This window comes from Vigna angularis, chromosome 10 (assembly GCF_016808095.1).
Source record: "Vigna angularis cultivar LongXiaoDou No.4 chromosome 10, ASM1680809v1, whole genome shotgun sequence".
Lineage (NCBI taxonomy): Eukaryota > Viridiplantae > Streptophyta > Magnoliopsida > Fabales > Fabaceae > Vigna > Vigna angularis.
The window spans coordinates 29,389,036-29,442,425 of record NC_068979.1 but is presented as its reverse complement, the minus strand read 5'-3'; the positions used below and the strand labels follow the sequence as shown (position 1 = coordinate 29,442,425).

The 53,390-nt window shown below is 32.3% G+C and overlaps 6 protein-coding genes across 7 annotated transcripts; 2 read left to right on the top strand and 4 right to left on the bottom strand.

Moving 5' to 3' along the window:
- Nucleotides 1-98: 98 nt before the first annotated feature.
- Nucleotides 99-4,477, top strand: LOC108335753 (alpha,alpha-trehalose-phosphate synthase [UDP-forming] 6). The gene is made up of 3 exons (XM_017571887.2): nt 99-3,044; nt 3,141-3,414; nt 3,877-4,477. Exons 1-3 carry the CDS (start codon nt 1,039-1,041, stop codon nt 4,180-4,182), a joined length of 2,586 nt encoding a protein of 861 aa, XP_017427376.1. The 5' UTR covers nt 99-1,038; the 3' UTR covers nt 4,183-4,477.
- Nucleotides 4,478-10,696: 6,219 nt separating this feature from the next.
- Nucleotides 10,697-12,835, top strand: LOC108335493 (loganic acid O-methyltransferase). Its single transcript, XM_017571516.2, has 3 exons — nt 10,697-10,812; nt 11,320-11,985; nt 12,062-12,835. The coding sequence occupies exons 1-3, from the start codon at nt 10,705-10,707 to the stop codon at nt 12,404-12,406; spliced, it is 1,119 nt and encodes a 372-aa protein (XP_017427005.2). The 5' UTR covers nt 10,697-10,704; the 3' UTR covers nt 12,407-12,835.
- A 5,314-nt stretch (nt 12,836-18,149) lies between these two features.
- On the bottom strand, nt 18,150-20,950 carry LOC108335011 (loganic acid O-methyltransferase-like). Its single transcript, XM_017570928.1, has 3 exons — nt 20,816-20,950; nt 18,626-19,282; nt 18,150-18,494 (listed from the first exon to the last, which is right to left on the bottom strand). Exons 1-3 carry the CDS (start codon nt 20,948-20,950, stop codon nt 18,150-18,152), a joined length of 1,137 nt encoding a protein of 378 aa, XP_017426417.1.
- A 2,452-nt stretch (nt 20,951-23,402) lies between these two features.
- On the bottom strand, nt 23,403-30,610 carry LOC108335810 (probable RNA-dependent RNA polymerase 1). The gene is made up of 5 exons (XM_017571981.2): nt 30,526-30,610; nt 28,647-29,194; nt 26,308-28,196; nt 25,027-25,177; nt 23,403-24,494 (listed from the first exon to the last, which is right to left on the bottom strand). Exons 2-5 carry the CDS (start codon nt 29,166-29,168, stop codon nt 23,661-23,663), a joined length of 3,396 nt encoding a protein of 1,131 aa, XP_017427470.1. The 5' UTR covers nt 29,169-29,194; nt 30,526-30,610; the 3' UTR covers nt 23,403-23,660.
- Nucleotides 30,611-35,521: 4,911 nt separating this feature from the next.
- Nucleotides 35,522-43,658, bottom strand: LOC108335849 (probable RNA-dependent RNA polymerase 1). 2 transcript variants are annotated; one of them, XM_017572026.2, is made up of 5 exons: nt 43,491-43,658; nt 41,977-42,521; nt 38,044-39,929; nt 36,629-36,779; nt 35,522-36,480 (listed from the first exon to the last, which is right to left on the bottom strand). In XM_017572026.2, the coding sequence occupies exons 2-5, from the start codon at nt 42,493-42,495 to the stop codon at nt 35,686-35,688; spliced, it is 3,351 nt and encodes a 1,116-aa protein (XP_017427515.1). In that variant the 5' UTR covers nt 42,496-42,521; nt 43,491-43,658; the 3' UTR covers nt 35,522-35,685. The 2 variants fall into 2 exon arrangements, with proteins under 2 accessions (XP_017427515.1, XP_017427516.1); XM_017572027.2 differs by lacking the exon at nt 43,491-43,658 and adding an exon at nt 43,116-43,437.
- Nucleotides 43,659-46,471: 2,813 nt separating this feature from the next.
- On the bottom strand, nt 46,472-50,965 carry LOC108335195 (transcription factor bHLH121). Its single transcript, XM_017571153.2, has 5 exons — nt 50,740-50,965; nt 50,440-50,570; nt 48,391-48,518; nt 47,834-48,307; nt 46,472-46,998 (listed from the first exon to the last, which is right to left on the bottom strand). Exons 1-5 carry the CDS (start codon nt 50,847-50,849, stop codon nt 46,843-46,845), a joined length of 999 nt encoding a protein of 332 aa, XP_017426642.1. The 5' UTR covers nt 50,850-50,965; the 3' UTR covers nt 46,472-46,842.
- Between the last annotated feature and the right edge of the window lie 2,425 nt (nt 50,966-53,390).

Here is a 53,390-nt window from a genome sequence, read left to right as displayed (position 1 = left end):
TTGATTAATGCAGTTTTAAGAGAAAAAGAAGTTGTTTTTAGTGGTTGACCCACGAAAACAAGTGAGCTTCCAAAAGTATCACACTGTTGCATGCTGTCTAGGCTCAGTGGAAAGAGATATCATGGGGTTGGGTGGCCATTGTGGATCAGTGAGAAAGCTCTTCCAAAAGATAATTCAAGATTTTTTCTCTTTATTTTCTTAGTAATTTATATTATTATTTCTACTACTATCATTTTTTATTTTCATTTTCCTTTATTCTATAAGGAGAAGGTTTTTTTCTTGAATGGAATGGATTATGGATGTGGATTCAAATTTTTTTTACATTCACTGAATGAAAGTGAAATTGGAATTCAGTACTCAGCCAAACTGGTAATTTTCTTGAACTGTTAGTTAATTCCATTTGGGTTCCTTGTTTTTATCTTTCCTTTGCTCCTTTGGTCCTTTAGGCCATCTGGTTCTGACTTCCAAGTTCAGTCCATTTATGACATCAATCTCTGGGGGGTTGTTTGGTTGCTGTTTCTTGTTGTAGCTGTTTATGTGATCTGAATCTATTCCATTCCTTTTGTTCTCTCTCTTTCTCTTTCTCTCTCTCTCACACACAGACACACTTGGATTGCTAGTTAACTACATGTTTCATCTGCCCCTTGTTTTGATCCCTTTCTCCAAGCTCGTCTTCAAACAAGTTCTGCACTCTCCTTTGATGCCCTTCATTGTTACTCATCACAGATTCACCACCTCTTGCCATTTCATGCTTTGCAATTTCTCTTTCACCCAATTCAGGACCAGTATTAGTTGACCCAGAGCTCAAAACGTAATCTTTTTGGGTTCGGTGGCTCACCCCCGCACTCTTTTGTTCTTCATCCATTTGGTTTATCTGGGTTTGCAAACCCTTTTCGGTTAAAGGTAATTTGGGCCTTGTTTGTGGCATAAATATTGGTGGTTATTGAGGATTTACCTTGGATGGAACTTGTTGATTATGTGGGTATAGAGACCCTGTGAGTTAGCTTGTGAACGATTACAAGGCTATACAATACAAGGATGGTGTCAAAATCCTATTCAAACCTATTGGAGTTGGCCTCGGGAGAGGCTCCTTCATTTGGGTACATGAACAGGAGAATTCCAAGAATTATGACCGTGGCTGGGTTGATATCAGATGTTGATGACGACCCAGTGGATAGTGTGTGCTCTGATCCGTCGTCGTCGACGGCGCACCGTGACCGGATAATCATGGTGGCTAATCAGCTTCCCATAAGGGCTCAGAGGAGGCCAGATGGGAATAGGAGTTGTTGGTGTTTTGAGTGGGATGAGAATGCCCTTCTTCAGCTGAAAGATGGCTTAGGGGATGATGATATAGAGGTTATTTACGTTGGATGTCTTAAGGAGGAGGTGCATCCAAGTGAACAAGATGAGGTTTCACAGACACTTCTTGAGACCTTCAAGTGTGTCCCAACTTTTCTTCCGGCTGACCAGTTCACCAAGTTCTATCATGGTTTCTGCAAGCAGCAGCTGTGGCCACTGTTCCATTACATGTTGCCCTTGTCACCAGAACTTGGTGGGAGGTTTAACAGGTCACTGTGGCAGGCTTATGTGTCAGTCAATAAAATTTTTGCAGATAGGATCATGGAAGTTATCAACCCTGAAGATGACTATGTGTGGATACATGATTATCATCTGATGGTGTTGCCAACTTTCTTGAGGAAGAGGTTCAACAGGGTGAAATTGGGGTTCTTCCTTCACAGCCCTTTCCCTTCATCAGAGATATATAAGACATTGCCTGTTAGGGAGGAGATCTTGAGAGCCCTCCTTAATTCGGATTTGATAGGCTTCCACACTTTTGATTATGCTCGCCATTTCCTCTCCTGTTGCAGCCGGATGCTAGGCCTTAGCTACGAATCAGAGAGAGGCTATATTGGGATTGAATACTATGGTAGGACTGTTAGTATCAAAATTCTTCCTGTTGGCATTCACATGGGTCAGCTTCAATCTGTTTTGAAGATGCCTCAGACTGAGGACAAAGTTTGTGAGCTCATCAAACAGTTTTCTGATCAAGGAAGGACATTGTTGCTTGGGGTGGATGACATGGATATTTTCAAGGGAATAAGTTTGAAGCTATTGGCCATGGAGCAGCTTCTCATTCAGCACCCTGAGTATCAGGGAAAGGTAGTGCTAGTGCAGATAGCCAATCCTGCTAGGGGACGGGGCAAGGATGTGAAAGAAGTGCAGGCAGAGACAAAGGCCACAGTGAAACGGATTAATGAAACATTTGGGAAACCAGGGTATGATCCTGTGATTCTGATAGAGGAGCCTCTCAAGTTTTATGAGAGAGTGGCTTACTATGTTGTTGCAGAGTGTTGTTTAGTAACTGCAGTAAGGGATGGAATGAATCTCATACCGTATGAATATATTATCAGTCGTCAGGGAAATGAAATGTTGGATAAAGTTTTGGGTCTAGCTTCCTCTCCTAAGAAGAAAAGCATGCTGGTTGTGTCTGAATTCATTGGCTGTTCCCCATCCTTGAGTGGAGCAATCAGAGTGAATCCGTGGAACATTGATGCAGTAGCCGATGCAATGGACTCTGCTCTGGAAATGGCTGATTCAGAGAAGGAGCTTAGGCATGAGAAGCATTATAGATATGTTAGTACTCATGATGTTGGGTACTGGGCTAGAAGCTTCTTGCAAGATTTGGAAAGGACTTGTCGTGATCATGTGAGACGAAGGTGGTGGGGGATTGGGTTTGGATTAAGCTTTAGAGTTGTTGCACTTGATCCAAACTTCAAGAAGCTCTCAATGGAGCACATAGTTTCAGCATACAAGAGGACAACAACTAGAGCAATCCTTCTTGACTATGATGGTACACTGATGCCTCAATCATCAACAATTGATAAGAGTCCAAGCAGTAAATCCATTGAAATCCTTAGTAGTTTGTGTAGAGATAAGAACAACATGGTTTTCCTTGTTAGTGCTAGAAGCCGAAAGATGCTTTCAGAATGGTTTTCTTCTTGTGAGAATCTGGGAGTTGCAGCTGAGCACGGTTACTTTCTTAGGTAACTCAATTATTCTTGTTGCCTCTCTTGAACATTGGTGCTTTCTTTAGGTATAGTTAATAGTAACATCGCTTTCTATATCATGTATGGTTTCAGAATGAGGCGAGATGAAGAGTGGGAAACACATGTTGCGGCAACAGATTGTAGTTGGAAACAGATTGCAGAACCTGTTATGAAACTTTATACTGAAACAACTGATGGATCCACCATTGAAGACAAGGAGACTGCACTTGTATGGTGCTATGAGGATGCAGATCCAGACTTTGGATCATGCCAAGCTAAGGAACTTCTTGATCACCTTGAGAGTGTGCTTGCAAATGAACCTGTAACAGTCAAGAGTGGCCAGAATAATGTAGAGGTTAAACCACAGGTGTGTACACCAATATTCTCTAGGAATGATATTGATATCAATGGCAGCTTCATCACTTGTATTTTTGCATCAATTAATTCCATATGAAAACCTGTTCTGCAAGTTAGCTAACTTATCTTTCATCAAGGCATTTGAAAAACCATTATGGTAGTTGAAGTGATCGTAAAGGTACAGTAGGATTGATGAACAAAAATCAAGTTTGGTTTAATTAATACTCTCTTCTGTCCTTAATTATTTATTAGGTACATTTTAGAAGACATTGTTGGTCTCTTTTAAATTGCATTTTATTTTTTCCATACAACATCAGATACTAGTTAGTGTACTAAATTTCTTTGACCTGTTTTTGTTAAGTAACATAAAAGGAAACATAGTGGTTCTGTTTTAGTGGAATTCCAAGTGTATTGTATGGTATTCATTTTATTGTTTTACTTGTAGCCATAATAAGTACATGTGGTGATGCAGGGTGTGAGCAAGGGACTAGTGGCCAAACGCCTACTTTCTGCCATGCAAGAAAAGGGAATGTACCCTGATTTTGTTCTGTGCATAGGAGATGACAGGTCTGATGAAGACATGTTTGAGGTGATCACCAGCTCGATGGGCGGGCCGATCGCCCCACGGGCTGAAGTTTTCGCCTGCACCGTATGCCGAAAACCGAGTAAGGCTAAGTACTATCTGGATGACACAACTGAAATAGTGAGATTGCTCCAAGGCTTAGCCTGTGTTTCAGAGCAAGTAGTTTCATTTTCTTCAGAGCAAATAGTTTGTTAAGGTTAAGGTGGTGATATGGTGATGGTGAGAGGTATTATTATTACTGTTATTGTGCTTGCTTTACTTTGTCAATGAGAATGTAGGCTCAGTTGTGCTGCTCTTAAATCTTAATATATATATATATATATATATATATATATATATATACACACACACAACTAATGTTCTTGGTTTCTTTGATATTTCCATGTAAATTATCCTAGTTTTTACCAAGAGAAGTTCTGTATCGGATTCTGCTCCTTAAAATGCTTGATTTCTATCAGGAAAACTTGTACATATAGTTGGTTTTTTTCAAGCCATGAACCCTTTGTTGTGCATTCCTTTCAACCTTTGATGCTAGTATGTGAACACTTTGACGTGCCTAATTTTGGCCAAATTTTCTGGAAGTATTCATAGTGATTGAATCTAGAGGAGTTGCTTGAAGTTTTAGAACATTGTTTGTCTCATTTTTCTGGTGCAAGTGTTTGTCTCATTTGTATGTTGGACCACCTAATAAACAACCTAAGATATTATTGATTCATGAACTTAAGGGACAAGGATTTTATTATTATTTTTAAAGGTATTAGGTATAAATTTGTGAACAGAAAAATTATACGTGGATAATTTCTTAAATATATATATTTTTTACGAAGGCTAACTAGTCTACTTAGAACATTAGTTAAAGAATTTAAAATAGATTTTAAAAAATGTTATTAATACTCATCCACAGATTTGTTTTTCAATGCATTTTTAAAGTAAATCTTAATATAAACACTTTTTGTGTTGGATTAAAAGTGATTAGTGTGGGTGAGAACAAATAAAAATTCGAATTCATAACTCGTCACTGATTAAGATATTTTGTATAATTTTTTTACAATTCAAATAAGTTTAGCTCCATGAATATATATATATATATATATATATATATATATATATATATATATATATATATACATATATATATATATATGTATATACAATATATTTAGTTATATTTCACATATACAAAGTAAATAATAATGAAATTGACAAAAAATAAATAAATAATACGAACTTGTAAAATCTGTACATAATAATTAATAATAGAAAAACTTAGACCATTAATTTGATCTGAAATAATTAAATTTTTAAATTATAAATTCAACGGTAAAGTTAATTATTCTCAAGTTTAATTAGTTGGACTGGAATAATTGAATTAAAAATTTTAAATATATGAAGTTAATCCAAATATATAAACAATTAGTATTCTAAGTATAATGGTTAGAAGTATAATTATACCTAATTTAACTTCTATTAGTTAATGGAAGTTAATGCGACCTTGCTATTATTAACTAAAGTTAGGATACTGTTGTTGGCAAAGCTCAAAAGTCTTGAGCATCAATCTAACCCAACATTTATTTAGTTGGTCCCCTAAAGATATAATTAATATAATTTTTTATTAGGAGTTGAATAATTTTATTATTAAAACAGAAAGACTTGTGATTTTTAAAATTTAAGGTAAATTTTTTTAGTTTTCTATCGCTTCATATTTTTTACAAAATTTAATATAATTATATATCTGTTTCCTAGAAAGAATTTGATCGTTATAAATAATAATTTTAATTGTTAAAAAAAATTAAGAAAAATTCAATAAAAAATGTTACACACTTTAAACTCGACCAAATCCTTTTTATTTTTGTTATACAAATTAGAAGTGGTGTTCTTTTTAAAAGATCCATAATATTCTTCTTCATAATTATTTTTATGATAACATATTCAAAGAGGAAAGTTATATATGCCAAACCATTAGAAAAAAAGAGGAGAAGAATACTTGATATTAATCCGAGATAAAGTTGATTTACGAAAAAAGAGAGAGTAGGAGATAAAGTTGATTCATGGAAGAAATGGATGAAATAGAATATTTATCTTGCATTTGACCTTTTTCTAACAAAAAATTAATACATTAAGTGCTGATATTTATTAATAAAAAAGAAAATAATTAATTTAACATGATTTTATTATCATCAACTAATTTAATATTTTTAAAATATGGACGACTTAAGTTATTATAAATAAAATAAAAATTTATTATTATATTCAAGACTTGAAACCCATTTTGATAAAAATAGCTTTTCAAACTCGCATAACATGAGGAATTACTAAATATTGGATTTAATTTGTTTTGTAGACCAATTTTATTGTTTGGAATGTATGATAAAAATTAAAAGGAATAAAAAAAATTGTTTATTTGAAAAGCCTTAAATATGAAATATTTCATTATTGATTGTAAACGCGAAATAATTTGAATGAACCTTTTATTCACCTGTCTTGTTAAAAATTAAATCAAGCTTACACACATTAATTAATGATAATGTGTATTAAAATCTTTCTTGAAATACACTTTTATTTTTTATATCCATGCTAAATTTTACTAAACAGTTTGACATTTCACCGAAATTGATATATCAAAACATATCCTGCCTTCACATGCTAAAATTTATTAATAATGAAAAGAGAAATATACAAAAAAACATAAGAGGCAAACCAAACCTATGTAATAAAAAATTAAACAATTCTAAGCAAAGGTAGTCGAAACCTATGATAAAAAAAATAAAGTTGTAACGTAGATGACATCCAATTATACCATTATACAAAATTTGATTTTCTAACCTTAGTTGCCAGTTTGTCCGCATAAAAACATTCGTAGTGAACGTGTAGAGATTAATATGTGATATCATAAAGATGCATCTAGGATATGGTACTTAACTTTATATCTATTCTTGACTAATGAAGAATCATTTAACTTTGAACTTTATCTAACTTGTTTATTTTTTTAATGTCGTATAATTCTAGGTTTAAATATTATTTTAGTCCTTATTTTTATTAAGTTTGTTTAATGTGGTCTTTTTATTTGTGTTTTTAATTAAGTTTCTATTTTGGTAAATTTTGTTTAATTTAATTCTTTTATATGACATTTAAATTGTTAACAAAAAAAGTATATAGGATGACACTGTTTGCATGACATATGTGTTGTGTTTGTTTACATGGTCTGTCAATAGAGGAGAAGCTCGGCTAAGAAGATCGACCAACAGAGGAGAAGCTCGATTGAGAAGCTTCAACCTTGTGCATCCTCCCTCTACTTCTATACTCAACTTCTTTTCCATTCACCATGCCATTGCTAAAGGCTGCATCTCCAGCACTACTCGCAACGTCGACCACCGCTGAGGCTTCGCAGTGTCGCCTATCAATGTCTGCCCCAAACTTCTTCAACTTTTGTTTTCTCCAAAACTCACAAGATCACTCCATTAATACAACAATGATTCATCTTTTTATCTTCTCCTCTTTACTCGTTACAATCACACTTAATCACGAATAATAACAAAAATTAAAATTGAATACGGAAGGAGGAATGGGTTAAATGAGATAAAAAAGGTGAAACACGGTGGCAATATCAAAGGCTATGGATTTCGCTATTGCAACCATGGATTCAGAAGATTGAAACCCTCGTGAAGGAGAAGGAAGAAAGAGAAAGCATTAGACAACGTTGGCGATGACTGCATATGCGTAAAAAAAGAAGACTACATTGAAAAAATTACATGAAAATATAGACTAAAATAGTATTTAAGCCCTATTTGTATTAACACTTTTATTATAATAAAAATTCTTTTATAAACTTTTGCTTCAACTAAGACATTTAATGTCTTTTGTACTCTTATATTGTAATATCATTGTCATTTGATAATTTTTTTTTTCTTAACACAAGAAATTCATCAAAGCATCCTTAATAACTAATATTTCCCCACCAGGGGGTTTAAATCTTTTTAATTAATTGTTGAGATGATGATTCTTTGGATCTTTTCAAAACATTAAAGAAACATAAGATTGATGAAAGAAAAAGAAAAGAACACACCAATTTTATACTAGTTCAATTCAACTTAAATCTACGTCTACTTTTCTTCCAAACAACCCGAGCTTGGAAGATTTCCACTATAATCAAAGAGTTTACAAAATTACAAATACACCTTAATAATTCTAGATCCTAAGATATTAAGAACTTGATACACTTATCAAGAACCAAAATCTAGATGAAATGTTTCACACAATTACATCAAGATTATCACTTACACAGTGAATACAATTTAAAGAATGAAAATATTTGGAAAATAAATGAAATGAGTACACTTAGAGTGTAGATGTTACATATTAGTCCTATATCCAAGCAATAATATCTAGAATTAAATTCATCTTGATAGCTTCTTGACTAACTTCAGAAAACAAGTAGTTTCTCTCTTCAATAACTCAAAAAATGCCTCTTTATCATAGTATCAACTCTTAGGTTTGAAAAATTCGTGTATTGGAACGAGAAGAAAGCTTGTTTTTAAAGGGAAACAACTTTTTGTTGTTATTAATTGATTATGAAAATAACTTAATCGATTAATATCATTCAGGTTTGGATTCTATGATTTGATTTTGTTTTGATCGATTATATAAGTATGTTAATCAATTAATGAGAGTTATGTATTTCAAAATAGATTCTTTTCGTGCCAAAGTTTTCTTAATTGATTATAGTGTGATTAATTCGATTCTAAGAGAATTCAAGCTTGACTTAACCTATTATAGGCTCAACTTACTAATCTAGATTTTGTCAAACATTTGGACATCATAAAAAACTTAGAGTGCCACTTGACCAACAATTTCTCCCTCTCAACAATCTTCCCCTTTTTTATGATGACCAACCTGCATTTAAGATTAAATACCTTTCTTCCCCTTTTGGACATTAGCAAAAATATGGAGTTAGACAAATATCATGAAACATAAAAAGACAAATGCATTTCTATTTATATCAATTAATGGTAGAAATGGATGTTCACACAACAGAATATACCATAACATCAACATAAATTGTTCAGCAAAGCATAACAAATAGTAGTTTTTATAGTGGTGTCACTTACAACCTCAGCCTAGTTAGTTTGAATGCGTCCCTTGAATGCGTGAACTGAGGTAAATGTCTTTTGTAATTAGTTGAGCATGGTTACTCTCCCTAGAATTGAAAACCCATGTGAAAACAAATGCTACCAGTCTGTCATCCATTTTCAATGAACAAAACGTGAATTATATTTATTGAGTTTGGAAAATACATGAGATTGTTCCCAACATCCAAAATGTGTGAGAAAATTCCGAGTCTTGCGATGGGTGAGAAAGATACATATAAGTTAGAAAGTCACTTATAATTTTATCTTACAGTCCAAGTAAGAAAGTAAAAAATCTATCAAAATCATCTAACACATAAGATAAGAGTTATGTATAAAAAGTTATGTGTAGTTTATGAATAATTAAACAAGATATAATTGAATCAATCTTCACATAAACTTTTAAATAAATTATGGAGTGAAATTTCTAGAAACGAATTGTGAAAAATGATAGAACAAAATTCATATGAAAATTTCTCATAACCGATAATAAATACTCTATAGATAAAATCATGCAAACAAATTTCATAGATAAAATCATGAAAAATTTCTCACATGAAAAATATTTAAGTAGAACTTTTTAATACAAAAATATCAAGATTAAAGTTTTGAGAAGAAAAAATCCATAAAAAAATAATAATCAAATTTTTCATAGTTTTAGTTTGTTCTCTCATAATTATATTTTATGTTTTTTTAAGACAAATTTAAATATGGATCGAAATATATTGAATGCAAACCTAGTTGAGATCCATAGTTGCATAATAATACCCCGTAGGTTAGACTTTTTGATTTAAAGAAAAAAAACGTCAATGTTCCAACAAATTATAGAAGATGACATATTAACTTTTGTATGGTAAAATGCATAAAGATTTCATAATATAATGACAAAAGGATATTTTAAAAAATGTTTTTATTTTGTTTTATCTTGCCTTCTAAGGTCTAAAACCACGTCCTAACCTTGACAAGGTCAACTAATACAATTTGAAAAAACTACTTTTTTTATTTTTATTTTCTATGATAAAATGCATAGAAACTTTGTATAAAGTGACAAAAGTAATTGATTTTTTTTCACACAAATATAAAAATTTAAAATCTAAATTACTTAATCTGGTATTTCTCCAAATAACAAAATGTCATGTTGGGCCCAAGGTTGTAGGTAAACCAACCCAAATGGCATATTTTTTTTTTAAGTTCGATCAAATGTCATTTTTTTAGCCTTTAATTTAAATTATATTTAACATCCGATTCTGATAACCAACACTTTTGTTTATGTGAAAAAGATAAAGAAGAAAATAGTCAACATAACATTAATAAAAAAACTATGACACATATAATATTTTTTTATCTATGTTTTTCAATTATAAATATTAATGTATTATTTTTCTTTTTTTTATTCGTACTATATAACCGTTTATCAATAAATAATTTGTATTAAGAGCTTTTTTCATAACCAAGTTTTTCATTGACGTTAAATATATTGTTAATTGCTGTATAATTTATTGTACAAGTAACAATTTTCTAAATAAACATCCGAACATGTTTTTGTGTTGACTTACATTACACTCTTCCATATATGAAAGAAAAGGCAGAGTGAATGAAATCAAATTTGCAGAGAGAAGATAAAGTGAAAATGGTGATCAGTGCATTGGCACCGAACGGCGGCACCGGCGAATTCAGCTACTCCAAAAATTCTCACTTTCAGGTACATAAACCAACCTTTTCATCTACAAAAATAAGAAAAAATAAAATAAATTACAAGTTTTACCTCGAGTTTGATGAATGGATTTTAACAATTCCAAAAAAATTCAAATATATAATATTTGATTTATTTCAGATTAAATTATCTTTATTTTTTTAAATATTTTAATTACTATTTTTAAATAAAAATATATTTCAATATGTGCTAAATTTAAATATTAAATTAATGTTTAATAATTTAATTTTTTTGAATACGTATGTACAAAGAAAAAGTTAAAATAATGATACCATTACATACTTTTTTACGTTTGTTTAACAGATATAAGATAAAATGATGATAAAAAATGTAAAGTTTTATATTTTTTGAAAAAAATAAAATAAAAGGTAGAAAAAGTAATGTCAAAATGAGCGAAAAATATTTAGGCGTGCGAAAAAAATCCTTTTTAAAAAATTATTAGTTTTATAGAATTTCTAAAATTCAAAACATGTCTTTTTTTTTTTTTTTTTGCAGAGACAAAGCTTAGGAGTTGAAGACAGTAAGATCGAAGAAGAAATTGAGAAGAAGCTGGATGTGAAAGCACTAGCTTCAGCTTCGAACATGATTATTCGCATAGCGGATTTTGGGTGTGCGACTGGTCCAAACACCTTCGTGAATGCACACAAGGTGCTTGAAGCAATGAGAGAAAAGTACAAAAGGCAATGTCCAAACACGGAAGCAAAACCAGAATTTCATGTCTTCTTCAATGATCTACCATCGAACGATTTCAACACCCTTTTCACCTCTTTGCCTGAAGATAGAAGCTACTTTGCATGTGGGGTTCCTGGTTCTTTCTACAATCGTTTGTTTCCCCATTCGTGTATTCATTTTGCATGCAGCAGTTTGGCCCTCCATTTTCTTTCAAAGTCACCAGAAGTGTTGCAGGAAAAGAAGAGTCCCGCATGGAACAAAGGTAGAATTCACTACACAGGTGCTTCCAAGGAAGTGGTTGATGCATATGCAAATCAATTTGCTGAGGATGTTGGAAAGTTCTTGGATGCTAGGGCTATGGAGTTGGTCCCTGGTGGCATGTTGGTCATAGTCATGCCTGGTGTTCCCCATGGCATGCCTTATTCTGAGGTCATAATTGGCATGATGTTTGATTGCATGGGATCTATCCTCATCGACCTTTCAAAGGAGGTAATTATAATGTTTTTTTTATGGTGGTTAATTATTAATTAACACTAATTAATATGCTTTTTCTTCTTTTTCACAGGGGTTGTTTGATGAATCTAAAATTGATTCCTTCAATTTTCCTTTCTATGCCTCAAGTCCAGAGGAGATGAGAAAGGCGGTAGAGAGAAATGGAAGATTCAACATTGAAAGAATGGAGTTAACAAATCCAGTACCATGGTTAAAGAACATAGAAAAAGTAATACCTGATTGGATAATTCATGTGAGGGTTGTGATGGAAGCAATTTTCAGCAGACACTTTGGAAATGAAGTCACTCATCAAATGTTCCAACGTTTAACCAAACACATGTTAGACAAACTTGAAATATTGGAAACAAAATACAGAGACAAAGTTCAACTTCTTGTTGTATTACAGAAAAAGGAGTAAGTGTTCTTTGTATTTTGCAATAAAAGGTAAACTTTATTTGTCAAAAACTGCCTTCACGTTGCTGTGGCGTGGCTGTTGCCGTAACGTGACCCTGCAGTGACGTCTTATTCGTGTGTTGAGGGATCTTTCAATCGAGGGTTTGTTATGCGTTTTTTGTCACTCCGATCGTCGAGGGAGGCTGTTGTGATTGTTGTCGCATCAGTCGCTGAGAGGCCCTGCTGCGTTCGTTATCGCACCTCGAGGAAAGTCGTGCTATGATTGTAAGTTTGGGATATATTTGCTTTTCTGTTATAAGTTGAGGTCGATCTCGGCATGGTGTAATGTTCGGTTTTCTGTCATGAATTTCATTAAATAGTTTGTGTTAATCCATCTATACGTGGTGTAACTGAATCTTGATCAGTAAAACAACAATACAATTAGTTTTAGTCAGACTTGTGGCGGTAAGTAAAGTGGCCGGTAGTGTTGGGCTTAAATTCTACATAAAGCCCGACCAGCTGAGCTTTGAATAAACTCGACAACTTTAGGGAAAGAGTTAAACAAGTATTTTAATTCATTTCTGAATTTATAAGAAAAATTAATGTGTTTTTGCTTTTGTATGTTTGAGCATGCTTGCTTTTTCAGGACTTTGATAAAAGTAGGTTGTATTATTTACTTGACACGTTTTCTCTAACGTTCACTTCTGATATATTTCGACTAGATGCGTGTACTAGGTGATCTGCACAAATTATTCTCTTATCACTTTTATTGTTTTTGAATGTTGAACATTTAAAGACATTTAATGTTTGTTCAGAACAATAAAGTGATTTTTACGTTTTCTACCATTCAGGTAGCATTTTATCATTTAAACTTTTCTCTTAAGATATCAGTTGTTGATTAAGGACTTCATCGTTGGACGAAATACAATGTTTAGCTCATGGTATCGTCTAAACTATTGTAAACGCTTTAGTGATCTGCTTTCTTGAGCTAGAGCGTTTAACAAGTTTGTCCTATAAGTTTTTGGAATATTGATTGAGACTTTTGAAGACTTTTGCCAAAAACATTATTTTGATTCTTTTGAGAGTTTGATTTCCTTTTGGAACATTATAGCTTTCACTTTTAATTCAACTCTCATAGACACTTTAACTTTGAGAATCATTTAGTATAACATTTCTTTTAAGCCTAAGTGTTTTTCTAAGACTTTCCTATGTTATTAGGTATTTAAAGTTTTGAGCTTATTATTTAAGTTTTTTCTATCCTAATATTTTAGTGATGACATCCTCGTATTCTCATTTCTTTTAAAGTTGTTTTTGTTAAACTTCAAAACATATTAGAACATATATTTTCATTTCTTTTAACGTTGTTTTGTTAAACTTCAAAACATATTATAACATCTAGACATATTAATCTTATAGACAATTTTGTCTTTAACATAGAAAACATCTAAAAATAAAAACAATATTTTCATAAAATTAATTAAGTTATATATTAATAAAAAAATATTTTAAACTGTTGTTAATTAACTTACTCAATTCTTAGCAATATCAACCGGTTCCCTAAACTAATAAAGTAAACACAATTACACTTCACTCTTTCATCAACTCCACCATATAGTATAAGAATGCATTGCACTGATTTTAGTTTGCAATTTTTCTTTTGAGGAATTTTTTGAACTTAATGCTTCCATATAATATATGAACTTAATCCTCTTGGTAGAAAGCAACAAGCCCCACCCTACAATCCATAGCTAGGAGAATATAATAGGGTATAGCATGTTATACTATGTACGGAATGACATTATATATATGAAAATCAAAAGTAGGATTTGCATGTGCTTCAATGTGAACTCACCAAAAACAACAAAACCTTTACTTGTTGGTTTATGATGTTCAAAATATCATAAATTTAGTGGTCCACACCCTCTTTTATTCCCTATCTCCACATTGAAGGAAAGTAGGAAACACAAACTACTCTACTTACTTCCATTGTAACATAAACTTATATTATAAGATAAGAATCTTTCGTACCCATATGTTCATAAATTAGAATATATACTATCATATCAGTACTTTGTATTAAGAATATATTTTATAACTAATAATCATACCTTACAATTTAATTAAAACCTTACTTCCATATGCATGCACATCTTGAATTTTTAACTTCATTCATCAAGAAAAGTTTAAACCCTAAAAAGCAGTTCAAGTCTCTTTGTATAATATCTCTCTTTTGTTATGTGTTTTATTTTTGTCAAGACAACGTTTTTTTTATAACAATAAAATGGGATTTTTATAAAATTGAAAGTTATTATTCGTTATTTTAATCTTAACTTTTTTAATCCGACGGTTACATATGAGTTCTTTTGTGTAATTAATGTTAAATATGTTTGCTGACCTCAAATTATTTAAAAACTTGTACTTCGTTTCTAAGTTAAATATATATATTTATTTTATCTTTGTATTATATGTAAGTTATGTAAAATATTTCTTTACAGTAAATAACATATGAAAATTTTATTATGGTTTAATATAAGAAAAACATTTCATCTATCATTATTTGTTGAAAAGAATGTTTTATATTATTTTTATAAAACACAAAAACAAAATAAGTATATAGTTAATTTAGGGAGGAAAATTATTTTTAACCCTTGTGATTATAATAATACATGTGAAATTAAAGCAGGGTTTGTGATTTCTATTTATTTTACTTTTGTTGAAAAAATTGAGCTATACCTCCCCCAGAAACAACCAATACTTTTAAAAATAATTACTTTTAAAAGACTACACTGACAAAGCTGCTGACAATAAGAAGAAAGTAGAATATACTCAAAAAAATGTTTCCAAACAATAATTTAATTAATTATCACATGAAATGGTGCACCAGAATAAACCCTGCACACTTAGTTGCCTCTAAAGACATTATTTGGAGAAGTTTCATACTGTTTGTTATTTTGGTTAGAGACATAGGCATGAAGTGGAATTGGTGTAAATAATACAATATTTTTTGATTGAAACCTTTGATCATTTCATTTTTAAAAGATTGTATATATATGTTAGAAAGCATAAAATAATCTCTTTTCAATTCTACGCATGGCTTAATTTAATATCATAAAATCAACTTAAATTTTCATTCACTTATATACTATAATTTAATTTAATTTTATTTTTAACTGATGTAGGACTTCCAATATTTCTAATTGTCAAATTATCAACAATTTGAACTTTAAATAATCAAAGCAAAATAATTTCGTGTCTCATTCCATTAACTGAGTTATAATTATATATCACATTACATGATAAATAATTGACCAAAACATCTAGAAAATTAAGAAAGTGCTTTTTAAAATATTATATATGAGATTGAATACTATGACTCTTAAATGGAGAATATTCACAAGCTAAATATGAGTGTGGAGTGAAACATATCATATGATAACTGGAATTTATCTTTAAATTTTCTACATTAATATATAAAAATAAACTTATGTTGAATTTGTTATTGTTTAACCTAAAACATATTATTTATGTCAAAGTGCGATATAAATTATTTATTTTATATTGAATAATAAAAGGTGCAACATAAACAGCCTTATAAAAAATGTACAGACATTTTTTTACATGGATTTTTTTATTGTTAGATATAAAGATGATGTAAAGGATTATTTTTGTTTAACGATTTAAGTTATACTTTATATTTAAAGAATTGATATAAATCTTTTAATAGATTTATTATATATATATATATATATATATATATATATATATATATATATTAATTTTAAGACTCTTACGTTAAATATTTCATTTGGATTTTTTAAACTGGGCCATTTTCCCCCTCTAAATACGTCATTAGTTAATTTTATATAAAAAATATAAGTGACTAAAAAATTAAGAGGTGTATTCAATTAAGATTTTAAAATAAATTTTTATGTAAAGAATTTATGTACATTTAAAAGATTTCGAAAATGTAATGGTTCTTTTTTTGGAATAAAAAGCTATTACGATTAAGATTTTGTAATTTATATTGTAAAGGATTTATATTGTAAAGGATTTATAAGATATAACATTATAATATTTTTAAAGGATTTTATGGATTTACAACTATATAAAGAATTCTATGAATCATACATCTTTACATAATTCACCTAAATTATGTGAGCCGTGTTTTAGTAACCGTTAATGCAGATAATACTCGAAGATAATCCAATAAAAAAAAGTATGTAACAAAGAGAAATATATACTTTTTAAATAAAATCATGTTAAAAGATTAATGAGACACATTAAACACCTGATAGAGTTTTCCTCCTTCGAATGTTCAGTACGACGTTCCACCTGATAGAGTTGAAAGACACATTATTGCGAAACTAGAATTATACAGATTTATCACTAAAGCATATTTAAACAATTCATGTCCTTTCAACAAAGTGCATTTACTCTTCAAGTCATCTTCTTAAACTGTGACAGAACAAGCTTATAGAAGTGTGTATTGAGTGAAGAGACCTACCTGAGAGAGACCACCTGGAAGAAACCCCACTCTTGTGAAGCCCTAGCAATGTGCGACTTGCACTCTTCCCTCATAGTCTCGTCACTGTTCTCTAAGCGGTTAAGATCGATGATTGGAAGCTCACAATCCTCGGCGGTCACCAGGAGACGGCGTGGATGCTTCGACTAGTGTGTGCGGTGTGGAGGCTTCAAGGCATTTAGGGTTTCCAGATGTGTATGTGTTCTGTGCTCTGGGATGAGAGAAAAAAAAATGCTTTGTGTTACGAGATTGGAAGAAATGAAATGGTGAAGAGAAAGAAAAGTTGTGCGAGACGAGTTGGAAGAAATGAAATGCTGTGCACTAGGGACGACGAGATTGAAAGAAGGGGTTTTGCACCTATTATGTTAGGTGTTTTAATATCTATCATAATATGTTTTCTCCATAATTTCTATTTTGCCACCGCGCCCAATTTATTATGACAGGTGACCTTTTACCTGTCATAATATATGTAACTTTTATTACAAAAAATACCATCGCTACACTTATTATGATAGGTTTCTTAAAATACGTCATAATATATCTTAATTTTATTACAAAATTGTCACCGATCAATGTATTATGATAGGTGAATTTTACCTGTCATAATAGCCCGTCATAGAATCTATTTTTCCACTAGTGATAGAGGAATCCCCTTTACTTTCATTCGTAAGTTTGAGTTATAATTCAAAATAGAGATTTAATCTCTTTAATAAATATGACATGGTGATGAATAGGAGCCAGGTTTGTATCGACAGCTTGAGCTTCATCCTCATAATTTGTGGCGTTATGCTTAGTTTTCCACCATTTTTACGTATGAAAATCTACACTGCATTTGTGTATATAAGTAATAAAAAAAATTCTACGAAGATGTTAATTTTTTTTCTTCATTTAATATACTGTTAGCAAATCACCCTAACTTTAATTAATGTTTGATCTTTGCTGTAGTACTTTTGTTTTCTGCAAATATTTTTTTAAAAAAAACATCAAAGAATTGGTAAAGTTTAGTGCTATATATTAAGTGTATCGGAGAGCAATTATTGAAAAGAAAAAAAAAAACTTAAAAAAGCTTATTCATTTAGAGAAAAACAAAGTACAAAGATGAACCTGCTTGACTCAAGCCCACTGTGAAATAGAAAATTAGAAAAGATAAAACAAGCATTACATCATCTAAGTTAACAAAAGCAAGATTGATTTGAAGCATGCATAAAAAGATGGTTTAATTTTTGATAGAAAAAATAAAGTGCAGTCAGTCGTTTTTCTTTAAAACAAGAAAAAGCTGAATTTTTTCCCTGTATTTAGTTTCGAGCAGTTGACGTTTGTCTAACAATTGTTTGGTGAGGCGTTGGAACATTTGATGTGTGGCTTGATCTCCAAATTGTGTGGTGAAAATTGGTTCCATTGCAGCCCTGACATGAAGTATCCATTGAGGTATTACCTGGTCCATGTTCTTTAACCATGGTGCTGGATCTGTTAGTTCCATTCTTTCAATGCTGAACCTTCCATTCTTTTCTATCACCTTTCTCATCTCCTCTGGACTTGGTGCATAGTAAGGAAAATTGAAGGAATCAACTTCACACTCATCAAATAGCCCCTGTCAAAATAAAAATATAAACATTTTATCCTTTTCTATCATTTTTTATTGCAAAATTTGTTGATATTGAAACTACTTTCATTCTGACATGCATGCAGCACATGGAAGAAAGAAATGAAAATGGTGATTACCTCCTTGGAAAGGTCCATGAGGATAGATCCCATACAATCAAACAGCATACCATTGATGATGTGAGAATAAGGCATGCCATTGGGAACACCTTGCATGACTATGACCAACATGCCACCTGGCACAAGTTCCATAGCCCTAGCATCGAAGAAGTTCCCTGCATCTCTGGCAAATTGAGTTGCATATGCATCGACCACTTCCCTGGAAGCACTTGTGTAGTGAATTCTACCTTTGTTCCATGCAGCCTTGTTCATCTCTTCAGGTGACTTTGAAAGAAAGTGCAGCGCATAAGTTGAATGTGCAAAATGAATGGATGATTCAGGGAACAAGCGATTGTAGAAAGAACCAGGAACACCACATGCGAAAAAGTTTCTATCTTTTGGCAAACTGGTGAAAAGGGTGTTGAAATCATTCGATGGTAGGTCATTGAAGAAGACATGAAATTCTGGTGCTGTTTCAGTGTTCGGACATTGTGTTTTGTACTTGTGTTTCATGGCTTCAACCACACTTTGTGCAGTCATGATCGTGTTTGGACCAGTTGCACATCCTAAATCCACCACACGAATAATCATGTTTGAAGCAGAAGCTATCTTTTCCATATCCAGCTTCTTCTGGATTTCTTCTTCAATCTTACTCTCTTCAACACTTGAACTTCGTTTCTACAAGCAAATTTTCTTTAGACTGACATTTTTTCAACATTTGCTTTCAAACTTTCTTAATGTTTATAAAGAACATTACAAACAATAACTATATTTTTTTCACCAACACCCTCTATTAGCATATGCATGTGATTTGTGTATATGGAAGAAATGCGATGGAAATTTTAATTAAGTATTTAATCAAGAGAATATGCGAACCAAGTTGTGTTACTTTGGTCCAAAACTTTTATAAAAAAAATAATGGTACCATACCGTACTTTTATATTTATTTGAGAAAGGATATAAGGATAAAATAATTATAAAAATATAAAATTTTATACTTTTTAAAAAAAAGAAAAGAGAAAAAAGTAAAAAGGATAGCATCAAAAATAAAAAGTTTAAGTGCGTGAAAGAATTATTTTTCATTATAAAAGTTGCTGGAAAGATGTTGGTAGTAAAATATTTTATTTGCTTCAAGTTTCAATAATTAGCTAGCAATTAAAATACTTTTATCAATTTAGAAACAAGCATTTGACAATTTGACTATGCCGATTTTATGCGTTGGGAAATCTGGGATCTGTCCTAAGTGAATGGTGAGAAAATGGACAATAACAATTAATTAAATTTTGACAAGTGCAGATTAAAAGTAGGAATTTAAAACTAATTTTGTTTGTGTTTTTCCTCGAAACAGTTAAGTAAAAGAATAATATCATTTATGAAAAGTTTAAACTCTAAAAAGTAGATTCAAAGATTAGAAAAAGAAATTGATGTTTCTTTTCCACTTATAAAGGACAATTAGGGATGCCAACCGCAATTAATTAATAATTAATTACGATGCTCGTTAATTAAGGTCAACTTGATACAGAGAATCATAACAGTGACATGAAAAGTGCATAAAGTAGTAATAATTAGTCTTCATACAAGGAATCAATGTTAAATTCCACCACCTATTGAATCTGAATCCCAAAAGGGAAACGACATATATAGTAGACAAGTACTTTCTCATCAACCTTATAGTTCAATCCAAAATTATAGTTTACATCTCAAGACACACAAAAATATCTCACACAACACTTTCTCAAAGCTTCCTCACATAATCAAGTGTCCAAAAGCTGTTCAAAAAATTCTTCTTTGAAGTATTTTTGCCTTCCAAAGTTTCAAATTCAAAATTAAAGGGTAACAATAACTTTAAAGTTTAAATACATTGGTGTTCATAACTCTTTAATATATAAACACACACGTATATATGAACCTTGAAAACAATGAGATCTATGCATTTACAATGAGTAAAGATTCTTCGACACACCTAAATCTTTTACATTCATTTGACACTATCCTTACTTACTTTTTACTCTCTTCTTTCTTGAAATAATACAAAAATTTACACATTTATGACTGTGTCAAATGAATGCAAAAGTGTGTCATGATATCATTACTCACTTAGAATTCAAGGCTTTTCCAATTTCAAAAATTTAGAATCTCCCAAAAACTTTGTAAGTTTATATTAATTTATTTTCTCAATTTAGTTGATGAAAGGGACATTGATGTGTGTACCTGAAAGTAAGAGTTTTTGAAGTAGCTGAATGTGCCACTTCCCCCATTTGGTGGTAATGTGTTGATCACCATTTTCACTTTGTCATCTCCACAAATTTGGTGTGATTGATGATCCATTATGTAGAACTCTGCCATTGCATTCATCTATGGAAGAGTTTATATAGAATGAAATTGACATGGTGGAAACACCAACACCATAGAATCTTGCATTAATGTAATGTGAAGTTTATTTACCCTTTTATCCTTTGATGGTTGTCTGAGGAAGTTCAGATTCGCTTTTGAAGATAAATTAAAGAATACAAAAAGGCATAAAAAATGTCATTCCTATGGCTTTATAGCCTCAACCCTTTGGGACCATTGTTTGTACCATCATGACCATGGTTTGGAATAATATAACATATCACTATTCAACACTCTTGAAACTTCGTATCAATGGTTGTTGGAGATGCTAATTCAAAAGAAGATAAATATTAATTATTATTGGAGATGTCTTATCAACTAAAAATAAACTCAAATTATAAAATATAAATAGGATATATAAACTTCATCCTATCATATGAATTAGACCATACCTTTCACAATCTATAATTCCCTTAATAATAACTAAATTTCTAGATTTCATTAATTAATAAAAAAATTTGAATTGTGTAACTCTCTTGTAATTATCTATACATCTAAATAATTATTTAGTAAGAAAAATGAAGATGAACTAGACCATACCTTAGTTTCAAGTTTACAAAATACCTTTCACTATAAATCAAGTAATAAATTAATAATAACTAAATTACAATATTTCATTATTATTCAAACTTTTGAATTATCTAACCGTCTATTGTAATTATTTATACATCTAAATGTTTAACCTCGAAATTAATCATAGTTTATGCATAGCCAAAAATGAAAATTTGCAAAGATAAACTACAATTTATTTGTTATCAAAGAAAGAAAAACGTCATTTTCCTAATATCTACTACATGACGAAAAACAAAAATCTAAACCTATTTAGTTGAAGATCATATAAGCTATGTAAAATATTAGGAATTATAAAAAAAAATGAGTAACTTAACTGAATACGATAAAATTTGAGTGAAAACAAATTACTTTATTTAAGTACATTACTGCATTTCTATTTTCAATCTATTATTTGTGAATCTTTTTTCATTTACGTCTAGAATTATATTTATTTTTCTTTCATAAAATAGTTAAAAACACGTTCATCATTAATATATTCTTTATTATTGATAAAAAATAATAAATCGTAAATAAACGTAGAGATGTTGCCCTGTAAGCAGCAGTGCATTTTACGATAAAGAAACAAAATAGAAAGATGCTTAGTTTAAGGAAGCAGCTGAAAAGAACAGTGAAATGCTGAGTTTAAGGAAGCATTTTAATATGTTGATTAAACATTATGCTTCGAGACTCGTTAGTTTTGAATAGTAAAGAAATATAGATATAAATGTTGAATGATGATGGGTAATATGTATAATTAATGACAGTAGTTACAAATTTCACGTTACCAAAGAAAGGAATCCCCATTATTGTAATTCTATAAGTAGTGGGGGTTTGTACTGTTCACGTTAAAAAGCATCTCCTTTAGGTCTTAATCCAGGTCATCCTATCGTACACATAGGCATGGAATAATGTATAGTGTAGGGCTTAGGGAAAAAAAGTGTATTTTTTATAATGATTTGATAAAATTATTCATTTGTTGTCTATGTTTAAATAATTTTTATCCTTGGTCTTTATTCAAAGATGATGATATTTTGACATTTAACAACATTTTAACGTCATTTACGTGTCATTTTGTGATTGGTCTATATTGGTGTTTATAATTACTATTATTGATTGTGGAATAATTTTGAACAAATCACAAAATGACACATAAATAATGTTAAAATGTTGTAAAAAAAAATGTTGTTAAAGTATGATTATCCTTATTTAAAACTGTTTTTTAGTCTAGTAAATAAGTATTCAATATAAATAAATATGTCATGTTTTTTACTTTTAATATAACAAAAGAACTACAATATAACTGGTTTTATTTTAATTTTATTAGTACTTAATATATTTGAATATCTCTTTTGTTTGTCTTTAATGACTGTTACATATATTTAAATAAAATCATTAACATTAATTTATAATTTAATTAAAAAATTTAAATTTAAAGAATAAAATAAAATATTTTTTCAATATTAATTATATATTAACGTTATTTTTTAATAATATATGAAAATTATTAAATATTAATTATGTTTGAGTACTTCGGTTATTAACAAAATTAAAATTGTTGTATTAAGTAATGTTTTTTATCGTATTAAAAATAAAAATATCTAACTATAGATAATGTAATTAAAAAAGAATAAAAGTTGGTATATATAAAAGAAAATTAAAATAACATGTATGGATATTTACAAGAATAATTCATAAATATATAAAGATTAGTTCAATTACACAAAGTTCAAATAAAATTAAAATAATTAAAATTTTTATATCAAGATTGTAATTTTTCTAAAAGTAATATTTATTAATATTTATTTACCCATTTTCCTATTTGGCTTGCTAAATGCTCCAAAAAGTGAAGCTGATATTACGCAAAAGTTTTCGTCGAGAGTTTTTCTTTTCTTTTTCTCCTTAGTAAGTAACGCTTCTCATAACTCTTTCTACAACTAACATAAGTGTAAGATTAACGTAGGATGCTGCAACGAAATCATTAAAAGCCACATTTACACAAAGGAAGTCCTTCATACTTACGCAATATCTATATCTATTCCATGAAACAAACACTCATAGTTGTAATCGGTGCCCCAGAAATCAAAGTAGAAAACAGGGAATGCAGAGTCCAGAGTTATCCATTCAAATGCAACCCACTCAATCTGTATGCCGAAGAGTACATTCTGTTGGAGACTTTCTCCTTCTTGATTTGGAGAAGCTGAGGGTAAACACACCATGGGAAACTCAGATAATGATCCCTCTTCATTCCTTCGTTGTACAAACCCAAGTAACTAGGATGATAAGTAACATGGTACCAAGCAGAAGCTTTTGCATATGCATCATCACCACTTCCAGAATCCACACCATTGCTACCCTCATTGAACCAAGACCGGGCCTCTTTCCTTAGGGACCTCACAGCCATATTGATTGATTCTGCATCCCTCCTTTTGTTGAAGGATTTTGACAGTTTCATGATATTACCGCTGAGGATTTCAGCTTCAGTTTTGATGCCGTAGTAGTCCATGAGATTTCCCAACTTGTAGTCATAATTGGTTTTGTAATAGAAAGCATCATCAACATAATCCATGAAGCCATCAACTTCCATGTCAGCGTCATAAGACCTTCTCGCGACCTCTAGGGTGAAGGATGAAACAGAGCCACCATCACTTGATGAAATTGTTTTCATAACTTCCCTATAGAGCTTTCCTATTACATTAGGCGATATATAGGTGACTTTGTCAAACTTCTCCATGAAGTCAGGATATTCTTTGACATACAGTTCACGAGGAATAACAGCTGGAACACCAGTTTTTGGAAAGTCGACTGCTGTTGAAAACAGCGTTGCAAGCTTAAGACATTCTTCAGACATGGCTTTTCCTGGTTGTCTGTCAGCATAGACAGTGTGTGCATTGGCAATTATTCCCAGACTGTCATTCACAATGTAATTGGTAAAGTACTCTTGAATATCCTGCACAAAGAAAACAGTCACAAACTTCTATACACAATTTTATGCTGCTGGACAAAACGAATACAAGAAAAAAGGAATATAAAGAGGAGATGGAGAAGATGAGGGAGGATCATGAGTCATGAAATGTACAAAAATTTTAGCTTAACAAGAAAATTCTCCAATCAAAATTTTACACTAAAACTAAAAACAAAATTTTCACCACAATTTTGGTAGTCCCTAAAAACCTATAGAATTAAGGGGACAAATATTTTTTAACTATAGGACACGAGTAAAAATACTAAACAATGATGATAGCTACAAAACAAAGGGTGAAATTTTAGAGACAAAAATGTAAATGGTCACTGAAAAAATGGGGGTACAAAAAGACAAGCAATGCAACTTAAAAAATAAGTTTGTCATAACCAGATGTAAATGTAATGGTGTTATTAAGCAACCACATAATCTATTCTATCAAGGTAACGGTTGTAATACGAAAAAAATGCTAAGATTACATAAAAAATTGCCTATGGATGTCAAGCTTTGAGAATGATACCTCAATTGTCACACATCTATGCAGCTCTGTAGTTGGGGAAGGAGTATAGTCCATTGGTGGGATTTGGCGGGAAGGAATCAACTCAGGGTCCCAACAAACAAAGTAGATATCTCCATCTAGATCACTTCCCGAACATTCATTTGGATGAGGTCTAATATTAAAAATCAGTTATCAGAGTGGTATCAATACACCACAGTTAAAAGGAAATTATAAAACACTTACCTACCCAAAATGTTACCATTTCAATTTACAGCAGAAATCTAGACAGATTATGAAAGACAAAATCTTGAAATAAGCATTAGGTACATGCTGAACAAAACTCTCAGAACAAGTCAATGCCCAGTGCAGAAGGCAGAACATACATTAACGGATAATATGTACTTGCAATACGATTTCATACTCATGGTTGCTCAAGTAACAACAAACAGAAAAAAAGAGCAAAACTAAAATGACTGCAAGATTATTTCAAGAAACAAGTAAACTCCAACGGCCTAGCAGTACAAAAAGGATCCGCCAACTATATAGTATAGCAATAGCAATGCTCTATGAAAAACAAAATTGACACCTACCCAAGAAAAATAGAATAAAATAATGCAACAACTTCAAATATAGCAGAGCAAACAACATGAAATTTATATTTATTTAGAATGATTTTCAATACATACTGAGCAACCCCCAACCATCCAATGTGAAAATAAATATTTGTTACTGAAAGCCTATGCTGAAAATTCATGTATTACTAAGCAACTTGATGGCTACCCTCCTTTTTCCTTTCTATACACATGCAACATTTGAGAGATAAATGTTGGTGGATAGTTAGAGGAAAGTTTTTGTTAGAATAATGAGCTGTGTGTGAGCTGTGTGTAAGTTGTGTGTGAGTGTGTTCCAACCAGTTTTAGCTCTCTAAAGTGTAGCTTGTTGCTTTCTACATCTTTTAAATGTAACATGAAATTTGGAGGTGCATCAAGCACTCCTAAATATATCTTCTCTGTTTTGAGTTGCAAGTGTTTTAATGTAAAAGGGTTATCTTTTATTTCTACTCATTCCCTTGGTCCCTTTAATTCCAGTAGATTCTGAGTTCCAACCCAAGATTCTCAAAAAACACAAACATTTTTTAACACGCATAATAAACATAAAAGCCACGATAACATTATTCCACCACTCTCATTTATTTGAATTTTAGAGACTGTAAAATCTTTGTTGTACACAATCTTTAAATGTTAAATCAATCCATAAGATAGTGTTGAAAACTAATAGAAATAGAAATATTTAAGCTATTACCTTCTTCCTTTTTGTGGGAAAACTACACAGTCCACCATGTGGTACAAAGCTGGCACATCCACAGCTTGTAAAACACGCACATCACCAGGGTGCAAGCAAGGGTTTTTTGCTACTACCACCTTACCATTAACCATATAACTTTTTGGCAAATCATAGGAATCAGTATCATCAGATAGATTCTGCAGCCTATTGCTAGAAAACTGCACAAATACTTGACCATATTCCAAGGTACAAGTTTCATCTAGACATCCCATCATTGCTCTTCCTTTCGGAATAAAGATCCTGGACTTGAGTCTTAATTCCAACAGTTTTGACGCCCTAAATATTTGAAGCATCATTGAAAGGAATGGTTCCTCATTAGGCTTGTAGCCACAAATGAGCATCTCCTTCAGAACATTGGTGATCTCCCCAGAAGACATCAAGTCCAGAACTTCCTGTGCCTTCAATGAATCTGTTAGTATAGTGTTCAGTTGATCCACAGCTTCTCTTTGTTTTTTCTCAAAAACATCATCCCTGATGCCAAGAGTGGATAACAGAGTAATTAACTGTCGATTCAGATAACACGGCTGAAACTTACTACGACCCAAAACATCTAACTTCGTGTTATCTGAATCATACTTCTGCATGCTATTCCTCAGTGATAAATTATAATGTGATGTTGGATCAACAGCTACAACTCCTTTGTAACCACCGTAACGAATCTGAAAGGCAGATGGGGTGCAATCATAGCCACATTTTTTAGCCACTTTCTTTGCAAATTCAAGAGAAATTTTCCCAATACCATCAGAGAAGACATATTCCTTTCCACCAGAAGTCCTCTTAACATCCGGAATAATTCCAATTTCATGCCTAGGGACGCTTAGAGTTTCAGTAGATGAACCAAAAGATTGTCCCAGCCTAGCAGAATATTTTGCAATATTCCTAATCTGGCTAAAATCTCCCATCCATTTCCGTATGTATTCGGCAGTGCATCCAGTCCCTGTAGGAGCAAACATCCATAGAGAGTTTTCCCGCAACTGACTTGATGAAAATGCTAGAAATTCAAACTTCTTATTGCCAATAATTATACCATTTTTAAGGATGTCAAGAATTCTCGTGTACAAGTCAGTTTTCTTGTTCTGTGCACGTGATGATAGATCAGTTGAAAACAGTTTATCCAACTCCTCATCGACAAATGAAACACGTATAAAGTTATCTAAATGTTCATGGAAATGACGGAGAACACGATTTGAGACGTTAATCTCTGGACCACAAAAGTAAACTTTGCAAGGTGTGATCTGAACCCTGCGAACATACACCAACCCTGCATCCAAAGATATTGCAGGGGACCGAGGACCATTCTTTGAATTTGATTGAAGGTACCTTTTGTACTGTTCAGTCAACCACTTTGTGGGATCATAACAGAATTCCTTAGAGTAGTACATTTTTTCCAAGGCATTTTCAATAAAATCAAGGGGAATTCTGCGCGGATCAACCATGCGATAGAAGTCATCATCGAGTGCAGGTCCAGTTAGACATACGTGCTGAACCAATGAATTGACTTTGAACAAGATGTCAAATGGTATTTCAACACCTCGAGGAGCAACAATGGGGACAAGACTCCCATTTTGAGAAAAGGGAACTCCTGCCTGTAATGTGTATTGCCCCTCACTTTGCTCGTAATAAGCAAAGATATCCTTGAAATTTGGCAAATTCTGGCCACTAGGAAGCTCCAGACATATGGCTGAGGACTGCCCAATACAACAACCCGTAGTGAAATCTGTTGTTCTTGCCCATTGCTCATCAGGGACATCTTTGTGGTAGTTGTACAAAGGATCCTCAAACATATTGTCATATTCATCAGTGCACGTAAATGGGTCGTTCTCAAATATCCGGGGAGCACCAAGTAACTAGCAATTGAAGCAAAATGAATAAGATTCAGCATTTGTCAATCACAGCAATACTAGCTAAATACAAAGAGAATCATAGAAATTGAAACTATTCATAATGAGAGTTGAAGTAGTTAGCTTTAAGTAAAATCTAATGCAATAAATAGCTACATGTCCTCCTCATTTCACATGTTTTGTGCTCTGTTGTTATGTTTCTTATTTTTGTTAAATGAGTTCTCGTTGACCAAGATGCTATGGCATGCGAAGGATTTAACTAGTGCTTTAGCAAGCAAAACTAACAAGTTAATAATTCCATACTCCAATTGCAGATCCCTGGATTCAAAACCCAAGCAATGTATTTGTCATGATTCTACTCCAATTCACAGTAGCATTATTTTTTTAACATACCCATCAATAAGTTCACTAAGAAATCAAATTTGTCTTAAGCTAATAAAAAATAAATTTGACTACCTGAACAAGGAGATAACGTGCAGTTTTATCCCGTGGTCGAAGCAGCTCAACCTTCCAAATGTTCTCGTATGAAAGCTGAAGTTTGTATTGCACAAAGTCACGTGAAAATTTCAACTCCACCTTTCTCTTTCCACTCCCAAAACTTAAACTGACATTCTGCATTCTCTCCAAAACAGCAAATCTTCCTTTAGAGATCTGACAGCCAAAATACAGTTTCACACCTTCCAAACTAGTCACATTCTCACTTATCTTTTCAATATCTCTTTCCATTACCCGAGCTTTTAAATAAGCGGTTCCATACCGCAATGCTCTTGAAACGTTATTAGCCCTCGACATCATAGATGTAGCAAATTCTTCTGTGGTGAATTGAATAATAGCGAATGCTCTTGGAACCCGACCTTTGCCATGTCTTACCTTCAATTTTTGGATAGTTCCTTCACCAGTAAAATTCTCTACAAATATCTTCACTTGAGCCGCTGTAACAGGAATAGGAAATCCATACAACTCAATTGTTTTACCCATCCTAAATGCAAACTCTTTTGCCTTACCTGGACAGAAGAACAAGAAAAAATTTAGAATATGAAACAGCAATGTCACACCGAGTAATTAAAAGATATCTATTTGGATTAACAAGGAGATTCACAGATTTCTAATGAATAAAGCAGTGAAAGTTTCTGAATGTTATTCAAGTACATATACATGACATTATATATTTAATGCATATATACACACAATTTGTTAAATTTATGACCTCTACATCTGCAACAACTTAATGACTTCCTTATGACTGAAGTTTCTCTGAATGACTAAACATAAGTTCAGTGTAGGCCTAGTTGAGAAACAACATGTTTTCACACGTTCAGTTCTTTATTGCATGTGATTATCCAAATATTCTTGCAGATACAAACTGAAGAAAGAGTTCCAAACTAATGACTAACATTAAAATCCAGCATACCTCAGAAGGAAAGTGGAGGTTCAAAATGTATCCTCCTTACACAGAACGTTAAGAATGTAACTTAAATATGCAAAAACCCTTACAGTCAAACCATAGTCAGGAAAACATATGTATGATGTCATACAATGTAAAGTGATGTCTTTCGAAACTGCAATTTATTTTCCAAGCAGCAAAAGTTTTAGAAACAAAATGAAGTCCCTATAGATACCATATTGCATTCTTGAGGTCACTGAGTTTCCTAAAAAGTAACTGAACTCTTTCGCTTTGATTCTTAAATATGCAAAGAGTTCATATAGTCCAGCCATGTTCAGTAACACAATCCAGGACATTGATATAACGATACGCAGAAAATTCAGAACAGAAACACAGAACCAAGAAACTGATAGTTTTTCTTTCATTTTCTTTTCACGCAATTTTCTTTACATTTTTCTCTTATTTTCTCACGGCATCACTTATGACATTTTCTTTCAGAAAAAATATATCACCTTAAAAACTAAGAAAGAAAGAAAAACCCATGAAAGTAATGGCTAGACATAAAACCCATTAAGTTGTATCAGAAAAACTGTCTCGACCTCTTGGAACACCATCAGAACAGCTATAATATTTTGGTACAAAATCCAATAAATATGTTGTTCTCCATTTTGCTTAAACTAAGAAAAAAAAACAGGTAAATAAAACCTTACCATCAAACATATCTCGGAAGATGACCCAATAAGCGAAAACAAAGAAAGAAATAAACAACAACAAAAGTATTCACAACCATCAAGACATTCTCGGTGTGCAATGCACATCCCCACACTTCAGTCATGAAACCATGAGAACATAACTTACTATCAATGACAAGATAAAGACTTTGGGATTGAGTAAGCATTATCAAGTGATCAAGAACATACCCACAAAAAGAATGAAGAATCTGAAACTTACCCAATATTGAAGACTGAAGGCATCAACTATACAGACTGAGAATGAGAAAAGACCGAAGTCAAGCCATGAAGTGTAGTGAGTAAAGGAATTTATATAGATTTTCTTAAAATAAACTTTTGGAATTTATGAATGGTAGGACACTGTAACGGTGTGGATTTTAGGTAGTCCAAAAGACATAAAAATCACAACGGTTAATTTGCAAGGACTTCATTGTAGCTTACCGCACCAGATACCCATCTCTTTCCAAAATAGAATATTCATTTAATTGTTGAATAATCCAATAATAATAAAATACACATTAAAGTACTGATTCCGTACATCATTACTGTACAGTTTTCTTTTTCATTGACCAATCAGGATGACTCCTTCTTCTCCAAGCAGTTGTTAACTTTTTCTGCATCAATTATTCCTTCATTTGAAAATTCAATTATATTATTCACCTAGGTGATTGATTAGACGTGAAAAAAACTATAAAAGTAATAAAAAATAAAAATAATTTACACTAAAAAAAATAAAAATTAATGAATATAAAATATAAATTTAATTAAGTTTTAAGGCTCTTAATTTATATTAAATTTTTCAAATGTATTGAATACTTAAAATATTTATATTTTTCAAATGATTCCGTTCTTTAACTTTTTCATTAACAGAAGAAAGTGATGTTATTTTATGATGTAATCTTGTTTCTATGTGTTAAGAAAGGTAAGATTTTAAAATTAATATAAAATATTTTGTTGTAAAATGAAAAGTAACTACTTAATAGAGATTTGTTTAAAAGAATTTAAATTTATAAAGGCTTAAAATTTAATTAAACTAAAATTTATGAATAATTTTGCTAATTGATAAGTTAAAAAATTATTGATTCATACAACTAAAAATTTATGTATTAAAACAAAAAACATAAGCAAATGTTACAGAAATATTTAAATACATTGAAAAAAAACTAAAATGACAATAAATTGAAGTTGAAATAAATATAAAATAAAAATAAAAATAAGTTATTAAAAAATTTAGTACTTGAAAAAACCATGTGCATCAAAACAATAAATTAAAATGAATTATTTCACAAGGTAAAAAAAATTAAATTAACTTATCTTAAAGAAAGCTACTTCAGATTCTTGGGTTGGTTTGATTGTTTTACTTTTCCTTTCTCTCCACAAATCAAGTAGAACAGCTTGTTGCTTAAGTATGGATTAAGGGACTTGAGTGTTGACTTACAAAAGAATAAAGTAAAGCAATCAGATTCGTTTTGGGAGAAAGTATCCAGCAATATGTAATACCTTTTTTATGGTATAATAAGTAATTAATAAATTAATTTTGGTAATGATAAATTGAGAACTAATTAATCTTCTAAAATTATGCTTCTAAAAATAGATCATGCAATCTGAAACTATAGTAAATTTTAGGTTTAATAGGTTCTAAAGTCTTTATATTTATGGGTTAGTTTCAATTGGGTTTTCCAATTTTGGAAGTGATTAATTGACTCCTTGATTTGATAAAATTGAATCAATAATATCTTTGCCGTTAATCTTAGTAAACAGTGTTAATTTTTTAGCAAAGTGGCATGCTGAGGTGGCTTTTAATTATCACGTGGCACGATGTGTGAATTCCCTAAACTCTCACTCTCTTGGGAGGCGTTGATGACTCAAAAGAAGACAAAACTTTGGAAAACCTCGCATCAATGGCATCTCCATGGTTAGCAAATCGACCCACTTTCAAATCAATGAGGGAATTTGAGTTTGAAAGCTTGGAATTTGAGTCCCCTCTTTGAGAAAAGCCACTTGGGGCATCCATAACAGTTCCAGTGAATTTTACATTACCCAACAAAGAAAGACAATGAATTTACTCCCCTAAAGACATGAAGGTCTTCGATTTTGGAGAATCCAAATGGATTAAAGAAGGAAAGAAGAAACCGCGAAAGAAGAAGCAGAAAGGGACAAGGAGTGAGAAGAGCACGTGAAAAGAAGAGGGAAAGAAACATAGAAGAAAACAAACAGGTGAATATGGTGAAGACAGAGAGGGTGTGAGGTTGCTGAAGCAGAGTCGAAGGAGGGAAAAATAGAGAATCGGGAAAAGTATAGGGGAAGGGGGCGGAGGAGGGGCGCAGCGGCGATAGGGAGATGGCGTGGGTGTGGGAGGACAAGAAGAAAGTTTCCCAAAGATCGGAGAAGGTGAGGTTGGAGTTGGTGGGGAAGGGGAAGGGGAAAGGAAATGGGAGAAGGTTTCGGGAAAGAGGAAGGGGAAGGGGAGAAGATTTCCACACATCGTGTCACGTGCTAATTAAAAGCCACCTCATCATGCCACCTCGCTAGAAAGTTAATGTCGTTTACTAATATTAACGACAAAGACATTATTGATTCAATTTTATCAAAATAAGGACTCAATTGATCACTTTCTAAAATTAAAAGACCCAATTGAAACTAACCCGCAAATACAAGGACTTCCAAACCTATTAAACCTAAATTTTAATTTGAACTCTCATCACTCAACTTTTTTATTTCTTTACCTTATTTTTTAACACTCACTTTTCTTATAGTGTCCTTTTATATCAAATTTCCAAAGTGGACCCATAATTTTGTTTGTCCATCAATGTTTTTATGTTATTTTTTATGCAATGCATTCACAGAGGGAATAGTAAAAGAAAAATAATAATAAAATAATAAATATAATAGAAGGGAAGGAGATTGAAAATTACCGTGTTCTTTCTCATTTCCCCTTTTGTCCTCCACAGTGTAAATCATACTTCTTCCATTTTGTTTTCTTAAATTCACCTTATCTCTTTGTCTGTTTTAGAAATTAATTGGGCTTCTGAATAGTTGGAGTGTCAAAGACCAATTAATTTTTTCAAACACAGTATCTAGAAAAGATAGATTCATCCCCATTTAGAAAAAGTTGAGCTATAAGATATAGATATTTTGAGGTTAAGGAAAGTTATAACTCTTTTGCAAATTGATTTTTTTTAAGCTCAATATTGTTATAATGTGAAATTGGTATCTTTGCATAATTTTTTTATAGTTGAATTAAGTTGTATATATATAAGTCTAAGTTGAAATTGATATATGATTGTAATTTTGGTGTGTCTTTGTCAAATTCTTACTCAAATGGAAATACCATTTTGAACTTAATCTAGTTTCCATCAAATTCTCACTCAAGCGAGTAAATTATCGTTCAAGTGAAACAATTATCACCCAAGCAACAATATTTTCACTCAAACGACACCCTATTTTCAATCCTGAGTTATCTCACAAAAATTAAGATTCTCTTACTTCATTAACCATGTGATCGAGCTAAAATTTTGACAGCTAGTCCTAGACTCATGGTTCTTTATTTTGATCGTTCAGATCTTCAATTGGAAGTCTCTACTGAGAGCAATTTTTTTGCGTGAGATTCCCTTAGTGTAGGTTGTTGTTAGCTTTGATCTTTGTTGCTTGTTTGGTGCATAAAAGTTTTCATAATTACACTATTAAGTTACTTATGATAATGAAATATCTTTCAATTATCTTCTAAATAATCCAATATCTTTAAAATTTATTTGTTTGTTGTGAAGATCTACAAATATTTGAAAAGATATTTGCTAGATTAAAAAAGTTTGGCAAATATTATTTTTTGATATAGTTAAATAAGATAATTATTTAACAATATCAAATAAAATATCTTTAAGATATATTTTCTCCAAATTATCTTTATTCATAAACACTTATCAATTATCAAAGCCTTTTTAGTAGAAAAAATAGAGAAAATTGCAAGATCCAATTTTTGTTGCTTGTTCTCTCAGTCTTGGCTTAGCCAAATTTCTTTGTTTTTTCATGTTATGCTTGGATTGACTTATTGTGGTCTTAGATTATTTGATATTCTTAGATTTATCTTTAAGGTGTCATGACACTTTACCCAATTTATTTCCACACCTGAATGAGTTCAACTTAATAGATACATTGACACACCTCAAAATATCTAAAAAAAATTATGTAACTAAAAATACTATTTTTAACATGATTTTGTATCTCATGCTAAATAAACACAATTATAACAAATCTTAATTAAAATATTTTATTAAAATATAAAAATCAATTAAGAATTAAACGTTAAAGACTAAACGAAGACATAAATATGCACTCATCACTCATACATAATTATTTATGCTTCTAGTGTTCAACATGAGTTTTCATTTCGGCTTGCTATAAAATCTATATGCATAAGTTTGATATTACCTCTTCTAAACATGTTTACTCATTTTATTTTTAATTTTTTTTTTGCTGTAGATCATTGTTTTATTGCTTCCAACTTATTTGTATTCAATTGTTTTCACTTTCTCTTGTTTCGTAGCTTCAGTTTTTGCACCTTTCAGCTTGGTAGAATGTTGGGTTTAACTCCTTCAAACCCCATTCTGATTTTTGGTGTGTTAATCTCAAGTTTAAGTTACAAGGTTCTAGCTACTGTTGTTTATAAGTGTTCTTTGCTTTTCCCATTTGGCTTTTGATCACACTTCTTCTGAGTTTTGAGCACTAATTAGGTCATTCATCTTCCATGTTAAATTTGCAACGATCAATTTTAACTCTGCATAATTCATGACTTATTTCCCTTTTTCGTCAATTATTTTTTTGGTCCAACTGAGAATGCATGTGGTTAATTTCCTTTGAGCTTATAAACTATGTTCGTGATTAGCAATTGGTCATATTAGCTTAGTTCAGTAAGTTCTTGGTCTTGAAATATATAGAAAAGTCTCATTTTCTGACAAAATCAGTGGTGAGAGCAATTGATGATGATGGAGAAACCATGGATAAAAAAAATTGCTCTTCATACCATGTAAGAGAGGCAATGAAACAAAACAGAGACAAGAAAAAGAAAGAAAACGTATTTTCATATTATTATCTATCCACAGCAGCAATAAATAAATAAATAAATTATATATATATATATATATATATATATATATATATATATATAGTCAAACAGTACCACAGGTTATATTACGTAACATTTAGATGCTGCAACGAGATCATTAAAAGCCGCATTTGCAATATCTACATCCACTTAATGTTATAGACATATTATCCACTCAATGTTACGTAAACATGAGCATGAAATACAGTTGTATTCTGTAATCGGTACCTCAGAAATCCAGAGTTATCAATTCAAATGCAACCCACTCAATCTATATGCCTAAGAGTACCTTCTATTGGAAACCTTTTTCTTGATTTGGAGAAGCTGAGGGAAAACACACCATGGGAAACTTAGATAATGATCCCTACCCATCCCTTGGTTGTAGCGACCCCAATAGCTTGGATGGTAAGTAACATGGTACCAAGCAGAAGCTTTTGCATATTTATCATCACCATTTCTAGAATCCACACCATTTCTGCCCTCATTGAACCAGGACCGGGCGTCTTTCCTTAGGGACGTCATAGCTTGATTTACTGCTTCTGCATCCCTCCTTTTGTTGAAGGATTTTGACAGTTTAATGATATTACCGCTGAGGATTTCAGCTTCAGTTTTGATGCCATAGTAATCCATCAGATTTCCCAACTTGTAGTCATAATTGGTTTTGTAATAGAAAGCATCATCAACATAATCCATAAAGCCATCAACTTCCATGTTAAAGTCGTAAGACCTTCTCGCGACCTCTTGGGTGAAGGATGAAACATAGCCACCATCACTTGATGAAATTGTTTCCATAACTTCCCTATAGAGCTTTCCTATTATATTAGGTGATATATAGGTTTCTCTGTTAGACTTCTCCATGAAGTCCGGATATTCTTTGACATACAGTGCACGAGGAATAACAGCAGGAACACCAGTTTTTGGAAAGTCGACTGCTGTTGAAAACAGCTTTGCAAGCTTAAGACATTCTGCAGACATGGCTTTTTCTGGTTGTCTGTCAGCAAAGACAGTGTGTGCATTGGCAATTATTCCCAGACTGTCATTGACCATGTAATTGGTAAAATACTCCTCAACCTCCTGCCCAAAGAAAGCAGTCACGAACTTTGACAATGCAAAAACAACTACAAAGATCATTTATAACGGTAAACAGTTATAATACCAAAAACAAATGCAAAGAATAAATACAAAAATTGTCTATGGATGTCACAAGCTTTGAGAATGATACCGCAATTGTCACATCATGATCCAGTTCTACAGTTGAGAAAGGAGTATAATCCATTGGTTCGGTTTGGCGGAAAGGAATCAATTCAGGGTCCCAACAAACAAAGTAGATATCTCCATCCAGATCACTTCCCGAACACTCGTTTGGATGAGGTCTGATAATGAATATTAGTTACTAGAGTGGTATAAATAGACAGTTCAAAGGAAATTATAAAGCATTTAACTAACCAAAATATCAGCATTTCAATTTACAGAAGAAATCTGCACAAAGAGATAGACAAAAAAAATCTTGAAATAAGCATTAGGTACATGCGTACCATCTAGACATTTGAAGCTGAGGATGACTCTCAAAACAAGTCATAATTCCCATTGCAGAAGTCATAACATACATGAATGGATAGAAACATTTTTCGGATTTCTATTTAGAAAAGTTGTGCATGGACTTATGATTTCATACTGATAGTTTCTCAAGTAACATAGCAAACAGAAACAGAGCAAAACTGAAAAGACTACAAGATTATGTCAGGCAACAAGTAAACCGCAACTGCCTAGCAGTATAAACAGGATCACATCTAGTGTAGTATAGCAATGCTGCATTAAAAAAATTGACACTTACCACGAAAAATAGAATAAAATAATGCAATGGAAGAGCAAACAGCATAAATATATATTTATATAAAATGACTTTCAATATGTGTAGCTAGTAGTATAAATGGACCTTCTAGAAACCGTGCTGAGAAACCCCAACCATTTAATGTAAAATTAAATATTTGTTACTCCTAGCCTCTGTTAAAAAGTTGTTCTCTTGAAAAGTTGTTCATGTGTATTCGCAGTAGAGTTATGTATCCACTGAGCACACTGATGGCTGCTAACCTTTTTCTAGAGTTTATCAGATGAATATATATTGAAAGGTCATCGAGAGCATTTTCTATACACATTGTAGCATTTGAGAGATAAATGTTAATCGATAGTTAGAGGAAAGTTTTAATGCAAAAGGGGTCATCTTTTATTTTTACTCATTCTCTAGGTCTCTTTAAATCCAGTAAATTCCAAGATCCAATCCCAGTTTACCAAATATCACAAGCAATAGTTAACACCCATAAAGATATAAAAGCAATGTAAATTGCAGCTAAGGAAACATTATCCACCACTTTCATTTATGTAAATTGCACACACTTGAAAGGATTAATTTGAAAGAAAGAATATTCGTATTCAATTGATTAACTTGAAATAGCACATCGGTCTTTATAGAAATCTAACCTTAATATAATATTTTACATGGAGATCTCTAGAATCTTTTAACACCTTCTAACAGCTTGTAGTTATACATTCAATATCCTACTAACACTATACGATCTTTAAATTACATCATTCCATAAAATAGTGTGGAACACTCAGAAATAGAAATATTCATATTACCTTGGTCCTTTTTGAGGGAAAACAACACAGTCCACCATGTGGTGCAAATCTGGCACATCCACAGCTTCTAAAACACGCACATCACCAGGGTGCAAGCAAGGGTTTTTAGTTACTACCACCTTACCTGTAATAGGGTATTTTTTTGGCAAATTATAGGGTAAAGAATCATCAGATCGATCCCGCAGCCCATTGTTGGAAATCTGCACAAATACTTGACCATATTCCAGGGTACTAGTTTCATCTAGACATCCCATCATTGCTCTTCCCTTCGGAATAAAGATCTTGGATTTGAGTCGCAAATCTGACAGTTTTGATGCCCTAAATATTTGCAGCATCATTGAAAGGAATGGTTCCTCACTAGGTTTGTAGCCACAGATGAGGAGCTTCTTCAGAACATTGGTAATCTCCCCAGCAGGCATTAAGTCCAGAACTTCCTGTGCCTTCAATGAATCTTTTAGTATAGTGTCTAGTTGATACATAGCTTCTCTTTGTTTTTTCTCAAAAACACCATCATTGATGCCAAGAGTGGATAAGAGAGTAATCAACTGCCGATTCAGATAACACGGCTGAAACTTACTACGACCCAAAACATCTAACTTCGTGTTATCTGAATCATACTTCCGCATGCTATTCCTCAGTGATAACTTAAAACGTGATGTGGGATCAACAGCTACAACTCCTTTGTAACCTCCGTAACGAATCTGAAAGGCAGATGGAGTGCCATGATAGCCGCATTTTCTAGCCACGCTCCTGGCAAATTTAAGAGATATTTTCCCAATACCATCAGAAAAGACATATTCATTTCCATCAGAAGTCCTGCTCACATCCGGAATAATTTCAATTTCATTCCTAGGGACGCTTAGAGTTTCAGTAGATGAACCAAAAGATTGTCCCAGCCTAGCAGCATACTTTGCAACATTCCTAATCTTGCTAAAATTTCCCATCCAACTCCTTATGGATGCGGCAGTGTACTTTCCTGTAGGAGCAAACATCCAGAGAGAATTTTCCCGCAACTGACTTGATGAGAATGCTAGAAATTCAAACTTCTTATCGCCAATAACAATGCCATTTTTAAGGATGTCAAGAATTCTCGTGTACAAGTCAGTTTTCTTGTTCTGTGCACGGGATGATAATTCAGTTGAAAACAGTTTATCCAACTCCTCATCGACAAATGAAACACGTATAAAGTTGTCCAAATGTTCATGGAAGTGACGGAGAACACGATTTGAGACATTAACCTCTGGACCACAAAAGTAAACTTTGCAAGGTGTGATCTGAACCCTGCGAACATATACCAACCCTTTATCCAAAGACATTGCAGGCCACCGAGGACAATTCTTTGAATTTGATTTAAGGTACCTTTTGTACTGATCAGTAAACCACTTTGTGGGATCATAACAGAATTCCTTAGAGTAGTACATCTTTTCTAAAGCATTTTTAATAAAATCAAGCGGCATTGTGCGCGGATCAACCCAGTGATAGAAGTCATCATTAAGTGCACGTCCCGCTAGACATACATGCTGAACCAATGAATTGACTTTAAACAAGATGTCAAATGGTATTTCAACACCTTGGGGAGCAACAATGGGGACAAGACCCCAATTTTGAGAAAAGGGAACCCCTGGATGTAATGTGTATTGCCGTTCACTTTGCTCATAATAAGCAAAGATATCCTTGAAATTTGGTAAATTCTGGCCACTAGGAAACTCCAGACATATGGCGGAGGACTGCCCAATACAACTATCCTTAGTGAAATCTATTGTTCTGGTCCATTCCTCATCAAGGATATATTTTTTGTAGTTGTACGAAGATTTATCAAATACACTGTCAGATACATCTGCCGATGTATGCACGTCGCACTCAAATATCCGGGGAGCACCAAGTAACTAACAATTGAAGCAAAATAAATAAGATTCAGCTTTTGTCAATCACAAGAATAATAGGATAATACAAAGAGAACCTAAGAATTTGAAAAGAATTCATAATGAGAGATGAAGTAGTTGGCTTTAAATAAAATCTTATACGATAAATAACTACACGTCTTCCTCATTTCACATGTTTTGTGCTCTGTTGTTTTGTTTCTTGTTTTTTGGTAAATGAGTTTTGATTCACCATGATGCTTTGGCATGCAAGGGATTTTTTAATTGTGCTGACCTAGAAAATTATAAGTAAAGTGAGGAGTTGTAAGTCAGTTGGTTAGAGTGTCTGTATAGTAAGTGGGAGGTCTCGAGTTCAATTCTCAATGAAAGCAACCACCATTCTTTTTCCGCTAGGCGGGCCATTCTTTTTGCTGGGCTCGAGGGGTTTTTTTAAAAAAACTAAAAACAGTGTATAAGTTGAATTTGGCTCACAAATTTTTGGGGTAGATATGTATATCGGTTTTCTTTTTCATGAATTTCCGAGGCTGCGAGATTAAAGGACAAAGGAACTCAATGAATAGGATGAAGGGAAGCTATCATGGGTTTTGTTTTGTGTTGATTGGTGTTCGAATTTTGTTTATATAATGGTAAAACATGATTACAAAACGAAAATTGGGTTTTGATCGGTGAATTCATGTTAAGGTTGTGGGATGTGTTTTCTATCAAAACGTTTTTCTGAGGGGAGTTAATGAGGTTTTGGTTTAATAGTGTTAAGGTTATTAACTTTTGATGTTTAAAACGAGTTTTATGTGAATCATGTTGAGATTTTAAGAATTTATTTACTGATTTGGGTGTGGGGTTTTCAGTTGGTGGGTTTGAAACTAAGAAATATAATGTTTTTCAAGTGTGAACGGGAAAGAAAAGTTCGGATACTTTTATCAACCGCATGAGTGCTTGGGTGCATGGGATTAAAAGACGAGTTTTTGTGAAAACATGCATATCTTTTTATCTTTTGTGAATGCATGAGTTTGTTTCACTAGTAAAAGAGGTTGTAGGATTCTGTGAGTTTAATTTGTTTCATTAGTCTTGTTTAAGGTTAAGTTTGTTCTATCAATAAAGGAGACTGTATGATTCTGTGTGTGAGTATGACTTGTTCCACTTGTCGGAGAGGCTGTAGGGCTGTGTATGAGTCTGAGTTGTTTCACTAGTCGAGGAGACTACAAGAAAGAGTGAATTTTGTGTGAAATATTAGGTTTATTTACTTGTTTTATTGGTTTTTGTTTTCAACATCTAAATTTTTGGGTTTTGTTAAAGACTAATGAGTTTGGAGCAAGTTTCATTTTCTTAGTTAGAAATAGATGTGTGAAAGTAATATGAGGAAAACTCTGGTAAAGAAAGATAGGATTTTTATGTTTGTCTGATCCTATTCTGGGAGTCTACTTGATAAACCTCGATATATTTTCATTTAATGAAGGAAAGGATTTGTTGGAAAACTTATATATTTATACGTCCAAAATTTAAACACTTTTTGAGTTATTTTAAAAAATGAAGTTTTTGCTTAGCTTGCCTTTCTGTTTTATATGTGTTTGCATTTTTTTTTTCTGCGATGGTTGTGTTCTTTACACGAAAGTTAAGGATAGTTTAAGTGGTGATGTACAATAAAAAGAATGAGAGTTTGGGGTAGAATTTGTAGTATTGAGAGTCTTAGAGTTTTGTTTCACATTTATTTTACAATTTTTGTTAATCTTATAAGGTTTGGAGATGTAAGACATGATTTTATTTTAAATTTTGAATTTTAATAAAGTGATGAAAATTTTTATTTTAAAAAATAATTATTTGAATAGGGTTATTAAACTTAAGAAAACGAAAAATATTAGGGTGTTACACTTTAGCAAGCAAGACTGACAAGTTAATAACATCAAACTCCAATTGCAGATCCTCGATTCAAACCTAATCAATGTATCTGTCATGATTTTACTCCAATACACAGTAGCCTTATTTTTAACACATCCATCATTAAGTTTATTAAGAAACCAAATTTGTCTTAAGCTATGAAAACAACAAATTTGATTACCTGAACAAGGAGATAACGTGCAGTTTTATTCCGTGGTCGAAGCAGCTCAACCTTCCAAATGTTCTCGTATGAAAGCTCAAGTTTGTATTGCACGAGGTTATACAAAAAATTCAGCTCCACCTTTCTCTTTCCACTCCCAAAATTTAAACTGGAATCCGGAATTGTCTCCAAAACAGAAAATCCTCCTTTCGATATCTGGCAGCCAAAATACAGTTTCACACCTTCCAAACCAGGCAAATCCATTCTTAGTTTTCGATCAATATCACTCTCCATTTCCCGAGCTTTTAAATAAGCGGTTCCATACCGCAATCCTCTTGAAAGGGCCATCGATACCATATGTGTAGCAGAGTCTTCTGTGATGAATTGAATAATAGCGAATGCTCTTCGAGCCCGACCTTTGCCATGTCTTAGCTTCATAACTGCGATACTTCCTTTACCAGTATAATTCTCCACAAATATCTTCACATCAGCCGTTTTCACATAATTAGGAAATCCATACAACTCAATTGTTTTACCCATCCTAAATGCAAACTCTTTTGCCTTACCTGGACAGAAGAACAAGAGAAAACTTAGAATATGAAACACCAATGTCACACCGAGTAATTAAAAGATGTATATTTATATTAACAACAAGGAGATTCACATATTTCTGATGAACAAAGCAGCCAAAGTCTATGCATGTTATTCAAGCACATATACATGACGTTATATATCTAATCAAAGCACATATCCACACAATTTTTAAAATTTATGACCTCTGCATCTGCAACAACTTAATGACTTGCTTATGATAGAAGTATCTCTGAATGACCAAGCATAAGTTCAGTGTAGGTCTAGTTGAAAAACATGTTTTCACACATTCAGTTCTTTATTGCATATCATTATCCAAATATTCTTGCGCCTACAAATTGAAGAGTTCCAAACTAGTGATTAACATTGAAATCCAGCATACTCACATTGAAACAACATACATGCAATTAAATCAATGGTGGATAGACAGAACCGTAAAACCATATTCATCCTCATATCTACTAAACTATGCTACCTCATTTATCAGAATAAACAGCAACAGAGCCCTAGTTGTAATTCATGGTGCGGATTCAAGCATAAAAAGAAGTTTGGTAAAGCACAGTACTTACTTAACTAACAAAGAAAGAAAAACCCATTACAGTAATGGCCAGGCATAAAACCCATTAGGTTGTTTCACAAAAAGCATCTCCACCTCTTGGAAAACCATCAGAACCTCCATAATCATGTCTCAGAAGAAGTCTCAAAAACCAAAAAAGAAAGAAAGAACAGCAAAAATGCAACACCCTGTTGAAGAAAAACAAAAAATTCTTCCACATTGACAAACATCGAGACATTCTGTGTGTGCAGTGCACATCCTTAGACTTGAGTCATGAAACCATGAGAAGATAAATGATCATCAAAGACAAAGTATGCATAATGTTGAAGTGATCATGAACACCCCCACAAGAAAAATGAGCAAACAGAGTGAAGAATCTGAAACTGACCCAATATTCAGCAATCGGAGACAAACTCAGTGAAAAAATATATCAATGTTAAGCCAACAACACAAGCACTGTTACGAACACTCTCGCGACGACGAAGAGTAGAATGACTGCAGAAACTTACATAAATTTTATATCAATAAATTTTCTCATTAAATCACACATTGAGAGTACGAAATCCGTACACTTTTTTGTTTATTTTTTTCTTTGACCAATCAAGCACGATTCCTTCTCCCGCAAGCAGTTCTTAACTTTTTGTGTCAGTAGATATATTTAAATACATATAATTTATAAAATAATCAATAATTACTTAATGTTTCGTATTCATAAGTTTTTTAAAAATTAATTTGATGCGTAAATAACTTACAAAAATTAAAGTTGAAATAAATTTAAAATCAAAATCAAAATAATTTATTGTAAGATAATACTTTATTTCACAAGGTTACCAAATTTAAATTAACTTATTTATCTTATTTGTTATTGTAATATTTTTATGGTGATTATTAAATGTATTATAATAACAGAAACATCAATATTGTTATACAATCAATTATGTTAAAAAGGAATACATTAAATTAAAGCATAACAAATTACGTATTTAATATAATAATATATATTTATTAATATTTATGATATAATTTATTATTATTCAACATGATTGATTAGATATAACTGTTCGTATAATTTTTTCCCCCATTGTGTGAAAAATTTAATGCATAAAATATTTTTCGCTTTTCATATTTCTTATGTTTTTATTTTCTTTTTAATTTTTGACTTTTTGTTCCGCTTTTTTTTATAATGGATCCTCGTTTCATTTATTCACAAGTAGGGACCAAGGGCGAATCAATTTATCCTCTAACTAAAAAATTTAAAGATTTTTAATTGAATTTTTATTAAAAAAAATTGTTTAATTAAATGTTTAGAATATGTTTAACTTTTTCTAACTACTTTATTATTTAACTTTCGTTATTAATAGAAAATGATTATTACTTATCCTTTCATTTCTAACTTATGGTTCCTTCATTATCCAAATCTCTCCAACTTGTAAGTTTGTTTGTTTTTTTTCCCTCTTCAATGAGAAGGTGATCAACGAATTAAACCAAATCGAATAGAGAATGCCAACTTGTAACAACCCCACCTTAGTAATATTACATTATTTATAAGAAAAACACAAACATATAATATATATATATATATATATATATATATATATATATATATATATAAAGTAAATTATAGTCCTCCTTTAAATAAAATATTCAAAATAAAATTATTAAAAAATTTAAAAGGAGACAATTATAAATACATACATAGGAATCCCAATAAAAATTAATACATAATTATCTCATTTTCTTAAATCTACTTAGCACACTCACTTGCAACATTATATGCTCTAGTGTATCATATTATCCTTGTAGTTAAAACCAACACAAACACAAGAAAAGCTAAATTAATTATTTATAAAACACCATACATTCATTTATTAACATAAAATATTCTATATGAGAGTCAAGATACATAAAATCACTGTTCAATACATAACATACAACATCTCAATATAGTATTTCCTCCTTATAATGAACTACATTCACACATCAATCAACATTTCACATTAGATTATACTCATGTATTGGTTTTACTTAGTCCACATCCACGCAAAAATGAAAATAAAAAATTATTTTAATACAACTTAGGTCAAGTGAAAATTTAAGATAAGGATTTTACTTACATTGTGGTGATTGAGATTAGATGTAAATTTGAGAATTAGCAAATCAAAATAAAAAAATTTATGCGTTTATCCTTCTTTTGTTTTTAAGTTTTAATATTTTCTTGAAAAGAAATATATCCTATACCCTACAATTGTACTCTACTCCTTTAATAAAGTGATTGAAAAAAATTTCTATGGTGATATTATTAAAATTAAAAGTTCATTAAACACCAGCTCATCTTCCCTCTTAATAGTACGCAATTCAGTTCTTTTCTTACATATTATTGCATATTTCCTTAATTATTTTATGACAAATTAAGTGATCAAATTACAATTGTTCAATTCCTATTGAAATAATGGTGAGAGAAAAAAATATTATAAATTACATAAATTGTTACATGGTAGTAACTAAATGGATCATATTTCAATCGAATTATAACGTTTAAAATGATACATTACACTAAATATTTCTTTATCCCAACAACTAAATTAGTAAGTATGAGACCACAAAGTTTTATGACTTATAATAAAAAAAATTGTGGTTGAAATAGTGCAAAGACATATGTTTATGAAGGAAAAATGTACAATAAGTTTATATAACTACGTCATAATTTAATCAACACTTTTGTTTTTGTTTTATTTGATTTTTCAATTATTCTTTAGGAAAAATTGAGTTTCTTAAAAAAGCTACTTCAGATTCTTGATTTAACTGTTTTACTTTTCTTTTTCTCCACAAATGAACTAGGACTCCTTGGTGCATAAGTATGAATAATGGAACCTGACTGTTGACTTACAAAAGGATAAAAGTAATCACATTGGTTTTGGGAGAAAGTATCCCACAATATATGCAATAACTTTTTTATGGTATAATGAGTAATTAATAAATTAATTTCGGTAAAGATAAATTGAGAACTAAATAATCTTCTAATAACAATATCTTCAATCTCGAGCATGGTTGGGATAGAGTTTTATTTGAAAAACTAATAATGTGCTTGGATGAAATTATTTAAAACAGTCATTCACGTTTTAAAAATTTCCAAATACTTTTATTAGAAATTTTATAATTTCTATTAATTAACGTAAATTATATATTATATTAAAATATTTATATCAATTCATTGTTTTATTTCGTCTTCTTAGACTTCTAGTTGAAAATAATAGAGTTTATTAAGTGGAAACTAATTTGAAGATATTGTCCTTACCAAACAGAATCATAACAAGTGTAATCAAATGCGATCCTAAAGTACTTAAATTCACTAAGTATACCGATAATATATAGTATAAAATGCGAATTTATATTTACACAGTGATGAGAGGTTCTCAACCACTCAAATTACTCAAAGGTGGGTTATTGTGAGTAGTTTGTAACATAGGTGTAAGGGTTATGATGCTGTAGTAGTTAACCAACGAATTTACATCTATACTACATCTTTGACCTTCTCTTAATAAGTGTTCCATTGGTCATTTTGTTTTAGAAAATGATGGAATCTATTGCCACATTAAACTCAACTCAGACCAAGGAACAGGTATCAATTGAAAACTAATATACATACATACATATATACATACATACATATATATATATATATATATATATGACATTTATGGTGAGATCAAATGGTACAAGAATCCATATACAATGAGTTATCAATCAGTCTTTGGAATGTCACCCACACTGTTGGAGCTATCTTGAAGTCCTTGAGAAGAAGAATAACGGCTTGAAGCACTCCCAGAACTCCCACCTATGATGGTTCTATCTCTTATCACTGAATGCTTGCCCTTCCTTCCTCCAGAAGTGCACTCCTTCAGAAATTGAAAATAGTGCTGTTAGTTTGAGCATTGAGACAACTTTTAGTTTTCAAGACTAGGTTTTAGTGTTTTTAATCAATGCAAACAGGACAGTGTTTACTTTTAATCAATAACCCCTAAAGATATAATCTCCTTTTAGTCTCATGTTTGATGAAGTTGATTCGTATTTCCAGACACGAAACCAAAAGGAGATTACTTTGGTGAAGGATAGCAACTACACCTAACAGATTTTCAAAAACAAAAAGACCATATAGAGATGAACCTTTTGTTGGGACCAAATGTGATACTGATAATATACGTTAAATATAAATTTTAGTTCCTATACGTGTAGCAGGTCCACAATTTGGTCCTCATACACAAAATATTTTTAAATCAATTCTTATACCTGCAGATCTTGTCTATTCAGTTTCTGCCGAAGTATGTTGACTGTTAGCTCTAACATCTATCACTTCGTCCTTTTACAAGCGCAACACAATTTTACTTTGATCTCAATATGTGCAACGCACTTTTAATTTGATCTCACTTCGTGTGACATTTTTAATTTCATCTCACTACGTGCAACACATTTTTAATTTGATCTCACTACATGCAACACATTCCTACTTGAGTTCCTTACAACGGAACTAAGAATGTACTACACGTAGAGGTAGAAGGATCAAATTAAGCATGCGTAAGAGGATTAACAGTGACAGGAACCAAATCACCTAAGTTTTACACCTATAAGGACCAAATCTTTACGTGTGGGGACCAAAAATTAAGAATTATCAACATGTGAAGCATAAATTATAGGTTTAACGAAAAACATTAATCCAGAAATTTTGTAACCTACTTGTTGTGTAGATGATGATCCAGGCATCTTAAGTTCAAGTTCTGTGGCCACATCGTGAGACTCGCTACATCGTTCAGCATCACTACTAGGCCTTCTATCACCCGATGACTTGCTAAAAGATTCCCTTTGGTTCGACAAATGGGATGTGGAAGCATAAAGCACAGATGGTGGATCAACTGGGTTGTTAGTTGGAGTAGAATATGGGACATACATTGAACAAGGACTAGGAATGGGACCAGGGTTTTGATTTCCAAAGAAAGGAAAAGGTTGAAGAGATGGGTGGATGGAAATTGGAGCAGGAGGGATAGGTATAGGAAGTGGATAAGAGTAAGGTGGACTAATGACAACCGAATGGTCAATTGCAGTCCATGGGAACATGATTCTCACTCTCTGCTGATACTGGGCATTGAGATTTTCTATATCAGATTTAAGAGAGGTCTTCTCTTCTCTGAGTTCATTTTTTTCCTGCATTAACTGCAAATCACAAAATTGACAGAAGAAATAAGCAGAAGATTGGAGCTGTAAACTTGTGATAAAAATTTAAACAAGAACCTTACTTCGTGTGACTCTTCAGAAAGTGCTTTATGTTCAGTTTTAAGCCTATTAACTTCAGCAGTTAAGTCCTTTAGCATTTGGACGGTTTCAGTAAGGATAGTTGCCTTGTCATTCTTGGGTCTATCCGGATCTGTGTTGAGTTCAACAAGCATAAATATATCAGTAATGTAATGTTATAAATGCTACATCAAATTGGTAATATATGTTGAAATAGACATAAAAACTTGCACTGGATATGACATATATATCCTTACTAAAGATATCTATACAAGACTAGATTAAAGTTCTGGAAAAAGCACCTCCGAATCTTAGAGGCCTCAAAGTCATATTAACATACTAAGATTTCCCTATAACAACCAGAAAAATTGTAACACCCCAGGTACAACAGGTAAAAGTTATATAAGGACTACCTGCTTGCACTAGCCATTTACAGAACGAGATCGAAACTCAAAGAAGGTTCTTGTTTCAGAAATCACCACAGAATCAACTATATCAGTAGTTTCTTATAGCAAAGATTACGAGTAAAGGAGAGTTGTGTACATTATCCACCAAACACCAGTCTAATTGACATGCTTTTATTCATTATTCGCTCAACTTTTGTCATTTAATTTCTGCCCACCGTCAGGATAATTTTTGTTTACACTGTCAAATAATTAAAATTACCGTGGATATGATTTTTTATAGTTATTACAGAATTAACATTCTTACCGTATATGGTTGGAAACAATGCAAAATACTTTTATTCATTTTTATTCAACAATAATCTAGCCAGGTGATATCATGATCTATCGACGCTTTGTATACGTTGTTTGGACTGCTGTGTACATCCCCAGCCAATAAGAGGAGAGGGTACTGAGTTAAAATAGACTATGCACCAATTATAAAATCGTTTCACATGTCAACGGAGCACAAACCACTATGCAAGGTATTTATTGACTTCAATAATAGTTACCTTAATGCTATGTTTGGAAGAGATGGAAGTGAGAGGAAAGAGAATATAAAGAAGGAAAAAACTCACGGATAAATTTTCTTTTCATGGTTTGGTAGACGAAAAAGTGAGGAAAATGATAAGAGAAATTACTTCAAACCTTCTTGTAAAAGTTGAACGAATTAAATTAAATCCAAAAAAATATAAATAGAGAGAGAATAAATTACTAATGATTTGTTCAAGGTGGTTGTATAGTTCTTTAAATTTAGTTTTCAAATCAAAACGTGTTCGGCAAAAAATTTAGTTGAAATGATTCTCAACTCAATTTTGAAACACTTTTACCTTTATTTTCAAATTAAGAAAAAATCACTACCTGAATTTGTCTTTTAGTATTAAAATGCACACTCTTGATACCTTTGGCAATGACACTTCTCAACGTTGTCCACGTTACCACCACCACCACCAAAACCAACACAGCCACAACCACCACTACGTCTCCACCACCATGGTCATTGCTACCATCACTGCTACAACAACCAATATCATTCACACTGCTACTACCTTCACCGTCACATTTTTGTCACCAGTACTGTCACTGTCATTGGTACTATACTCATTGTTGTTGTCATTACCACCAACCACTGACACTTCCATTACCACACTTCCATTACCTCTACTGGTACCACCACTGCCAACTCAGACACTACCATTACTATCGTTATCACTACACCGTTATCCCCGTTACCATTTCTACGACTAACACTATCCTCTTGTCCACACCATCACAATCAACATTTCTTTAAACTAATTTTAATAGAATAGAAAATTGTAAACCAATTTATTTTAAATTAAAATTTAAAATAATATTTTTAAAACTAGAAGTCACCTTAAACTAAGACTAACTTAAAAATTTTCCAAACGGAGAAGAACTAAGAATCTTTTCAAAGGGATCCTAAACCAATCGATGAAAGGTTCTTCGGAAATAAAATTAGTTCTAAACTTGGCATCCGATACCTCAACACTTATACAACAACGACAACAATTTTTATTTTTTTTAAAAAAGTAAAACTAAAAAAATGAAATTGTAAAATAAAGAAAGAAAGTGTTGAATGAACCAACGAACCTAACGTGTTTCCCAACTCTTGGAAGTGTTCGTTGAGTCGATCCCTACGGAGTTTCTCGCGGTCAGCTTTCAGAACCTTCCGTGAGGCACTCGGATCCTCCTTTTCCCCTTCACCCTTGCTTTCTCTCTCCCTACACAGAGCACAACACTATGGTTCATAAATTTATTTCTGAAAATTCTTCCTTGTTCTAAAATTTGACTTCCAGCCTACAATTTTAATCTATTCAATTCTCTTCCGTAGAAGTGTTGACACAAAATCTGATTGGAAAAATGTTTGAAGTGAGTAAGCAGCATCCAAACCTGAGAAGCTGGGAGCTGCGGAAACGGTTAGAGGTGGGAGTGAGGCGGTGGAGCGGCGACTCTGAAGCGAGTTTGGGTTTGGAGGAGAGTGGTGGATTTGGTTGATCCATTTTGGTGTGCGTGGTTGAGGTCGGTGGTTTGTGCTGCCACGGCCACAATCTGAATCTAATCCAAAAACCGGTTTTGAAAGAGAGAGAAACGCATGAAGCGTGTGCATTCCACGAGCCAGCGAGGAATCCATATATGTCGAATTTCGTTGTTTGTTTTCAAGGACGTCGTTTTCGGGACACCTGCCCCTGGATTAGGACCCAGTGCTTCACACGTGTGATCCCATGGGAGTTGACATTCGAGGCATATATTTGTGCATGCTTGCTTTATATTCATAAAACATCTACATTAATATTGAATTTTACTCTTCTCTTTTTTAAAATCACGATGATTTTAGTATGTGTAGAAAATAAATAATTTAAATTTTTTATTGTCTTCTAACATATTGATTAAAATTATAACTTAAAATCTTTAGTACTTTCCTAATTTTAGAAATTGAAATGTTATGTTATACTTTTCTCATTTTAAATTGTACTTTAATTTTAATAAAAACATTTCAAATTTATCACAATTAAATAAGAAAAGCACAAGGGTTAATTATGAGTGCTATAGATTACTTTTTTGAAATTATAAAAGTAGGATATTAATCAGATATTAATAGTCATGATAGTATAATAAGATAACAATTTTAATGATTGATAATTATAGTGGTGGAGATAAAAATATTAATAATAATAAAAAGTAACGATGAGTATGTGGGTAGGAATAACAAAAATATTGGTATTCGATATATTTGTGGATAAAATTGGTTATGAATAGTTAATATATACGGATAATATGTATTTGTGAGTAGCGAGAAATTTAGTACTTATTATTTAATGGATTGAGTTTGAGTATTATATTATTTGTACCTACAAATATCCATTATTCGTTAAAAAAATGAAATTTTATTTTTATCCTTTTTTAGGTTTAAGTTGTTTTTATTCTTTTGTTATTGTCGTTGTGCATCATGTTGTGTATGTGCTAATATTGTGTTATTAGATATTGTCAACACTCAATTTCGTCCGGATTGACTAAATAATTTTGTTTTATTGTATTCTCCTCATAAAAAGAAAAAAAATTAAAAAAAAAAATAATAAAAAAATAAATAAATAAATAAAAATAAAAATAAAAATAAAAATATAAAAAAATAAAAAAAAAAGGGATGGTCGTTCGTCCAAACAGTGACTGTTCGTCCTTTCCCACTGTTGCTGAGGACGTTCGTCCGAACAGTGGTCGCTCGTCCTTTCCCACTGTTACTGTGGCCGCTCGTCCAAACAGTGACCGTTCGTCCTCATACACTGTTTCTGCGACCGTTCGTCCAGAATCGACTGCTTGAGCGTTCGGTCTTTCACTATTCGGCCGTTCGGCCATGTGTTAATTTGGGACGTTCGTCCTCAGTTTCAAACCGCTCGTCCTTGCCTCGTGCGAACGTTCGTCCTCTCCCTTATGCGACCGTTCGTCCTTTTTCACTATTCAACCGTTCGTCCAGTATTCAAGCTTGCGAGCGTTCGTCCTCTTTGATCAAGCGTTCGTCCTCTGCCGTTCGTCCTTTCCCACTGTTACTGTGGCCGCTCGTCCAAACAGTGACTGTTCGTCCTTTGCACTGTGCAACCGTTCGGCCTGACAAGTTTACCGTTCGGTCGTGTTTTGTGTTAGTGAACGTTCGGTCTTGTTTTGTGTTAGTGAACGTTCGGTTTTCGTTCATTGACTATTTGAACGTTCGTTCTTTGTTACTGTTTGCGTTCGGCTTGTTTCGGTTGTTTTACCTTACGAACGTTCGGTATTGGCGTTCGTTCATTAACGGTCGTTCGTTTTGGTGGCACTCCCGTATTTGACCGAGCGTCCAAATAGTGGTGGTTGCATTTTAAAATGGTCTGAACTTGCCACCGAGGATTCCCACCTCCCACTGCCGCTGTCCGCCACTAACAGTCTGACGAGCCACTCACGGTTTTCTACAGAAGAAGAGAATAATCAGGGGCACTCCCACTTTTGGGTTGTCATCCACGAGCTGGCACTTCAGATTTCATGGGACGCCACTTGCATTTGCTTTCCACCTCCCCATGACAGCCTGGTTGCCTCCCACTCTATCTTTAGATGCATGCGCATGGTGGCAGCCATGATACCCATGATACCCATGATACCCACAGGAGGCGTATGCCAGTTCAGAGAGAGGAATCTTAAATTTGATAACATTTTTTCCATAATATCTGATGGCAAAAGGGAATCACCAGGGGGAGTGATTTGAATATGATTTCACCCATCATACGATCGTGGGGGGGGGGGGGGGGGGGGGACATCACAAAAAAAAGAGACATCCTTATTCACTGATTCTACAGAACAGAGACTGGAACCTTGGTTTTCCCTCCCTCGCAAACCACCATTTCTGAACTGAGATCCTGATTCTATCATCCTCCATTGGGCACACAGCTAAGATCATCACCACCCCGGCATATCCCTCTCAAGCACACTATTCTCCACCCCTCTCTGATCACCTTCATCCTTACACATAGCCCATACCATCATCATCAACACCAACACCATCATACGGCCAAGGAGAACCT

What these genes read in the sequence shown, in the direction of transcription:
- LOC108335849 (XM_017572026.2), bottom strand. Translation starts at nt 42,495, where the DNA reads ATGGGTAAAACAATTGAGTTGTATGGATTTCCTAATTATGTGAAAACG. An exon ending in TTCCCTCAAAAAGGACCAAG is followed by an intron (nt 36,780 to 38,043) that starts GTAATATGAATA and finishes ATTCATTATCAG; the next exon opens with ACCTCATCCAAACGAGTGTT. An exon ending in ATCATGATGTGACAATTGCG is followed by an intron (nt 36,481 to 36,628) that starts GTATCATTCTCA and finishes TTCTTTGGGCAG; the next exon opens with GAGGTTGAGGAGTATTTTAC.
- LOC108335493 (XM_017571516.2), top strand. Translation starts at nt 10,705, where the DNA reads ATGAAATCAAATTTGCAGAGAGAAGATAAAGTGAAAATGGTGATCAGT. An exon ending in CCAAAAATTCTCACTTTCAG is followed by an intron (nt 10,813 to 11,319) that starts GTACATAAACCA and finishes TTTTTTTTGCAG; the next exon opens with AGACAAAGCTTAGGAGTTGA. An exon ending in TCATCGACCTTTCAAAGGAG is followed by an intron (nt 11,986 to 12,061) that starts GTAATTATAATG and finishes TCTTTTTCACAG; the next exon opens with GGGTTGTTTGATGAATCTAA.
- LOC108335195 (XM_017571153.2), bottom strand. Translation starts at nt 50,849, where the DNA reads ATGGATCAACCAAATCCACCACTCTCCTCCAAACCCAAACTCGCTTCA. An exon ending in CGCAGCTCCCAGCTTCTCAG is followed by an intron (nt 50,571 to 50,739) that starts GTTTGGATGCTG and finishes TGCTCTGTGTAG; the next exon opens with GGAGAGAGAAAGCAAGGGTG. An exon ending in AGAGTTGGGAAACACGTTAG is followed by an intron (nt 48,519 to 50,439) that starts GTTCGTTGGTTC and finishes AACTCAACACAG; the next exon opens with ATCCGGATAGACCCAAGAAT.
- LOC108335810 (XM_017571981.2), bottom strand. Translation starts at nt 29,168, where the DNA reads ATGGGTAAAACAATTGAGTTGTATGGATTTCCTATTCCTGTTACAGCG. An exon ending in CACGTTATCTCCTTGTTCAG is followed by an intron (nt 28,197 to 28,646) that starts GTAGTCAAATTT and finishes TTCAATTGCTAG; the next exon opens with TTACTTGGTGCTCCCCGGAT. An exon ending in TTCCCACAAAAAGGAAGAAG is followed by an intron (nt 25,178 to 26,307) that starts GTAATAGCTTAA and finishes TTTTAATATTAG; the next exon opens with ACCTCATCCAAATGAATGTT.
- LOC108335011 (XM_017570928.1), bottom strand. Translation starts at nt 20,950, where the DNA reads ATGGCAGAGTTCTACATAATGGATCATCAATCACACCAAATTTGTGGA. An exon ending in TCAAAAACTCTTACTTTCAG is followed by an intron (nt 19,283 to 20,815) that starts GTACACACATCA and finishes ATTTGCTTGTAG; the next exon opens with AAACGAAGTTCAAGTGTTGA. An exon ending in TCATGGACCTTTCCAAGGAG is followed by an intron (nt 18,495 to 18,625) that starts GTAATCACCATT and finishes TTATTTTGACAG; the next exon opens with GGGCTATTTGATGAGTGTGA.
- LOC108335753 (XM_017571887.2), top strand. Translation starts at nt 1,039, where the DNA reads ATGGTGTCAAAATCCTATTCAAACCTATTGGAGTTGGCCTCGGGAGAG. An exon ending in GAGCACGGTTACTTTCTTAG is followed by an intron (nt 3,045 to 3,140) that starts GTAACTCAATTA and finishes GTATGGTTTCAG; the next exon opens with AATGAGGCGAGATGAAGAGT. An exon ending in ATGTAGAGGTTAAACCACAG is followed by an intron (nt 3,415 to 3,876) that starts GTGTGTACACCA and finishes GTGGTGATGCAG; the next exon opens with GGTGTGAGCAAGGGACTAGT.